At 37.0% G+C, this 72,089-nt stretch overlaps 1 protein-coding gene across 1 annotated transcript; it reads right to left on the bottom strand.

Moving 5' to 3' along the window:
* Positions 1 to 23,267: 23,267 nt before the first annotated feature.
* ALKAL1 (ALK and LTK ligand 1) lies at positions 23,268 to 55,654 on the bottom strand (the record flags this gene model as incomplete). Its single annotated transcript, XM_084282994.1, has 4 exons — positions 23,268 to 23,332; positions 25,203 to 25,283; positions 28,562 to 28,615; positions 55,357 to 55,654. 4 exons carry the CDS (start codon positions 55,652 to 55,654, stop codon positions 23,268 to 23,270), a joined length of 498 nt encoding a protein of 165 aa, XP_084139120.1.
* Positions 55,655 to 72,089: the final 16,435 nt, after the last annotated feature.

The following is a 72,089-nucleotide window of genomic DNA, read 5'->3' as shown; positions in this document are numbered from 1 at the left end:
TAAAAAATTTAGGAGGCAGCTGTGGTTTAAGTATATTGTTCTTAAATCCCTTCACTTTTTCCTGTAGCTCCAAGTCAGCTTCTGAAGAGAGAGGAAAAGCAAGAAAAATAAGGGGCTGAAGAGTGCCAAACAGAGAAGATGCTCTTGGCTTCTTTATACCTTCTTCTCAAAATTTCTAGGGCCAGATTTGGTACTTGGCTCTTCCTAGAAAGTTGGTCTCCGACATAGTAAAATTTCTTGTGCAGATACATATGCAGACACATTCATCTGCATAAGAAATGAGAAAGAAATGAGTAAAAGTCCTAAATTAGAAAAGTTATAGAACAAGAAGAGAAGCTGGAAAGCTAAAAAAAGACTGAAATAAAGGCCAGAAGATAGGTTGACCTTAGCTAAATCATCCAAATATTCACTCCCTATAGAAAAATATGCAACATCAAATCCTCCCTATTCACAGTGAAACAATTATGTTTCTTTCAGCATATGCTCTTGCTTATCATCTCTGTGTATGTGCAAAATAAAAGCTACATTAAAACAGAAAAGGAAGAATAAAGTGAGTGTATTTATCTCTACTTTTTCAGCAATACTCATTTCACCTAGTAAGGTTGTCATTTCCCAGTTCCTTTTGGTGGCCAACACAGCATATTCTGCAAAGACCACTACCAAAGCTGCTGGCATTATATTTTTCTACTGTTCATCATAGTATATAGAAATTGTTTTAGAAATTTCCATAATCAAAATCAGTTACATACAAAAGGCCTATTCAGAAGATCCTGTTTAGAGTTCTGTTTATTAACTGGTGACTCTATATTAAAGACAGCAAATGTAGAAAAACACTCATAGGTTTAGTCACCAATAAATATCCATAGAAGGGTTGGAAAATGAATGATAGACAAGTACCTTTGCTGCGTAACTGTTTATCCAGGTTCATTGTATTTGTTTTGAATTATATTTTATGCCTTTTAAATACCTTTAAAAAAGTAACCTGTTTTCCACAGAAGAAAATTAAAAAACATATTTTTATTATATTTTAAAATATTGCTGTCACCCTATTTTCATCTTATTAACATATTTTATAAGCAAATGTTTGTAGTATAATTAATCCTCTGAGAAGTAAGTAAAGCCACAGTATTAAACTACAGCATTTAGGCAGATTTATATCCTTGCCAAAGTAATTATAACTGTATTAATTCAAAGCCTGCTTTCCATGACTGAACTGGAAGAGAAAACAACCAGTGACTTGTGGTTCAAATCAGTCTTGAGATACACATAGACTGTATTTTGCATCAAAGTCTATATTGTTTTCCTCTGTAAAAACAAACAAATAAATATAATTGCGTCCTTACACATTTTTTTTTTTATATTTCAATTTCATTCTGAAATCTAAGGGACCAGATTCAAAACTGTTTATCCTCAAAATTAAAAAGAAAAGAAAACAAAATAGTACTTAAATGTCCTTTCAGTACTTACATGTAAACTTTAAATTGAGACACACACAAAAAAAAAAAAAAAAAGAAAAAAAAAGAAAAAAAAAGAAAAAAAAAAGATCCCTTTTAGTCTCCAAACTAAGAAATTTCACTCTATTTCACTCTGTTGCTCTCTAATAATGCAGTCAAGCAGCTCTTGTTTAGTAAGGAATTATTTGAACCACAGTTATCTACCTACTGACAAAGCACATTATCAATACTAGTGTTTGTGTACAATGACATGTAAGTCTGACCATTTCCTTCTTTTTTGAGATTTGTGCCAGGCCAAGCTGCCATACAGTTCCTTCAAGGAGAAGGCATGCTGCCAATTGAACTCTCCCTCTGTGTGCTTTCCTGCCTCCAAGAAATAGATAATTTGCCTGGAACTTTTCCCGAAGAGATAGCATCTCAAAATATGTGGTTACTCAATTTAAGGAGAAGGGAAAACAAAACAAAACAAAAAACACACCAGTCATATTTATTAATTCTCATTATTTATGAATCTCATTATTATGAGATTCAGAGATCTTCAGTATATCGTAACTGTTTTTTCACGGAGCTAAATGCTTTTTCAATAAGGCTTCTGTTCTCAATAGCTAATTAGGGCTTGGCTGATCTGGGCTTCCCGGACCTGGCAGGAACAAAGCTCAAATAAAGGTCAAATACCTGGAGTGGCAAACCAACTTTTTTTTTAGGTAGGAATTTTTAGTTCAGGCTAGAGATAGAAATTACACCCAAGGAAAAGAGATGACAAAAGTCAAAATTAAAATAGGTTTTCCTCATGAAACAAACAGTAGCATGTGGCTAAAACAGCCAGCTGAAGCAGAGAGATTTTGTCAAGGGCAATGTTTACCAAGAACAGCTACTTGCATGATGGCTTCCCTCTTTTTTCCCTCTCTTTCCTTACCATGTGATATGGTTCAGTTATATGAGAAGAACAATTACATGGCTCCATGACCACCCACACATACAGCAGCATCCAGTTCTGCTGAAAATAGGAGCTTCAAATAGGCTTCATATTGGGTGTTAGAGTTCAAGTGTTTCATACATGTACCTCTATTTGAGCAGAGTTCAGTCTCTGTTTCCTGTGAAGCATCATGCTTTGCCATCTTATTGACCCACTGAAATTCATCACAGAAAGTCATAAGTGCAAAATTTAAATAAATATGCTATTTTTATCCCTGAACTATGTAATATACATATTTTAAAAATCATTTTTAGAGTAGAAGTTTCGAAACTTTTTTAATATTATCTGGGTAAATATTCAGCTTCTATCAGTCATTGCTGTCTATAGCAAATTTCCTGATGCCTCTCAAGTCATTTAGATGCACAAGTGATTTACTTCACAAATTTAGGCAGATAATTTAATAAGCTAGTCTACTCACACGTCCTATACAGTAAATGGAGAGAATCTGTGTTCTAAAACAGCATTTGAACTACATGTTAAGAAGTAGGAAAACTCCCTATCAGCTTCCTACAAAACAGTGGTAAAGGTAAGGACTGCTGAACTGGATTTCATGAAACAAACAAATAAAAACAAACAAAAACAACAAGCAAACAAACAAAACAATACCCAACCATACACACACACACATACTTAACATAGCTGAGAAAGGAGACTTGGGCACCACGCTGAACCTGTGACTCAAAAACACAAGCCCTTTCCTGGAATCAGATTCTGCCACCAACTCATTCCTTCCCTTTACAAGAGACATGGCAGTAAGAAAAGGAAGTAATTTTAATAAACACTAGTAGTTGAAATGTTTTATTTTATACACGCACACCCCTTCAAATATCTATATAGAAGATTCACTTTTTCTTACTAGATTTGAATCTGTAATTATTGCTCACAGGGATCCTTCACTTTAGGGAAGTATTCTCTCTTTCTGAAGTTAATTCAGTACATAGTAAACTAAAATAGTTCCTTGGGATACAGAAAGGAAATTACAAGAATAACCAATAGTCAGAATCCTTCCATTAACAATAATTTCGTACACAAGCTATTGCAGAGCTTAGAGACAAAAATGTGTGTCTATGAAGATGGGAGGGGTAGACTCAGATCTGTTTCCACATCAGATCCACATTTGAGGTATGCAGAAGGGAGTAGTAGTATCATTACTTGCTACATTTATTATATTAGGATTTTGGCCTTTTCTAGGCTTAGATGACTCATTATAAATAAATAACTAAACCACATGGTTTATTTCATGGAACAGATAATATAGGTTCTTGTTGACTATGAAAATACTGTAAGGTGATATTTTATATACCTGAGAAAAATAGTTATTTCCAGGGTTGGCAGCAGCTAAAACATGGCTTTAAGTATCTAAGGATGAAGTATAGGTACCTAAGTCCTCATTATCTCTCCATGTCTTTTTTAGAAGTATAATACAATTGACATGTATTGGTTCTGTGATTCTGTGATTCCTACCTCCAAAATTTAATTGTGAGGATGAATAAATTAAAAACTGGCAAGCACTCAAAAGCTGTAGTAAAAGGATGTGTAAATGTGCTGCTAGTAGATTTAGTTGTGTCTTCTCCATTTAACTTGATTCATAAAATCAGGAATGAATGAGCACCTTGAGCAAGAATGTTTGTTCACACAAAGAACATTAACTGCATTTCTGTGTGAGCAGCATACAAAGGAGACAGTCCCAGTCCCTGGGAGATCTTGGTTGAGACTCTGCCTTCGGCCTCCAGCAGCCACAGCTCCTGATGTCCCAAAGCCAGGTCTGTAATTGACCATGGCAATCCTGATCTGGGACTCACACCGACCCAGGGGCCTACATCCTGGCTTGGCCTCATCCTGTCCCCAGGGAGGTGCCCAGTTCCTGGAGCTGGGCCCCGGCTACTGGGGCCTTGCCTGTTGCTACTGCCAGAAGATCACAAGCCTTTCCATTCCACGCTCCATAGGTTCAGCTGGCCCCTCACTACCTGTGAAACCCAGCCCTTCCTCATGGTACTGACAGCAGTTTCCTCATCTTGTCACCTTGCCTCTAATGGCCATTAGAGGTTTCCTTCACCCTGTTCAGCTGGCTTTACTTCTAGCCAGGGCCTAGGCAGAAACCTAGTCACTTTCCTGCAGCCTTAACAGCGTGTAATCAAACCCAGGGACCTGATTTAAATTTCTCTGCTGAAGGTGCAGATTAGAAAAGGTTATAGTGATGTAGTGATGATCTGCTGGTCTGCAGAGAACCCAGAAACTGTTATATAAACTGAGTACAGCAGATCACCGTGATTTAAGAAAGACCAAACTTGTCCAAGGTTTACTGCAGTGGCCTCATTTTAAAAAATGAAATGAAATGAAATGAAATGAAATGAAATGAAATGAAATAAAATAAAATAAAATAAAATAAAATAAAATAATAAAATAAAGTGCTTGCCTTTGGGAAATAGTAAAGTTGGTTGTTTAGTACAGAAAGAAAAAAAATAACTCATTTTATTTAAACAAACAAACACCACTACGTTAAAAAATGCATGAAGAAATAGATGGAGACTTATGAGTAGCATGACATAAATCAATACTAAATTTCAGACAGATATAAGAATGGCATTAATCTCTTCTGTTGCTAAAGTTTGGGGAAATATATATATATATATATATATATATATATTATTTTAAATCTACTCTATCTTTAAGGGAAGATTAATCTTCTGGCTTGGGCAGATTTACCCAGACTTAGAGATTCGGAACTAAACTGACTGAAAGATGTAGCACCACGTAGCCCCAGAAACACCACATAACATCCCTTGGATGCTGGATACATCAAATTCTGTGTGTTTCTCTTACCCGCTTAGCCAGAGCAGCCATACACTATCATTTATTTCTATTTTACCAACTGAACTAGTACACATTGATACTGTTAGTGCTAATTATAATGTAGATAAATGTTCACTTTTCAGTAAAAAGTTTTGCCTGAGAACAGATAGTGATTCCTTTTCTGAATTGTTCACCCAAAAATACACATCAAAAATGCCTCTGTACAATGGATTGCAAGACTATTTTCTGTCTTACAGGCTGGACTTGCAGGTGAGTTCAACAAAGTCCACGGGCATTGTCCTCTTTACTTGTGCATCATCTAGCCTCAGTTCTATCCCAAAGAGTTTCTCCTTGCCCCATCTCTGATCACACTACCAATGCAGTCTTTGAACACATCATTCCCTTCCTCATCTGTTGAAAACTGCTCTTCAATTCATTGGAAAAAATAAAATAAAATAAAATAAAATAAAATAAAATAAAATAAAATAAAATAAAATAAAATAAAATAAAATAAAATAAAATAAAATAAAATAAAATAAAATAAAATAAAATAAAATAAAATTGTCTGTGTCTTACAAATACATTCCCTGCATCACATGGAAATATTAACATAACACTCTCCTTACCAATGGAAGTATTTTGCTCCACTAATCCCTATTTTACAACATCTGATATTGTCCCCTACTCCCTTCACATGGGAGAAGCACTTTCCCAGCAGCCCACAAAATATCGTTCTTTCTCCTCTTTTCTTATCTTCCTCATGATACCAGCAATTTCTCATCTTTTTTAACCTACCACCAGCATTTATATTTCTAATTTCATCACTTTGGGAGAACAGTGCTTTCACTATAGACAATTTACCTATTAATGTAGAAAAGATTTTTCAGTTAGAGTTAGATTGTAGAGTTTAGTTTTATGCGGAGTCACTGAATGCCTCCATCTCTCCTTTTAATGTGTAGGGAAATCAGACAACTTTATTCTTAATTTAGATAGGATACATTCAGCATTAACCACATGACCAAATCTCAAGAGTAAACTCAACACTATCCAGAAATGCTTCTACTAGAGAATATTTATGAATATTGGTGTATAGAATTTGAAGAATTGCTTTGGCAGTAGATATATAAACATAAGAGGCACTGCCCAAATTATTTTTCCAGTCTTCCTAGCTGAATCTGAGCAAAGCAGCTGGTGACATAAGCACAAAAGCAGTCAGAATTTACAGCTTTCTCAAGATGGACAAGTGTCACTACTGTAATTTTAACCTAAACCACCTTGGGACATCAGAAACAGTAATTTTACTGTCTTAAAAATCACCATGAATTATTCAACAAGTAACGCTTACCAGAATAAGAGTAAGCAGTTAAATTGCATAAGCTTTCAATTTCTTAGACCTGAGTGTAGAAAAAAGTAATTTGTAACTGAAGTTGTGATTTCAAAGATTGTATAGAGAACTATCAAATATGTAAAATGAAGGATATAGAGTAACAGAAACAAGAAACAAAGGCTACCATTTGTTTTTCACTAGAATATATATATATATATATATATATATATATATATATATATATATATATTTTTTTTTTTTTTTTCAGAAAATCAGTTACAAAAGAATTGGCTTCCTTTTGAGGAACCGCTGTGTGGACTACATTGCCAATGATTTCTAGGTACACTGACAGATAAGATATTTGTACACTATTCTGGTATCTTTTTGGTACAGGACAGTAATTATCCTACAAAGATTTAGAACTCAGCTGTCCTACATATAGTTAAAGATATCTGGTGACAAAGTCTCTATGTTGATTTGTCTCCTGTACTAGTTTTATTTTTCCTTTCATTTTCCTATCATTTTTAAAATAGGCTCTAATCTTTCCATCTCTGCTAAGATACAACAGGAAAGTAGTTCAGATACTACTTTGATGGACAAGTGGTACCTGATGAGGGAATTTTATTTGGCAATAGCAGCTACAACATTTAATATTGCTCTTGTTACACCAGAATGAGAAAATCCTTCCTTTAAAAATATGTTGGAATAGCTAAGAAAACACAGGACTCCAATTTATGTACTATATATTCTTTCAGGCAGCTCACTAACATTTCATTTGTTTGTTCTGAGTAAACAATTTACAATGATATGAACTGTTGTTAGCAAAAGACAATGGTGATCCTTTCATAAAAGTATCACTGCATAGTGTGTTCAGATAGTTGACCAAACACAAAAAAGGCACAAGTGCAACAGAAAAGCACAAGTTCTGTATGAATTACTAAAAAAGGTGCACGTAATTGCTCTTATATTAAATACAGGATTGTTTAATGTTATGCTGAAATCCACACTACACTATTATGTTCAGACTACCTACCTTTTCTTGCAGTTTTATGAGATGTCAATAAGCTTCATAAAGCTTAGCAATCTACACTGATGACCCAGAACACCAAGGTTATCTGTGTAACTGAAGTAACTCATTTCCAAATCACATCTATGCTACAAAATGTGTTTTCCTAAATGATTATCTGTACAATTATTCTTAAGATCAAATGGTAAAGACAAATGTATTATTATTGCAGAATAGGTCTGTCACATCAAACATGGTGGACAAGTGTTGCTGAATGCCAGATGGAATAAATGTAATGCTAATGTGATCTTCTTCTGCATATAACCGTAACCTCACATTCTTTGAAGACACACACCACTGATGTGAATTAGTGCAAAACTGCCCCCTGCAGTCACAAGGCTCTTGTGAACATGGATGGCCTTTCTTTATGTCTTTCCTCATGTCTTATATCAGCTGATCCTTGTCATGACTCAGATATACAAAGGATATATGGAGCAGATATCTGGCATTCACAGACTGAGATCTGGCCAAATGGGAAACAGGCCATGCAGGACACAGAGAGAGGGTCACTTTCATCACAAGCCAAGACTGTGGGAACTGTTCTAGACATTAGCAGACCTTTATGTAGAAATTCAACATGGAAGAAGATGCATAGCCTATGCCATTACTGCCAAAGTAAACATTCCTAGCAGGACTTCCTTATTTCTCTATTTTTGTATGAGACATCAGAAACATTTGCCTGTGTGATGGTGAAATACTTCAGCGCATAAAATACCACATCACTATTCATTTGCAATATTTCAATGTCAGCAATCCTTTCTTGTAGTGACCGGTTAGGCCAAAGACTCTCATATGTTTCTTTTTTAGGTATGTAATATTAGGGGAAGGCAAGTAGAGAAAATAAAAATAATAACAATAATTAAAAAAAAAATAAAATCTAAAATACCAGAAGACCTTTACTATTTTGTATGAGCTGGCAATGTGCCCAGGTGGCCAAGAAGGCCAATGGCATCCTGGCTTGTATCAGGATGTAGTGTAGTGTATCAGTGTAGCCAGCAGGACCATGGAGATTGTCCCCCTCTACTCTGCTCTGGTGAGGCTGCACCTCAAGGACTGTGTTCAGTTTTGGACCCCTCAGTACAAGACAGACATCGAGGTCCTGGAACATGTTCAGAGAAGGGCTACAAAACTGGTGAAGGGCCTGGAACACAAGTCCTGTGAGAAGTGGCTGAGGGAACTGAGGTTATTCAGTCTGGAGAAGAGAAGGCTCAGGGGAGACCTTATTGCTCTCTACAGGTACCTGAAAGGAAGTGGTGGGGAGCTGGGGATCAGCATCTTCTCACAGGTAACTAGTGCTAGGACAAGAGGGAATGGCCTCAAGTTGCACCAGTGGAGGTTTACATTGGAAATCAGGAGACATTTCCTAGAAAGAGTAGTCAGGAATTGGAACAGGTTGCCCAGGGAAGTGGTGGAGTCACCATCCCTGGGGTGTTCAAGCAAAGGTTGGACGTGATGCTTAGGGACATGGTTTAGTGGGTGACATTGGTGATAGTGTAATGGTTGGACCAGATGATCCTGAACCTCTTTTCCAACTGTAACGATTCTAGGATTCTGTTCAGTTTACAGTTTTTAATCATAACCTGGTTTAGGATGGCCTCGTATAATGAAATGTCATAGTACAGCAAAAATTCCTGGATATCTGGTAGTTTGAATTACTCTGGAGAGACATTGTCTTTTCCATTTCTTTTTCCTTAGCAATTGTACAGGCGTCACATAGCTACTTATAGTCAGCCACAAAATGCACATCAAATATATCATTAAATAATGATGGGAAAGCATGGAAGTGTTTTAAATATTTTTAAACTAAATAAAAGTCACTGTGTTATTTCAACTTCAGGAAAACTTAAGTTACATACAACAGTTGTTTCCTCTATCTGATCTCCTATCACATAATCAACCACTAAGAGGGAAAATCAAAATTATATATTGTGTCATTACTTATTAACTCAGCCATATAACAGAGGTATTTGTTTTGTTCATGTCTGTCCTGTGCCTAGAACAAAGTTGTCAAGAAATATCATTAATTTTAAGGAAATGTAAAACTTAGGGAGTAGGAGAGGAAAAGTGTAAATCAAAATAATTTTTATTCTTTAACCTGGTATAATGCAGTTCCTTCAGATAGAAATGCCTTTGCACCTGAAATTTCACATACATCAAGGTTATTTGTATAGTACAAGTACAGTATATATATAACTGCATTTTCTTGCTGAAAAGAAAAATCAGTCTATCATGTTTTACAAAACTGTACCTAATTATAGAGTATAGCTGTTGCCAGTCTCCTGCTAAAGTCCTATTTAGTAAGAAATGGGCAGAAAAAAAAAGGCATAGTACTTAAGGACAGAAAGGATTGTTAGATTATTCAATTTTTTATATTTTGGAGGCCAACACATCTTTATCTGTGTAGCCTAATAATATAGGCTAATTATAGTATATTTTTCTAGAAAAACCTCCATCCTTAATTATTTCTTGATGTTTCTAGAGACTCCACCTGCACTTTTGATACAATTAACTTTATGAAGAGATTATTAGTGATTTAGAGCCATTCCAGATTTGAATCTGCATAAAACCAGCTTCCAGCTTTTGGTCTGCGTTTTACCTCTCCCTACAGATTTATGAAGTCCCTTTGTGTCTTTCTGTTGGGAAAGTAATTAAACATGGAAATCTATTCATTACTCTGTAGCCTTTAAAAATCAACTAGGCAGGCTGAGCCTTTTAATTGTCTCATTCTAGCATATATTTTCCAACTTCCAGACATTGGTATTCTTTCCCTGCACTTTCTTCACTTATGCAAAAAACATTCTTAACTTGGGGCTGTACAGATAAGGCATAGTTAAGATGCAGCTACAGAGCAGTGCAGAGAAGGCACAGTGCAATGCAACATGTTACAAAAGCAGCACCACTTTTGCCTGTAAAATGTTTTTAAGCACATCTAATAAGAACCTTGAACTCCTCAGAATTTCTGGGATACAATCCTTCATTCTGTATATATGGTCTCTATTCTATACTCCTAGATGTGTAGCCCTGCTTTTGCTAATATTAAAGCAGCATTAAAACACATCTGTGATATAAATCAGTCTGGTCATCTGATAATCCATATAATGACCAGATTTCAGTGATTACTTAACAAGACTTTTACCAGCAACAACTTCAAACTTCCAAATATAAAGCAAAATTATTTAATATGCTTTAAAAACATTAATTTCTGTGTAGACCCTTGTCAACAACACTCCTAATTAGTAACAAGGCATTGCTGACAATTCCTTTAGAATCAGCTTGTTAGCTGCTTGTAACTTGATTAAATGTGCCTTTGGAAGGTACACATAGAAAACATAGAATATATAGAACATGGAAGAAAAAAAAATAATAAAAGTGTGATCATTGCACTGATAAAGTTTGTTAAAATGAGAAAAGACCCCATACTGCCACCTTCAAGAACAGGTGATTGGATTCACCCAATCTATCAATCACATGTAACTTATGTAGATAACGTTTAGAATTGGGGAAAAATAGTGAAAATTCTTCATGCTGTGCCCCTAACATAGTCCTTGCCAGATAGGATCTTACAGACTGAGACAATGAAGTGGATAAACATGTTCTCCCACAACTTCTAATCTATTTGTACAGACTGGCAATTTATTACAGAATCTCAGAATGACTGAGTTTGGAAAGGACCCCTGGAGGCTATTTGGTTCAACCCCCTGCTCTAGCAGGACCACTCAGAGCAGATTGCCCAGGACTGTGTACAGGCAGTTCTTGAAGATCTCTGTCACCTGCACAGTATGGATCTTCCTGTGCCAATTGCCTTTTTGCCCATTGCCTTTTATCCTGTCACTGAGCACCACTGTAAAGATCCTGGCTCTGTTGCACCCTCCCTTCAGGTACAAAACATACTGAACTTCCCTCCTTGTTGAAATACTTGAGTTTGCACTGGTAGATGGTGAGATGGTTAAAGAGCATATGGTTTTTAGCAAAGGCTACAAACACAGAAACACAGTGCAGGGTAATACCAGAATATATTTTCCTGGATATTTGAAGAGATTGGAATACAATGGGTAAAAGCTATGATGTTTGTGATTTGGTTGTGCGTTTTCAAGTCTTATCACTTTTTCTCTCCATACTTCAGGTCCCTTCTTTCCTGTGAATAGATGCCAGAAGATAAAAATAAACTAAACTTGCTTTTATCAGTGAGAGAGCTAAACCATGGAGAGAGTGAGTTAAATCTCAACATTACATCCAACTCTTTTTGTTACTGTTGGATTTTCTGTAGTTAAGAAGATACAGGAATTCTATTTAGGAATGATAGATGAAGAGAATATGCAGCTTCTTCTACTGGAAGTTTTGACTATTTCTCATCCTTCTTGAGATATTTTGCAAATATCATGTTGCAAACAATTATTAGACCTTATGTTGTTTTAAAAATAGAAAATCCACATGACAAGAATATTATGGTACATGTGTCTTCCCTAGCTCAAAGTTATCAATCATCATGATGAAGTAGACATAAGTGATGAGATTTCCATGGAGGATAGAATACTGGACCAGTGAGAGAATGTTATAATCCAGCTGTAGCAATAATTCTAAGTAGCTTTCAGATGCTGAAGTCTTAATAAACTTAAATACTTGTGTAAGCCAGATTTATTGAAGCAGTTTCACATATTGTGAAAGTCTAGTGTTTTTTTTTTTTTTTTTTTTTTTTTTTTTTTTTTTTTTCCCTTGGAATATGTACTCCCTATTCCACCCAAGAGACTACCAAAAACATCACATACTTTTTCTTCTCTTCCTTCCCCATGCATCACATATATTATCAACATTAAAAAATAACATAGTTCACTATTTTATGGTCTACATATTAAAATTAAAGCAAACCAAGAAGACTGTTTTACTCACTAAAATAGGATACATGTTACCAAGCTTACACCTGAGACAGCAGTAACCTGACAGCTTACATGTGATCTTGCCTTGAATATCTGGAAAAACTTTTACAGTCTTGTTTATTTCCCTTTTTAAATAAGATAGAGGTTCATTTGCTCTAAATTTTGTATCTGCATACTTCACTGATACATTTTTGGCACTCTTTCATATTATTTTAGACCTGTTTTTGGCCTAATATAATTTGTCCTATATTTGTTGGTTCTCTCCCCAGTGCTCTAGGATTTCTTCCATTGAAATTTTATGTTTGAGTAATCTCCTGGAATTTCTGTTTTTTCCATGATCACTTGTTCTTTCAAGAATATATGTTTCTTTCCATATCCCTGACTTATTTGAAGTAGCTCTTCCATTGGCATTTGCATTTAATTTCTGTCTACAAATTTAAAGGCAAATAATATAATGTGGGGAGTAATAAGCATCATTCTCTCCTTTTAAGCACAAACCAGTCTGGAATTTCTCCCTCTTCTTTCTAATAGTATTTAACACATGACAACACAGCTTACTTCTCTTTCACAGAACGTTAGTCTTCACCATACTGTGAGGTCTCCGGGATATCTTGAGTCTAGAGACATTCTAGTTCAGTTCTAGTGTAATCAACTAGAAGACAGGCCTGAAATACATTGTTTTGCCTCATGCTAATAAGAATACAATTTAAATAAGCCCTGAAGGACCATAGAATTAAGGTATATGGAATCATTTCTTCCTTTTTTTTTTTTTTTTCAGTGCACATTTTAATATATTGATACTAAAATTTAATTCTTGTGTCAATAGAAGAAAAGGTGTTCAGATGATGAATAACTTCTGTATAGAAGAAAGAGAAACTTCTATATGGAACCCTAGCTAAGAAAGAAAAACAGAACTTTGGAGTGTTAAAACTATTTAAGATGGTGTTTACTGAAGAGCTTCCTCATTTTTATAGAACAGATTTAGCTGCTGTTCTGCATTTTTCTAAGGAAAAAAAAAATCAGTTCAACTCAATACAAAATTCTCAGTGTTACCAAATAACTATTATGAATGCAAGAAAAGAATAATTAGGAGAGCTGACCAAAGCACTCCAGAGAAGATACATCCATTTTAGTAGAAACGACTCCTTTTTCATCCCAGTTACATTGAATTGAAAGAATCATAGAATCATAGAACTTCTTGGGTTGGAAGGAACTATAAAGCTCACCTAGTTTTAAGCATCATGTTATGATGCTTAAAGGAAGGGATGACACCCACTAGACCGGATTACCAAGGGCCTTGTCCAGCCTGGCCTTGAACACCTCCAGGGTTGGGGCATCCACAATTTCTCTTGGCAACCTGTTCCAGTGTCTCACCACTCTCTGAGTGAAGAATTTCCTCCTAACTTCTAATCTAAATCTCCCCTCTTTTAGTTTAAAACCATCTCTCCTTGTTCTGTCATTGTATGCCCAAACAAAATGTTGCTCTCCATCTTTATTATAAATATAGGAAAGTTGAAATAAGGTTCTCCCTGCCTTTCACTGTGAGTTAATTTGTTTGGAAGTAGGACAAATCATCATTCCTATGCAAGGTGCTAAATATATCAAGTTCACAGAGGTTTAGAGATACAAAAACATTAAACAGCATTTTCATATAGCACATTGAATTGCGTCATCCAGGAACATGAGGAAAGACTAAAAATCTGCTTAAAGCACTTTGAGGACAGCACTATAACATAAGTTTATTGTGTCCAATGAAAGATAAGGAGATCATTAAAGACAAAGCAGTAATAGCTGATAGTTGAAAAATAGTATCTAATAAAACCTTAGAAGCAACTTACAAAGTAAGAGAAAATAATTATATCAGTATGTTGACTAAAAAGATAAAGGTAAAAGTTAGAGGACAATGTGCTATACTTAGTAGAACTTAATAGAACAACACTATCAGATTTAAGGTACACATATATAAGGTTAGTAAAAGTTTATATATGTAGCAGATGAAAAGAAGGATAAAGACACTTTGATTTAAAAATATTCTTAAGTATACACTACCCTCAAGACTGAGTCAGTTCACGTAACTTTATTTGCTCAGCATTTTACTTTGAAGAGAAGTAAAATTCTCTTTAAAAGTTCTTTTATTCACTTCTGAAAGTATTTCCTCTCGGTATTTGGAAACAAGGTATTCAGCAATCCAAACAGAGATATTTTGGGAAAAGCAAACAACAAACATTAAAATAAATAAATAAATAAATAAATAAAATGAAACAAGATGTCTTTTTTTTTTTCCTTCTCTCTTTTTTTTTTTTCCTTTCTTTCTCCTGATTACAGTGTTATAAAACAGATATTGCCAATTTTGCTACTAAAGGATAGTTTAGGTGGAAATGACAAAATATAGGAATGGGAACAGGTTTTGTTTTACTGTGATTGGAAATAGTCTTAACTGTGAAGTAATGCTGTTGTACCTAGACAGAGATAGCTTTATCTGTCACTGTATATCAGACATATAGAAGCTCTGAGAGAGGGTTAACTTCCAAGTGATTTTTGCAGCTTTAGGGTTGTAGTGACTGTGCACAACTGACAGATCTCCAAATGGCAGTCAGCACAGATTTATGAGGTGAAGTGAAAGTTTTACCCCCACATTTGTCTGCTTCAAGCTTTTTGCTTCTTTAATTTTTAAATCCTCCAGTTAAACAAATAAATAAATAGACATTCAAATCAAATTAAACTTTGCTGCTAGGAACTGTCACAGCAGAAATTTCCACTGGATATAGGTATCAGCATGTTTATGAGCCTTCAGGGACAGAGCTTTCATCTTCAAATATTTAAATTCATAGGAATACAGGATCTTAATTGTGAAAATATCAGTTGATAATTTAAATAAGGAAAGATGAGACAGGTGCAAAAAGAAAGCACCAGAGGTGCCCAGGAAATCATAATCAATAAATACACACTTCTGCTGAATGGATTAGTGTCTTCACAATACAGGATGCAATGAATTGACAGAAGAGGCTACTCTCATGTAAAGTGATATGAAAGGTGATATGAAAACAAAAAAACAAAAACAACCAAAAACAAACAAACAAACAAATAAAAAACAACAACAACAACAACAAAACAACAACAACAACAAACAAAAACAAACAAGCAAACAAACAACAAAAAAACACAAAAACACATCAGCTTGTTTGATGTAGTCAAAAGCATGCTTGGAAGAAATTAATATTTATGTTCATATCTCTTCATCTGAGCAATCTCTGAGGGAACTTTATGCCTATTCAAGATGCCATGAAGAAAATGCATGAGTTATATGGATCTTCATACCTTCCAGCAGGATCAGGAAAAATACCATAAGGCAGAGGCATATTTAATGAAAGAAGTAGGCTTCAAAAGGGAGAAGAAATAAAAGTCTGTGGTTTGCTCTCTCTGTTAGCCCTCTCTTAAGACCAAGTGCATAAAATGACCTTCTACAATGAAAGGATCAAAAAACTGAACAGTCTTAAATGTTTTTGATGCTGATTAAAAAGTCACTTGGTTTTAAAAAATGGAAGCGGGCCTGTAAAAGCTTATCAACAGACCTTACGATACTGAGTGACAGGGCACAACAAGAAAATTAAATTTGGTGTGCACAACCATAACGCAATGCACAAGAGAAAAGTCATATTGTTTATTTATGCACATACACAATGATAGGCTTTGAGCTGACACTTACTACCAAAGACTGAGATCTGTAATCTATGTATTTCAGTGAAAACATCAGGTCATTGCTCTGCAGTAGTCAAATAGCCAATGAGAATGTTAACTAGGAAAGGAATAATAATTACATAAATTATAATCTCTTAATATATATATATATAGCAGAGACCAGAAGACTATTGAAAAAATGTGCTTTGTAAGTAAAAGTGTATGGTCATCAGGGAACATTTCAAATATAAAATACCAATTTAGCTTTTAGCAACTGATACAGTAATCATTTCTTGAATTTGTTGCTTCATATAAAAAGTACAAAAGCCAACATATTCTGTGTAAAAGTGGAGAGTAGTTTCAATGAGTATTTTCAGCAAATGTCCTTAGCAGAAACATCTTTAATAAAAGGGCACTGCACAGAAATTTTCTGATACTGCAAGTAGGTCAATGGATCAAATACAATAGCAAAGGGCAGAATTGTAGCACTTCCATATAATTATGGGTATTATAAGGACAAACGAAAATCAAAGCTAAACTGATTGCACTCAGACATGGTAAAATCAGCCTACATGGATGGTAAATTGATACTGGTATGATGTGAACTGTTGAAAACAATATCCCTGGGTCAAAGAGTAAATGTCATGCTATCAAATGGCATAATCTGTCAAAATTTTAGTATCATTTTCTAACAGTGAAACTACATCAGAGCTTTGCAAATTTTTTTTATCCTGTTTTGCCACTGGATTCATCTCTTTTATGTCGTCATAAATATTGACATGGCAGCTTTTGAATAATGATAACTTACATTTGATTTTATGAACACCTGCCTGTGAGTAGGTGATAAGGCTTGTATATTCACAGAGGCAATGAGCGGGTAAGTGTCCAAGACTGGGGTTAAACACAGCTGTTAAGACAGTTAATGGAGGAGAGACGAAATGATACGTAGGCCAGTAACAAATTGTGTAGGGAGTTCAATCCCATACTCCAGTGCAGTAGTAGTTGTGCTAACTATCCTTATTCCTCTTATTTGTACCTCTCTTTTATTTATTTTCCCAACTCATCTCCAGTGCAGGTAGCACCTGGCCATAGGATGAAAAGGGTGGTTGGGCTGGATTCTTGCTTCCCCAGAATCACAGCCACTCATCTTAGCCTTCCACACCAATCAGATGTAATTCAGTCTCTCACTCTAAACCTCCCTGTGCTAGGTTGTTGTGACATATGTGGGAGAAATGTCTTCACTTTTGTTGACCAATGGAACGTTTGGACCCAAGTGAGTTAGGGATCCCACAGGTTATTAATAGGATCATGTGGGATCCAAAGGGTGCTGACTTCTTTGTCCAGATTGAAATAATTTAGGTCTCTACATCAGGGAGGTTTCCTGTGCCTGAAAATATCTATAGCCATTTATAAAATCTTTATGATATGAACTGAATGTGTATTCATGCTGGTTTGTTTTTTTTATATCCCAGTTACTCCACCATCACTTTTACAAGACTTCAAAAAGGGTACCTTCCAGTCTATGTCCAAAAAGTGAGTTAGCAAATTTTTGTTTTCTATATTTCTGCCTCTCTTCATTTTCCAGGCTTTCTGTGGTTATTTCTTCCTTAAAACTAATGTCTTGTTCTATGCTGAAAATTCTGTTTCTGATGCTTACAATTTTTTATACTGTCACATTGTCTACAAACCTTACTTTAAAGCATACCATCGCCTCTCAGCTTCTATGGCCTGCAGTTTTTTATTTTATTTATTTATTTATTTTCAAATAATCACCTTCCAGATTTGGTCCCTACAATCTAGGCCTATTGACAAGTTTTAAAACAAAAGAAGAACATCACATGTTTCAGGTTAAATAGTACAGTGACTATGTTACACTATTTTGTAATTTCTATACTACTAACTTTGGATCTAGGCGCTATGGTGATGAATGGTGACAGATGTAATAATAGAGGGAGGGTACAGAAAATCTGGTTTTAATTCCAGCCATTCAGAGCATATTGAGCATCTAAAAGCCTCTAGGGCCGAAAAGAAAGAAGGAATCCATGCCACAGCTGCCTCAAAGAATATCTTGCTAACAACAAAAAACAAAAAACAAACAAAAAAAACACTAAGCTTTATGACTTCTTCCAAATTAGAATGGCGGGTTTGTCTTCTCTAATTTATTTCACATATTATTTTTCCCCTTTGCCAACATTTTAACTCTGTGTTTTAATCTCTGCTTAGTGTCTTTATAACATCTGTTTATAACTTCCCAAAGGTAGGGAGCTGAGCACTCAATAGGAAGAAGATGTCTTTATTCTCACAAAGTAAGATGAAGCTCTTGATTTAGCATATTAGACTGGAGACCCAGAACTACATTAAACAAACCAGATGAGGTTTTCTCATTGGAATTCTTATTTCCCTTTTCAGAAATTCTCACTCCTTTTCAGAAAAGGGCATTTTTTTTCTGTTTCTCCTTTCATTATCTTCAGTCCCTTGAGGAGTGAAAGAAGTTATGAGAGACTTTTTTTTTTTTTTTTTTTTTTTTTTTTCTAACTTGAGAAACTGAGATGAAAACAAATCAGAATGGAAAATGCAAAATCAAGACTTAAAAATGAAGATTTTCTCAGAACCTCTAATCTCTACTCTGGGCTTCTCTCACCTCATCCTTTCTCTTCTAGCTGCAGTGTTTCTGAGCCACCCACAGACTTGTTTTGGCCAATGAAATATGGCCAAACTTCTATGAAATACGTAACTCACAGAGAAACATGGTTACCTATCTCACCATTCTGACACTGGATTACAGATACATTTCTCTATTTTCAGTATGAATACTGCCTTCAACATAGATTAGAATGTAGCTTGAAATCTTTGCTCTCATCAAAAAAATACAATGGCAAAAAGGTTTAGAAATAATCATATAAAGAATAAATACAAACAGCACAGGACTTCAACATTCTAGCCAGGACTACAGAGGGAGTAACAAAGTAAACAGCTGTGAGTAACGAGCTGTTTAGAAACAAATAGTTTAATATATTATTGCCCAGGCAGAATGTAACAGTACCTGGAGAAGGTATGAGCTGGTCTGACTGGTGCGTGATAGGACCCAGCCCAGCTTTGATGCTAAAAGACTGCAATTTAGAAAGAAGAAACTAAACCCCTTTGAATGTAAGAATAAGGCAGCTGTACACTATTTGACAAGGAATCTCAGAGCAACATTTCCCTGCTATTCTGTAGAGGGAGAAGTAATCACAGAATCACAGAATGGTTGAGGTTGGGAGTTACCTCCAGAGATCATCTAGCCCAAGCCCCCTGCTCACCTAAAGCACGTTACACAGGATCACATCCAGGTGGGTTTTGAATATCTCCAAAGAAGGAGACTCCACAACATCTCTGGGCAGCTTCTTCCAGCACTCTGTCACCTGAACCATAAAGTTCTTACATATACAGCAATGAAACTTCCTGTACTTCAATTTATACTCATTACCCCTTGTCCTGTCACTGGACACCACTGAGAAGAGTTTGGCCTCATCCTCTTTACGTTGTCCCCAAAGGTATTTATAAAGGTTGATAAGGTCCCCTCTCCATCTCTTCTTCTCTAGGCTAAACAGGCCCAGCTCACTTAGTCTTTCCTCATAAGTGGCCATAGAATTTATCAGGATCACCAAGCCTACACTGAGGGAAAGGATAGCATAACCAATCTGGGGCAGTGCTTTTCAATGGTCAATTAATCACAAGAATTGTGATCCGGGCACAGTGAACATGTGTTGTCAATTACTGTATGCCTGACCATAAAATTCTCGCTTCTTACTTCATACCAGATTCTTTGAAAATCAATCAAAAATGCTCGGAATAATAGAACTGAGACAAATGGGTAGCAACTGTTAACACCACAATTTAAGTTTAAATAAGAAAGTAATTGTGCTTTGGAATCTTCCCAAATGTTTGTTTGATGTGTTACCAGCCAAATACTTTCATTATGCCCTTCAGTTTATGATACTATTTTATGATACTATTTTCCCTCAGTATTTTCTCTTCTATAGGGCTATTATGCTCTTTTCACACTCACAGAAGGTTTCTGTTGTTCACAGTGGGTGCATGATGTGTTTTTGTTGGCACCCCATTTAGCTGAAGAATAAATGCCTGAATAAAATTTACTTAAAAAAAAAATGCAAAAAAGGTAAACCCACGAGTTTGTAGTTCTCAGCGGAAAATTATTTTGACTTCACCAAGTAAATTAAAGATGTGTATTAAATAAGTAACCCCTTAATAAATTTAAATACCCACCCTTGAAAATGGTTTCTTTTTATGTTCTTTATTCCACCAAAACTGCATTGCAGTTTTCCAGTCTTTATATTTACATTATTTGCAACTCTTTCCATAAGTGCCAGTACAAATGTAACTGATGATAATCCCAAATAGTCATACAAATGTTCCTGAAAGCAAGGTGCATTTCTGAGCATTTTTTTTTTCTGATGCGCAATAATATATATGTATATATTAACAAAGCTTCATAATATAAAATATCTTCCATGGCAAGTAAAACTTCCCCACAGCTTATTCAGATTTCAGTTACATAGACTTCAGCATTTCAAGTTAGTGCAAATAATGAAAGTAAGAGCCTGAGCAAAATGATGTAAATACAATGGAACAAGAGAAACACCATTTTTTTTACCAACTCCCTGCATGTGGTTATAACATTTAATCAGTATATTATTAGTATTCTTTATATACAATGTATTTAAATAATTGTCTTGTCTGAACTATAGGCAACAAATTTACAAATTAAAATAAAATGTTTCACACAAATATGGAATGTCCAACAAATATATGAAAATAAAATGCATCTAGTAACAAAATGTTGTAAATCAAAAAGGTAAAAGATGTCTTCTCTGTCTTGGAAGATTTCAAGGCACTTTCTTGGCAAATCAGAATTCTCTCCTTAGTAGAAAGTCTGCAAGAGAAAAGGACATGACATTTTATAACTAATTTCAAAACACAGAGGAAGGCTGCTTAATAATTCGGTATAATTCTGTTTGTAAATCATTTTCCTTTGGGTTGCACAAATCTTAACTCCAGAATGTCAGTGGGTCTTTCCCTCCTGTGAATACCAAGGAATTTTGCAGTGGCAAATCATCAGATCTGATGCTGAGATGTTTAACTCATAGCAGTCCACACTACACATCTCACCAGTTTCCCATACATGTAGTCATGTGCATTTCTAGATTTTGGATTCCATTAAATGTTTCACATCCATTTGAAATCATCTGAATGAAAAATAGTAGTAGTAATAATAATAATAATAATAGTAAAAAAAAAAAAAGCTGCAGCCCTTCTGTGGCCTTCTCCATGGTCCTGAAACGCAGCCTGCAGCAGCTCCCCTTCAGCTCCCACTGCCACGCACTACTCTATCTACCTGGTGGAAGAACAGAGCAAGGGAGCACAGGGGCAGCTGGGAAACACTCAGATCATAGCTCTAGTTTTTCTTATAATGTTCTCCCTATATTTAACATTGTAGGGAGTAAGTCAGCCTAGGAACAATTTTATGTGAACACAGTGCACATGGCTTATATTTCCTTCCTCACACATCACCTCTGAGTGTATTTTTGGCAGGCCACTTAGAACAGCTAGATTTGCAAATCAGGAGCAACTTCTGATCCTTTTATAAAGCTGGAAATAGGATATGATAGAGGCTTCTGTACTGAGGATATGGAAGTAGAAAAAAGAAAAAGAAAAAGAAAAAGAAAAAGAAAAAGAAAAAGAAAAAGAAAAAGAAAAAGAAAAAGAAAAAGAAAAAGAAAAAGAAAAAGAAAAAGAAAAAGAAAAAGAAAAAGAAAAAGAAAGAGAAAAAAAAGAAAAAGAAAAAAAAAAAGAAAAAAAAAGAAAAAGGAAAAAAAAAAAGAAAAAACAAAGGAAAAAAAAGAAAAGGCATTCAGGAAAGGATTCCTGCCTTCAGTTACAAAAAGAAGATCCTGGTAAAGTAACAACATCCCTTAGTCAGTCTCACGTTTAGTGTCCCTGATATATTCAAGACCATCTGCAAGACCCAGAAGGCAAGAGGCCAAACAGACTGAAAAGAAAAGAAATGAAGAGGCAAAAGGAATTATGTCATTTATTCTCAGCACTGAAATATTGCCATATTTTTCTAAGCATTTTCACACATCCACCAGAATGAAACCCACCTCCACTTGGGAATCAAATCAGCTAACACTGACTCATATCCTACTCTTCCTTTCTTATTCTTGATTAGTATGAATTGAAGTCTTGATGCAGGAAGAAGTGACATACACTACTCCCCCAAACTCCAGGCAGCACTTGTCAGAAGGAGGTGGCAAGAGGAAACCATCTTTGAAAAAATTTAAATAAATTATTTTTCACTGATTTTATATATTTTCTTGACCCATAATAACTAGTGTGTTTTTTCAAATTAGTGTGAGAACTGTAAACAATATTTGGTGATATTCAAGCTGCTAGGAAAAACAGCTCACTTGGAGATGTTCCTTTTGTCAGTGACACTGATGTTTAATTAGCATATTTAATATGCTAGTGAACTGGTACCTTCCACAGCTTGTTACTGAAAGACTTCAGCTTTGTCACATCTTTATATTCAGTTTACTCCTATTGCCATCTATGGTATTAACTTTAGGCAAATTTTCAGGAGACAATTTGGGAATGACAAGTGATCCTGAAGATGAATAAAGTGATAGCATGTCTGTTATGACTTCAGACCTGAGACCAAGGCTTTCTGTTTCTTCCATGCATTAACAGCAAAGCTCTCTCACTGAAAGCTTGTTACAAATGTAAGTCCTTACACACTTTTCATCTTCACCAGTTAGTCTTCTCAAAATTTTGGTAGCAAGATGTGATCCAGAGCACAATTTTGCTCTGTAGTGCCACCTATGACTGAGGCATGTATCAGAGACATCTGTGCTTCTGTGTATTACCATGAGGTAGTAGGCAGTTCTTAGAGCAATCCCAGAACTGCACGTTGATGCACTGTTAATACAACATTTCTATATACACACCTGATAACAAGGTACAAATGTGGAGTAAATCATTAGACCATTAAATAAATAAAAAACACAAGTGGGAAAAAAATGATACTTACATAACAAACATCCTAGGACTGTGTACACAAAGGGCTCATTGCTAATCTTGTTAGCAACCTTGCACACCTTTTATAATCTGTAAAACAAAATTACCAACAGCAATAATGAATCTCATCTGCCAGATACCCTCAAAAACTGTACCAAATTAAATGTAGAACTTGTACTAGAATTTCAGGCTGTCTACACAATGAAAACATTCCCTGATGGAAATTCATGAAATTATGAGCACAAAATGCAAAATTATACCTTATCCTAGCTGAGGCCCTAGAGGAAATGTGAGAGATGTAAGCAGTTCATTTTCTACTACATAATTCCCTCCTAAGAGGTAGAAGACCAAGTTCAATTCCCAACTTTACCTGAAGGAACTTAACTCATTACTTGGGATGTTACATGTATTCCTACACACAGACTATGAGGTACTGAGGTCAGGCCCTTTCAAACTTTTTTATTGTTCCACTTACTGTTAACATTAATAGGAATCCATATTTTCCATGTCTAAATAAATCTTAGCTATCAGATTACAGTTACTAGTGACCTACTTGCTCTTTCTCTAGTGTCCTCTGTTCAAATGGCTTTCTGATGGAAAGACCAAAGCATTTAGTAACAAGGAATACTAAGTACAATCTTCTTGTCTTGTTTGATAAGTTTCTTGGTGAAACTTAACAGAAATTGTGTCAAACAACAAGGGACTGAATGCTAACCTGGGATCAGTGCTTCAGGGAATGTTTATAAAGAACTTAACTGTGCCAGTAGGACAGGAAGTAACCCATCCTCAGAAGTCCTATGGTAGCTACGGTTTCCCTGAAACAAAACAGCAAACTCCTCTAAAGAGACTGGAAAAGATTCTGGCTGTGATCAGCCTTGATAACTATCTTGAATGCTGGATAAATTGCAGACAGGTGAGTGTTCAACTCTTTTAGATCTACAGAACGTTTAAGGTTGAATGAAAGTCATTGTCTGCTTTGGGTCTGATTGAAGAAAAGGATAAATAAAATCTGCTTTGTCTTTAATCACATTTTTAGTATCTATGCTGATAGTTAAACTTAAAAATTAGTTCCTCACAGTTCAAACTGCAATCTTGTTTAGAGAAAAGTTGTTTAATTAGAATAGAAATGTTATGACTGTGTCATTTTTTTATGTTAAGTCCTGAAAAATTTCCAAAGTGTGCCATTCCATAGTATGTGCTTACACATCACTGAGATCCACATTTGCTAATGAAATGACATAGTTTATTCTAGAATAGAGAATGTTAACTTAATTGTAATGGACTTTTTTGGTTTGTTTGTTTATTTGTTCAATTTTTCTTTGTTTTATTCATTTAATAACACAATAGAATAGTTTTCTTTTTCAGTAAATCTTTCTGACACATTTGCGTTTAGTCTGTGTTACAGCAAAACTTCTGTTGATCTCATAGTGGAATACTACTTGATAAGAAATTCATAGGTCAATAACAGAAATGATGAACAAATTGCTTTTTTGTTCTTTAACAGTGGGCATATTTGGATAATTGCCATCAGAAGCAGGTGTATAGTCAAAAACAACATATAAACATGCAATTGATGGTTAACAGAAGGTAGGGAGTTTTTCAGATTTCATCTTATTGCATGAGTAGAGCTAAGGAGAGTGGGAAAGAATGGCTTCATATCCCACGTCTGTATAGGCATACCTGTTTTTTTTTATTCTTTTATTTTTGTCCCAGAGTTTTCATTTCATTTATGTTAGTCTCACTTAGAAGGATCTCTGTTTTAAGCAGTTGACTGTAACTGCATTAATTAACAGAAATTAATGTGTGCATTAGAAGACCTTCAATGTATTCTGTAGAATATTGCTACAGTGAAGAGAAAACGATACAGAAGAATCAGCACACCAAACACTGAGCAGGAAAAGCAAGTTGCTTCTAAACAAGTATCACAGCTGGATTTTAACTGACTTTAGTTACAACTTACAAGCTGGCGTTGAGCAGTCCCTTGTGTTGTGATACAGCCGATGAAAGTGCTTGCTACACTCTGATGAAAATGTGACTGGCCCTGTTCGAGAGTAAGCAGGAGTTAACCACAACCTTTCAATGTCATGATTTCGCAGCTTCAATTAATCATGTCATCATATAGAATTAACATCAAGGTGTTTTGATAAAATTATGCTTAACTTTATGCTACACCTTAAACAACTATGATGCAACACAACTATAACAATACTACTAAAATAACAGAAAACAATCTTATTACTACACTATAATGCTTATGATCCAAGTAACAGAAAAATTGAAGTGATAGACTGCCTTACCCTTGAAATTCTATTAATTCCAAGTTAATGGTACAGTTTGTGGTGAAAAATAGAATGTTGCAACTACAACGTTAGTTCAGTAGTCAGTATTATAATGTAGGAATAATGTAGAAGGAATGCAGATATTATTTCTGAAGACAGATAAAAGCAATATTTTAAGGAAATATGAGTTTCTAAGCCCTGCAAAGATGAAGTAGTTTGATCTACTAATGCTTCTAATTTGCACATCATTTAGAAGCTCTGTATGAATATGATGTGGGAGTTGAGGAGAAAAATAGAGCCAAAAAGTATCTAACAACCTTATCTCTCGTTGAAGCAGTCCTAGCAAGAAAGGGTGCACACCTGCAGAGGGCAGCATGTGTTTTAAACGTTTGGATGAGGCAAATCCCTGTGTGCCCAAGGTGTTGTATGCTATGTGTCTGCTCTTCCAGTCTCCCTTTTTTCTGGAAATTCAGTGTCATCGACCCATAACAGTATTTCGTAAGAATATACAGCTACTGGTCCCCAAACCATGGCTGACATGCAACACTGCTTTGACTAACTTTCTAGTCAAAGAAAAATACTATATATTTCTGGGCAACAGTTATTTATCTCACCACTTGAAAGGTGGTTTAGCAGCCTCAAAAAATACAGGGAGACAATACTCCCTGGCTCCCTGATAGTGGAGGTCAACTACCACAGGCTTGCAAGAAGATTTCTCCCTATGACAGTGAACTGACTTGAACATTGGGTATATTTTACAGTAATACGTAGATTTCATGAGATTTTTCAGCCACAAGTAAGCTTTTGAATAAACTGACAAAGCAGCCTTTGCAACTTTGAACTGGAAGATTGCTGCTATTTTTTATCTGAGTATGTAATTAGGCTCTCAAGAAAGTATGCAATTTAAAATTATCCAAGATATATGGAGATAACATCAGCTTTGTCACTAAATAAATTTTATGTCCTTTCAGATAATATATGATTTTCGAACTTTCCTTCTTGCCATCAAAAATAGGCTGTTAATTTTATTTGTGCCTTATAAAGCAATCTGTGTCAGCTGGTTTTTCAAGCTGAATTGATAGACAGCTTTATGACTCAAGATATTATTTATGATTGTTTCTACAGTCAAGAATTGTTACATACAGATCTTATTTGGTTTTAAAAAGTCTACTAATCTTGGCAAAGTACAAGCGTAGAAAAAATCTCTTAATCCTGAAACTCTACAGATAATGGACTGTGAAGGTAGTGTTGATTTCCCTTCCCTCTCCTCTTTTCCTCAACTCCATTAACTCAGGATGTCCAAATTCTTGCACTAGCAAGGACTATATTGGAATAGTTTACTTAAATAAGGTTCATAGAAAAAGGATTATGATTTGAACAGAATCAAGAAAAATACATTTAGGTTGTATTTTAGGAAAAAGACTGTGTATTACAGGATCTAATAAAGCTCTGGAAAAGAAAAATCAGGCAGAAAACCCCATCACTGAAGATCTTAAGAGCATAATTAAAAAGGAAAAAAAAATGTAGGAAGTAATTCTGAGCCAATAAAGAAATAAACTTCCAAGAATTTTGGAATGAACCTGCTTTCCTTATTCATTCCAGCTATTCTTAAACAAGTAATTTCAGCAATTTTGATAGCAACTACCCATGCAGGAAAAAACTATTAATTTAATAAATGTCTCCAGAAACAAGTTTTTAAATACTTTTTGATCTTTTTCCTTTCTGTGATTTAGTATTCTCAAAATAACTTATGTAAAACTCATGGCTGTTTTTCACTACTGTTTCTGAGTAATGAAACTTGCTATGTATTCATCATCTATCCTACTCAGATTCTTATGTTGATCTTGTTATGATGGCTGAGAAGTTTCCAGATTTAAATATGAAAAGGAAACGGTTAAATTATTAATATAAGCAACTCTTTCTTGTCTGTCCTCCCCAGAAAGTTAATTTCTAGTATTCCTGTGGTACATGGAATAACACAGTTGTACCTTGCATTACTTTTTCACATGAATTGACATTAATAAGGTTCATAATTATTCTTGTTTACTGTGGGAGTGAAGAGGCAGCTGGGTGTAGCATTTCTCCTGTAGGTGTTGTTAGACTGGAGTTAGCTGTTGGCAGAAAGACCCTTACTGTCGTGCTTATTCTAAAGGTTTGAGGACTCCCCTGACATACAAAGGACACAACAAATCCTTTCCTTTCTTGCCAATGACTGTACAAAATTTCCAAAGAGGTAAGACATAATTATCTCAAATTCTATTTTGCTGCTATGTATTTCTCTAGGTTTTAGTTTCACTAATCCCAATAATACTTAAAATCACCAAGACATTTGCAGTGTCGTACTTTCAGACCTTAATTTTTCTGAATTTCAGAACATTTGGAATAAAAAAGTAAAGAATCAGCACAAGCACGTTGATATTTTTGCTGACAGCTCATTTTGCTTACAGTCAGTACAATAATTTTCCCAGTAGTTACAAAACAAAATGCAATAAACAAGTGTATGATATAACTACATCTGTTTTCAAGTACAAGTATTTGACTGCAATCATATTAAGTTTCCATATCTAAAATATCAAATGATTTTTCTGATTCATTTACACTGATTTAACACCCTTTCTTGGTTTAAATCCTTTCTTGCTTTGTTTGCTGTGTTAAAAAAAGCAAGCCCACATATATATCATGAGATAGAACAAAGTGTTTTGCTGATAGAGTGAAAATTTACAGTCACATGTATCTGATTCTGAAAGATATATGTAGTCTAATGAGTAGTTAAAATTGGCAGATTTAAAAATTGATATGAAAGGACTGACAAAGTTTATGGAGAAATACATATACATTTAAGATTAAAAATGTGATTAGAGTTCTTTAAAACATTCTAGCCCTAAATGATGGAAATATAACTTCAAAAATGTTAAACTTAGTGCATAACCTCAAAAAAGTTAACAGCATGACTTTTTTTTTTTTTTTTTTTTTTTTTTTTTTGGTGGCATCTTAGAATATACATCTGTGGGTAAAATAAAGTGCAAACAACTTGCCTTACCTGTAAAATGTTTTATGAACTTGTCTTTTAGACTGGAATCTCTTGGGAAAATTTCTAAAGAGAAAAAGAAAAAAAAAATGTATCTATGTAGTATAGGAATTACAAAAAAAAAATAAAAAATTAAAGCAAAATATGAGAAGTCTACTGTAATAACACAATAACTATTCAAATTATTCCAGGTATATTCACATACCTTTTCTTTTAGTCCAAGAAGAAATTGCCAAATTTCTTCTTGAAGAAATGTCAAATGGTCCTCATAAAAGCATATGCTATCATATTTTCTGTCGTTTGCACATCTTATAAGTTAATTGAGCTGTACTTTAAGAAAGACCGTAAATATTATAAATATGTTTTCATGTAATGACAACTGTTTGAGTACCTGAACAAATTATGTAAAATACTGAACCAAATACAGTATGTTGGGTATTGAAATTATGGGTACATGAAGAGAGAAGTAGATAGACCAAGAGTATTTCTATAGTCATTATTAGTCAAAAAATAGTATTCCTCTCCTGGGAAAATAGTTGTGAATTTTAAAACACACCATTTTCAAATATGGTGTTTTTTCCAAAAAGTACAAGAGAAAGTACCTGTCTCAGAACAGCCACAAGAAATAGGCAGAAGAGAAATCTGAGCTAACACAAAAACTCTACTCACTAGGATTTATTTATTTATTTATTTGCAATAGGATGTTGCCTCTGGCTTACAGCAAAAGCTTTTGATACAAGTAAAAATTCTTAAAACTAGTGCATCTCCCTCAAGACTTATTTTTTCCACTGAAACTGTACATAACAGCTATATGCTACGTTAAATTTAAAAGAAATGCCTTTCTTAGCAGTAATTCTTTGAGCATTGCAATGTCTCAGCATTAGGACCTGCAGCTAAACATATTTATTCACTAAAAATATCTCCTGACCACTTATGCCATTTTAAATATCTGTATTCTCCTACTTTTTTTTTTTTTTTTCCTAATTCACAGTCTGAATTAACATTTAGCTTAGAAGAGAGCAAGCTCCCTTACATACTATAGAAAGATGTTGTTCTTCTGCCAAAATAAATTCTTATCACTGGCCTTAAGCAGTTTCTCAGAGGTCACATGAGTGTATTTTTAGTCTGGGATTTTAAACTAAAACGTCCAAGTTTTTAGATTTTAAACTAAAATGCCACACTAAAACGCAACTTAGCAAGATCAGGGGACCTAATTTACTTGAAAATCTCAGTTTTAACTCACGTCTATTTCATTTGTTTCCTAATTTCAAATGAAATATCACCCCTTAAACTTAGAATTTTACTGAAGTACTGTATGCCAAGTACTGATTTACTGATACCAAATACTTTAAAATTATTCAGAATGAAGCATAAGAAAAGATAAAATAGTGAAACAATCTGGATGAGTTTTGAATGAGATGCCTCAAGTGGACCAGTAAAGAGAAATAACCGAAGCCTGGTGAAGGCTGGTCAAGGATGACAGAAAGCCAAAACCCCACCCTTAAATACACAGATGGCAAAACAGGATAAAAGATTTGATACTCAGGAAAGGAGCTCAGGATTTCAGGCATAAACTGCAGCTGTAGCTGAGAATGAATGCTGCAGGGTCTGCTTCCCACAAGCAACCTCCATTGGGCTCAGGGTTCACCCCAGCCTGTCTACGCCTGTCCCTACAGGAGTGGGTCAGCCCTGTGCAGGGCAGCAGCTGAATGACACCGACTGCATGCCCACTCCTCTTCTGACACAGCTGCCAGCCCTCCAGGCAGCAGTCTTCTTTTCAACACGTGCCTATGTTTCAGCTTTCTTGAAACATTCTTTTTCTTCCAGTACAGTACATTTTGTAATGCAGTCAGTGAGCCCCTAGCTCTCCACAAAGACAATGTCAGTTCATTTGTATAAATGGCACGGGGAGCACAGGTTACTGGAACACTTCTGTCCACTTGCTATAATGGCACAAGGAGCTCTATTAGCTCTATGAACTATTAATTGCCTGACACAAGCACAGTAATTTTTTTCTGCCTTTCAGCAGTGTAGCTGGATGCTGGCACTGCTAATGAGACCAGGCAAACTATATCTGCTATAGGTATTTTCTATTAATTTCCTCAACAACAGGTTTCCAGAACTGTCCATGTTGAATGTAGTGAAGCCCTCCTATCTGTGCACAACTATGAGGCTGAGGTCTCAAAGGATTTAGGATTTAAATCAAACTAAAGAACATCCTTTTAGAATGGAATGGTTATCACTGACTCCTGACCAGATCACACTGCAACCAGAATCAGGATCTCAAGTCCATACAGGATGCTTTTATATGGTGATGAAAGATCAAGACAGAACCACTATGCTAGGTTATTTTGGCTTCTAACCTGCTCTTAGTTGCTCAGATCATGCTGCATGTGGTACCCGACACCTATTAAGACAGATATCTTAATATCCATTCTTGCAGTGTATGCTCATATCTTCACAGAGCACGTTAAATTATTTTGATATATAAGTTTCATAAAGGAAAAGCAGAAACATGTAATAGCATACAATAACAAGATAGATTGGCAAAGTATTGCTAAAATCAAAACACTGTGAAGTAACACTGGGCAAAAATACAAAAGAAACAGGAAAATGAAAGAATGAAATGTAAGTATGAAACACACATGAACAGGAAGCATTGACTGGAGATGATTTATTCAATCCATTCTTGCCTCAAGACCATGCTACACAAACTAGTAAAGTACAGCCAGTATATATCCTATGGAAGAGAGTAACAGATTTTTTTATCAGCTGGGAGAACATTCAGACTGTGCCATTCTTGTGCACAATCTTACAAACCCTGCACAGCTCTCCAGAGATAATATATCTGAGTTAAAATGCGCTTGTGCTATTGACCCTGAGTTCATCTTTATAATCTCAGATTATAATCATAAATAAACTGAATTCAAGGTTTTCTTTTTTACCGACATGAGGACCTCTGTATGTGTTTGTAGCTTATTTCTAACCTGGTCCAAAATACTGCCCATCCTACACTGCTTCCACAGACAGCAGTGAATATGGACAGCTATTAATGGTGCTAATACAGATCTGCTACTAGATCTGCTGCTTAAAATACTCAGAATATAAAACTCTAAGGTGAAAATAGAGGGATGTGACAAATGTAGAGTGTTTTCCAGCTCCACAGACAGAATGGCTAAGTTTGTACTGCAGTTTCAATCATAAATGATCCTTACTGTTAATTTTCTTAATCTGAGTTGTGATGCCTTGTAGAAGGACTTGGGACTTCAGGTAAAATGCAAAAAGGATGTGACAGTTTTATACCATGATTAAATGATTGGAATGGTGGTTAGTTATTCACAAAGCCTGCATGAGAGTAAGCAAGCTCTGAGTTAAGAGGCAGTGAGCAACAGCTGCTCCGGATCTCTGCTGTAACCATGATTTTGTTGTAAACTTTCCAAAGTTGATTTAAACCACTGTTGTAAAGCTAATGATGTAGAAAATTATTCTGCACACTTTTCAGTTTCTATTCAGTGTTTGGTAGCTGAGATGAATGCTTAATTTTTCACAAATTTGGACTTGCTCATCGAGAGGTAGAAAAACAAATAAGCCACAGCCATTGGCTAGGGCGTGAGCTCAACCTGCAATAGAGACATAGCTGCATCACCTTGGATGTGGATTTCCACTTCTGTGTCTCTCAGTGTTTGTGAGTTCAAATTGCAAAGCTGTGACAGCAGGTGCTGATTTTTTACCCTGTGTTTCTACTGTCTCCAGCACTATGATGGTACCTGATGAATTCATGTCCTCCTGTAATATATATATAAAAAAAAAAAAAAAAGAGAGATGTGCTTGCAGCACTGAAATAGGCCAAATCCCCACAAGACAGCTTGTCAGCTTGGGGCATCAAAGCTCCACGTCTTGAGGTGATATCACCTTAGCAGAAAAAATCAAGATCTCAACTTGTTTGTGTCCCCAACAGGCAGCCTTTGCCTATGTTAGCTTACTCAGGGAAGCTCAGGCTCTGCTTCATTTTCCAAGTCCCTTAACCCTTCTACGTAAGAAAAAGAAATCTTCATCAAGAATCATCATCTTCACTTTTTGTAAGAATACCCATGCATCTAAAAATAATAAACAATAAAAGAATAAATGATAAAAGGCACATTTTTTTCAATTTCTTAAAAAAAGAAACGGGGGGTGGGAGGGGGGATAAACACTAAAGCATTCTTAAAAAATTTTGTGGCAGGTAAATTCTTCAGGAAAACATAAGTGTATCTAACAGAACACAAAAATAGAAATTACATTATTTGTTAGATTTAAAAACAGGTGCTAAAGTGCTCTTCAAATCATTCTTCAATTAAAGTATTCAAAGCCTGGCATTTTTAGCCAGCTTCAATAATTTTCCATTTTTCAGAATAACTATTGTTAACTCAGAATAGCCACTTTTATTTTCTACAGCATTCCTCAAAATTACATGTCAAATGATGGAACAACAGGCTTTTCTGGTTCTTATGTTCTGCACTTCAACGAGTTACCTAAGACAGTTAGCTAGACAGTTAAAAGACTATAAATGCACAAAAAACTTGGCAAATACACATAGTCCAACGTAAGGTCAATAGGAACAATAATGTATCTTAATATATCTTACAATGATTTATATTATTTATATTTTGTTTAAAGCAATTTTATAACCATAGAATTTATAATTAAAAAATGTTTTATTGTGTATATTCTTTTTTGTCTATAAAACAGCAGGAAAAAATATCAAAACAAACAAAAAAATAACTGCCAGCAGTGAGATGCATCTGACTTTTGTTATAAACTCAAGCTTCTGAAAATGTTGTTTTGACATGAAAATAGCATATAATTCTTTTTGTTCTTCATAATATAATTTCAGATCAATAAAATGGTTACAAAACAATATGTTTTAGCAAACCTTTAATTAAAAGTGACATTTTGAAGGACAAGACTCTCCAAAGCTTCAGCTTAACACAGGCTGTATTTGTTCACAGGAAATGTGCAGTGGCTGAAATATTATTGTCAGCAAAACTGTCTTTAGTTAAAATAGACAAGTCCCATTTAATTCAATGGAGCTTTTCTTCACTAGAGACTTCTGTTAGTGCCTAAAGATGGCAGGTCTTGTGTACTGTGACAGTACTACAAGGTGTAACAGTTTGCATACTTGCAGCAATGCCAATATGGATTTAATTCATGTTAAAAAAAAAAAAAAAAAAAAAAAAAAAAGAGAGAGAGAGAGAAGAAAGTGATAAAAAGTCTTAGTAAAATCTTTCAGATGTAAATTCATAAAATAACTAGTAAGGTGTCAGAAGAACTTAAATAATAGAGATGAAAATAGAAAAAAATAAGAAAATACCCAAGTAAAGAGATATACCTAAAAGATGAATGAATGGAAAAACATTGCAATGACAGGATGAACGTATCCTCGGCATGGTAGCATTTTCTCTTAAAAATAAATTAAATCTTTACAAAAAATCATTAAAAAAAAAGAAAAAAAACACATAAGATATTCAAAAACCTCAATGATCCAAATAATCTCTCCTCTGTATGCCTTAACTATGCAATGATTTCTACAAATGGTAAGAAGCAATGCACATCATCAGTGTAAAGTTAAAAAAAAAAAAAAAAAAAAAAAGTTTACATTCATTTTAATAAGATTATGTTGTGTTGTTGAGTAAACTATAGACATTTGACTACAGTCAGTGTCACACGTGGGAATCACATGGCAAAATGTCCTGTGAATAAATAGAGTGTGAAGCATGCACCTAGAGATCTGATCCAGGTACTTCTCCTAGATGAAGACAGTGATCCACGACAGTGGGCTGCTGTCACAGGTTGTCAGTCCCATTCCCTGGCTAAGGCATTTGCCACATGACAGCTTCATGGTGCTTGAAAGAATGGCTCCTAACTGCAGCAAATGTTAAGGAGAATTGAATTAATTAACATATACTGCTTTCTTCAGCTCCCTGACCAATTAAAAAGCATCAGTTTCCTACTTTCATTCTTACACTTTGGCAGTGAACTCACTGCTTAAATCTCTTACCCCAGGTTTCATGGCTGGACAAAGTTCAATCTGCAAAACTGAGATATTCAGTAGCTTTGGCTATGTTGTAAATGCTGGTTTTATATGCTGCTATTCCAATGCAAGCAGAATGGTATTACTTTTTGTTCTGCAAACAATAGCCATATTAATACAGATTTAAAAGTTTCTGTGGATATTCATGGTGTCTGACACATTAGAGGAACACAGCTCTTCATTGAAAATGGGTGACATTTGTAGTCCCTGCTCAGGGACTACTAATTGATTCTGGGGTCTCTCCAGGAGTGCTCCATATCCTTAGGACAAATTTGTGGTTACGTTACATCTCACTTCACAGACTGATATTTCTAATGCATTTTCTACTGCTCTTTCCCATTGGGAGGCAAGAAAAATATTGCTTTGTTCAACAGAGAGCAAATCTTTCCATCTTTTTTTTTTTTTTTTTTGTATTTGAAATAGCTGCTTTATGAGAAAATATCTACTTAAACAAAGCAATTTAATTCTTCTCAGTCTCCTCATTCACGGTTTCTATCAATCACATAAGCTCTATTTCTGCTTTTGTTTTGCTTTTTCCCCCCAATTTTTTCATAAATAAATCTTCGTAATAATTTCTAATTGTCTTAGTAATTTGTTTGTTTACACACACACATACACACACAGACTGCTTTCCCCCAACAGATTTGCAATTCATTCCTGTAGACAAGGGAAAATATCTATTTCTGTGTGCAGTTCCAAGACGTCACTGTGTTACTACTTCTGTTAAGTAACACACACAGTTCCCACTTACTGAATACTTTTATTTTGAGACTTTGATGTGTACACACTAAGTTCCACAGGGCATAGATGGAAAATGAGTCAATGCTCCAGACAGATGCATTCCTTTCCCTATGTAATACCATTGTTTGAAATTCAAAACTTACCAGATGCCTTACCAAGCGTTGTGTAATGAAGATTACAATAAATTAGAAAAGATTTTTAACATTTTCTATCCCTGTTTGCTCCACCAGGTAAAAAAAAAAAAAAAAAAAAAAAAAAAAAAAAAACTGGTATCTTAGTATTTTCTGAAAGAAAAAAAAAAAAAAAAAAAAAAAAAGGCCTCAAATAAACCCCCAAACAACGTTACTTGGTTTCGCAGAGATGACAGCATCTGTTCAAGAGAAAATCCTGAGTTAATCTACAACTGCATACCACTGCCATCTACTGAATGTAGAATATGCTGAATGTACTCATACATACCTTTCTGCTCTGAGTTTACTAGGCTTCCCACTTACTCTATGTAAAGGGAGCTCTTTCCGTTCTTGCAATACAAAGTTTACTCTAGAGCTTAAGGGTTGCAAATAGAGCACAATTAACAATTCATAATGAATGACTTGGTCAATTTATCTTTTACTTCTCCAAGGGTAGACATAAACAGCATTGTAATCTCTCTGGATTTATTTGCCGTCCACAAAACCTTTGTTCAGTACATTGACTTTATTTATAGCAAATATTTGGAATGCACACTGTGATATTTGACTGTACCTCATTAGTCAAGTCCTAAAATGCTAGTTCTGCTCCCATGTCAAATAAATGCTTCCACACTTACTTATTTTTCCAGGTTTGAACCTGTGCTTCTAAGGATACTTAAACCAGTGACTGGAGGTTCACTTTCCCTGATATTCATTCCAGTAATATTTTTCTGATGTGAGGATGGCAAAAACTACTCCATTTACATGCTGAGTAACTGGAGTATTGAAGTATATTTTCAAATTCTCCCCACTCTAGTTATGAATAAAATATCTGGTGGTACATATACTAAATAAAGTTTTTATTCTGTGACACTCATTGCACTTGAGTGATGAAGTGGGTTGAGGCATCAGTCAGTTTAGATGTACAATGGCATGACTGTAAAGTGAAAACTGAACAGGGCTTGCATTCACTGTGATTGATCCAGCTGCCATGTCAGTAGCCAGTGGCAAGAGCACTAGATTTAAAACAAAACAAAACAAAACAAAACAAAACAAAATAAGTGCAATTCTTAAATGTGCTAAAGGTAAAAAGAAGCACCAGCTTCTGAAGTCTCAGCCTGTCATTTAGTCATGATTTCTATATGTTTTTTTTTTTTTCCTTTCTTCCCTTTTTCAACCCACCAAATGCAGTGCCAGTCACCTGTTCTTATCCCAGAGAATCTACTTGTCTACATTATCTATTTCTTGCTCACACAGGTAAGTCTTGGTATAGCAGTCATTCCCTTAAATCCAGGGTGATTAATATTCATAGAGAATTTGCAAGGGTATATTGCAAATACTGAACATTTTCAAAAATACACAGAGTTACTGTACAAAGGGATTCCTAAAAACAGATGATAAAAACAGACAACAATTTCTACAAAGCACAGTAATGTGAGAAAAGGAAAACATATAAAGAGCAAATAAATAAATCTCTCCTAATTCAGCATGCATCTTTTTTGTTTGTTTCTGTAAAACTATATGTTTATATGTCCTCAGAACATTTGTTCGAGAGATTGACATCCATGCACAGTTTGGAATACCATTATAGTTTGGGTACTTCAGATTTGAAATAACCAATTTCTAGTTCATCTTTTCTTTGGAATGGAATAATTTATTTATTTTTTCTATTTTTTTTTCCCTAAAAGTAGTCTTGAAATAGTTTGAAGTACTGGCTTTTTATGTTGGCCAGGGTCAAATTCCACTCTAACTCACAGCTGCACAGTCCCCCTCATGCATCAATGCCCCATTAGTGTAATTGCAAGGGAACTATAGAAGAGGTTTTAGACTCAAATATTCTTAATATGTGTTATTATTGAGACATACAGGTGGATACCAAGAAAACAGATGACGAACTTTAGGCACTTGATTTCATAAAGTTGGATGTATACACTTTATTTGAATGATGGGGTAGTAAGCTCTGTTTTAAAGAGCATGGAAGATTCTTTACATTTTAAAAATATAAACAGTAGCACACACACACAAAACCAAAACAACAGTAACAACAAAACAACAGCAGCAACAAAACACAAGGCAAATGCAATTTGGAATTTTCTTCAGGAAGCAAAAGGATATTTATGTCTGCTAACTGATAAAACAGGCAAGAGAAGTCTTACATTAGCTAGGACATGTCCAGTTCTTTTAAAAGTTTATGAACAAAATTCTAGAACGTGTTGCCTGAAATAACAGAAGGCTGAATTTAATAAATCCAGTAGGTTCCAGCAATGATTCTAAGTGTGCAACACTATCTTGAAGTCAACAGGTAACTACCTCACATATGTTCTGTGTGCTATTATCCCCATTAGGTCACAGCCCACAGTGTCTAAGAGGAATTTCTCTTACCTCCCCTCTAGAATTCCATTTACGAAATGCTAAGTATTACATAGAAACTATGCAAGCTTGTAAATATATGATGATTAGCCACACAAACATGTCTTTTTTTACCTTGAAAATAATAATAAAAAAATGTTTCCTATTGTGTTTTATTGCTAACTCCCTCATTATTTGTTTATTTCCAAATCAGTAAACAGGGTTAATTTCTGAATTAATTCAGAATGTGGCTCTTTACCACACTTCTAGGACAGGGTAAATCTACAAAGAATGTCTGTTTTCCAGCTTCTTTTTCAATGTTTCAGATTGTAAAAAACTAACGGCTTCATGAAAAAAAAATAATAATAATAATTTTGGTGCACATAATTAAATAGATGGCTTTAAAAAAGTGTGTATTTTCAGGTTGCTCTTTCCAAAATACAAAAAGCATAATTCTACTGTATTCTGCAGTCTTAGAAGGCATGTGTGCTTATTTGTATGAGAAACCAAAACTCATTCTCCCTTCTACAAAGGAAAATCAAAATTTTATATTTTCTACACTGCTGCAGATTCTTCTCCATTCATCTGAGATAGAAAGAAAATGAAAGTAAAGATTGTCTCCTTTTTGAAGTGAGGCCTTTAGTCCCATAATCATTGTATACTCCTGCTGGATCTTAGAGGCCATAATGAAAGCAGTGTCCTGTCCACACTCCTGTGTTATTATAGCTATCATTATGGTCCTCTTGCCAATGTAGACCCTCCCAAACACAATTTGTGTGAGAGCTGCCTTCATTCATAAAGGTGAAAGGAGATGAAGGTGATACAAAGTCCTCAGAGACAAATGTGTGTGTCTTTTTTTTTTTTTATGCTTCAAGGGAAATCAGTCTTTCAACAGAAACTTTCACAAAATCAAAAGAGGAACAAACAAAGTAAATACACATAAATTTTACCCGAGTTTGCTCTTTTTATGGTAACATTACTTGGGAAAGATACAAATGTACTTTCTTTTATAATTCAATTTCCCGACTTAAATCTACAGGACAATCTTTCAGACACCACAACTGCTCTTGTTTTATCAGTTTCTCACTCCCTGTGACCAGCATTATCATAGCATATAAAAATGAAAGCACCTGTGACAGTAGAAGACAGCAGCAAGAACACGCATCCAAAAATAAGAGAACAAAAGTAGGAGAAATAGGAATAGAAATATTTGGTGTTCATCTTCTGTCACTATAGCACCTACACAGTATACAAGTCACAGGAGATGATCATCTGCTTAGGATTCCTGTCCTCACTCATATCTAAGTTACTTCTTCAGAAGTTGCAGTGGAAAACTATTTTTCAGTAAGTTCCTCCAGCAGTCTGAACATTGGAAAAACTTGCAGTCATGGGAAGATGATAAAGACCAGCTCACATTCACAGGAGAGATCCAACCAGCTGCTGTCTCCAGTCTTCTGTGTCCATGCCCTACTCTTGCCCAACTGTTGCACTTTGTCTTCTTCCCTCTCCACTCTCCCTTTGGCCTCCTTGCCTTGGCTGGTCTCCGCCAAGCTGTGAGTGGGAGCAGGGAGTGACAGGAATAGTTAGCAGCAATCGTTGCTATGAAGACAACTATCGGCACGAACAGTAATTCCGGCGAGGCCTTCCTATCTCAGCAGAGCGACTACTATTTACAGCCTAAAAGAGGTTGCCAGCCTCCAGTTCAACACCCTCTTAAGGGCAATGGATTATCCCTAGAGTTGGCTCCTGCAAGCCTGGGCACTGAGCTGTGGGAAGGACATAACCTGAGACTGGAGGAAGCTAACTCACTTGAGCTGCAGAAGCAGCATTTAATCACATCTGAAGGGCTAGGATAGGCAAACAGGGGATGGGCAGGATAGTTTTGCCTGTTGTGAACTGGGTTTTCAACGCTGGTAATACTATGTTCTTCCTCTCCCCCAACCCCCACTTTGATTTTTCTTTGCTTAACTCATTAGTGAAAGGAAAGTAGTTGCTAATTATGTGCTCAGAAAAAAATTCAGAAAAAGAAATCACACCCTGATGCTGGTTAAAAGACTGCTCTTTTATTGGTATTATCATCATGAACTTGTACATGCTTAATTGTGGCTGGCCAGGGGACAGAAGTTCTTGTCAGCCCCTCCCAACCACCACCCTCTGATGCCCTCTGTGGTGTGAATGCAGAAATCAGCACCTACAAAATGTTCTAAATCAGAATATTTCTGCCAGTATCTTATATGTATGTCCAAAAATATGATACTAAGTAATTTCTTTATACTTAATTTATAATGTCATCAGTTACATGCTGTAACAACACACTTTCATCATCCACATGGAATTTACAGAAATACATGTCAGTCTGCAAATTGCAGATCTTTTCAGACACTTTTCAGTCACCTGTCTACCAATATTTCCTTCTTTTGGTAGAACTACATGAAGGCTCTTAGCCAGGTAATCACTGCACACGTTGCCTTCTCCCAAAATCAGTTGCATGTGTGAAGCCTTCTCATAAAATATTTCAGTTCTTTCTGAATGATCTTTTCAAGTTTTCAGCTTCTACCATTTTTCTTCTGATCCTGCGAAGCCTTCATGATCAAACAAGGGTGGGTATTTTTGTTTGTTTAGTTTTATTTAATAGAAAATTTAAAAATGTCAAAGAAAGCATAAAAATACCGTAACTATGGAAGAAAAAAAGTCTTATTTCCTGTTATTCATAAAATGTAACAAACACATATGTTCATTAAGGAAGAAGAAAAATCCAAATTTTCACTATAAAGTTGTTGAGCTTTCAGATCAGTAGAGTTTCTCAATGGGACAACTGAAGATAGTATCTCTGAATTGGTACATAGGTCTAGTTTTGATATTGTCAGAGCTTTAATCTGAGAATGTATTAAAACGAGGAAAATACATATATGTCTCAATGTTTTTCTTTGAAACTGGCTACTGTCAAAAACCGACATCTGAATCTGGAGTTCCAGTTTCCACAGTTAGAGTCTTAGGAGCCATTGTCTGCATGTCAAATTTTGAAATAAAACCTAAAAGAACCTAAGGAAATACATTCTGTTTAAAGTCCTAGCCTACGATCATAATAATAAAACATAAATTGCGTACTAGCGGCTCTCTAGGATTTCTGACTGGTACAAAAATGGTTCTAGGAGCTGTCATACACTCCAGTAACAGTTTTGGTGTTTGAAAGATACTGGAAGAAAAGCGTGGCCTGATTCTGTTCTCCTCGATTTCAATAGAAGCAAAAACAGGTCCTCAATCTGTGTGTAATTCACATGATCTACTTAGCTAAACAATTAAGTCACAGCTCTGACATCTGATATTTATTTTAAGTTCTTTGAGCCAGATTCTCTTCACTGAGCTAACCCTTTTTTCTATTCTGGTGACACAAAGGCTGTAACAACCATGGATTTTCCCAGCTGGAGATTCTCCCAGCATGAATAAGTCTTTACCTGTCTGGCAAAACCAGCTTTCATGTTATTTCCTCCTCCTTTGCACCCTCTGAACCTTAGCCGTCTTATGTGAAAGAATAAGAGGCCTGGCTACAGTGTTGGTTACCATGCTTCAAATACTTTTAGCCTGCATACTCTTCAAATTAAAGCTATCTGCTTAATTTAAAATAATACATAGGCTATTGTATATAATGTGAAAACATAGTATAGTATGATGCTCCTTTTGCAGTATTTCAGAAGACATAAACTTGAAGATTTGTCTGAGGTGTGTTATCAACAAGACACCCAGAAAGCTCTGGACCTTTAAAATATAGGTTCCTCCTAACTGTGGAGGCATATTATATACGAGCATATTGTAAGGTGATCTTTAAAGAAAAGACCCTCAATCCAAGCAAGCCAAATGCTCAAACCCCTTCCCTACCCCAAGATGGCAGAGACTGTACTGAGAGGTAACCTGAAGAAATATTCAACTGAAAAAAACACACAGCTTCATCAAATTGAGTGACTGTCAACCACAGCCTGAGTGTGGAATCTTGTGGTTAAATGGGTGTTCCTTTTACGTTATTTTAGGAGACATACGCAATGGAAATATCTTCAAACAGGTATAGTTTTAAAGTAGATTTAAAAAATCAGGATGCAGTTTACTGCTGCTCTTTTTTGAATTTACCTGAAGTAACATCCCACTGTGTGACTGATCTGCTGGGGAATGTTAATCTTTACAGAGGGACTGCCCTGTATATGTGATGTGGAAAGCAGTGGAACAACACTGAGCCACTGTGAAGATGGAACCAAGTACTCAAACTTACATCTCCTTCACTATGCTTACAGTGTCTAGGAATTCATCAAGGCTCTGACTCCAGTCTCGAGATGCACTCACTGTCAACATTCCAATTCCTTTTGTCTGTGCTTGTGCTTTGTCACTTAAACTCTGGAGTTCTCTGGAAGATAAAGATCAAGTCGATGCTGATGCATAGCACAGGCCCAAGCTCTTACCCAGCAGTGTGCAGTGGTTGGAGTGTCACAAACAGATATTACAGTGCGCACTCTGCCTTGAACAGATGAAGAGTTATTTCATTCAGAAGTAACTGGAAGCAGGAAGCAAGTAGACCTCAAACCCCAACAGCAGACAGAGGAGTAAATATAGTGTGTCTAACCTAAGGAGACTCTAAGTTTCTGTTTGGGTACACAATTTCTTTTGTTGTATTCTCTTTAGCTGCATTGAAGCTGTGCCCCATTTCTGGTCAGAATCATATTCTAAAGTGTAAGCTTACACGAATATTTACAACGTACATTAAATCCACAAAATAAATAAATAAATAAATAAATAAATAAAATCTACATAAACCTATCACATCTGGCTTCTGGACTTGCACTGGCATATAATGGCCCAGTAGAGTAGGCACACAGCTTCATGTACTAAGATTTCTGGCCAAGGAAATGAGTCAACCTGGGAGGTAAACAACATCAAAGAGAGAAATATTCAGAATGCAGTGGTCCCTTCTGATCCAATGCTTTCTAATCAGCCACTTTCCAATAATTCATTAAGACTTGAACAATGAGGTTGAAATGTTGGGTTCTCCTAGGGCTTCAGCCAACCATAATGAAATTATAACAGGATATATTTACAAGGTTGAATATCTTGAACTCAGTTATAATGATGTTTATTAGTAATTCTTCAATAGCTGCTAAGAAAGCATATTTGTATTAGTTAATCCTTGCCCATGGAGACCTTTATATTTGTTTTGCAGAAGAACATTAAGAAGCAAGGATTTGCTTTTTCTCTTCTCTGTAAATCCCCATTTCTATCAGAAAATAATGTGGATCAAGAAATAAACCAAATCTGTATACTATTACTTTTCTTCTATTACAATTAGTGGTCACCCTAGAAAACAAAACTGGAATGTATAGAGATATAGACCTAGCCTAATATAATCTGGCAACTTTTACATCTGAAAAAAAATGTAAAAAAAATAGCAACCATTGTTTGTATTGCAAGCCCCTTGACTAGCAACACATATATACAGATAAGTACAAATAATTCAAAAGCCCCCCCCCCCCCAATTTTTTATCTCCTGTCAGATGTAGACATGTAAAACTCTGAAATAGATGTCTATTTTGAAAAGCAAAAGAATAGTCTCAAAATAATTACAGACATGATGTTTGAGTTTATGCAGGTGGGTTTTGTTTGTTTGTTTGTTTGTTTTTCCCTAAGATAGTCCAATAAAGAGATTAAGATATCCCTCAGGGAATTCAAATGTCAAACATGAATCCATGGCTATTTTGAATACTAAATTGTGAATATGTACTTCACCATCTCCAAGAGGAAAGATGTATTATAATAGTAATTGTTCATTAAAATATAAAAATGCAATAAAAAAAATAATAATAATGAGACATATAGGTAGGATTGGTCAAAGTATTCAAGGCATTAATTTACTGAAGCTGTATTTTTCCTATTCATATCTTTTCTATAACAAATTACAACTTCTATTCAATTACCAGCTACTTGGAATCACTTAACTATTAAGGCAGATATTTCAGCTGAATCCACAGACTCCAAATGATGTTTGGAAAGCTACTGGACTGAAGGCAGTACTACTCTTAGAATGAGATATAGAGACTAGATATTGATAAATATGAAGAGGAAGTTCACTTTTTGCAATTCTGCAACACTCTATGCAAGTATTCTGTTTTAGCTATTGTGGCTGCTAATAAATGTAGATTCTAGAATATTTACATGAATTAAATACATGAACAGCTGCAATACATCAAAAGAAATATATGAACTAGTTAAATCATCTGAATGAAAGCTGATGACATGTGCTCAACTGCATACAAGCCAAACTCAGCACTGACAAACATAGGCAAACTCTGTTGGAGTGAAAGGAAATGGAATTGAGTTTGCCAAAGATGAATTAGGCCCTGGTCTTTTTGAAAGATGAATAGGCCCCAGGTTGATTGCTGTGCAAATGGCAATGTTTAACTGTACTTTACAATTCCTATGCTAATTTTAGAAATGTTTCTATTTCTTTCTGAATTAAAACAGATTCAGAACTATCAAAGTAGATTAATAACCCATAGATTCTCACTTATTCCAAACTGCTATCTTAAAGGTGTTCCTTGTGAACATATGCTAGACTTATACCCAGGCTAAGGTCATCTTACTCTATCACATACAGGAGGAGATGTCTTATAAATGATAACTGAAATCAAAATATTTTGAGTATGAGATATAAATGCATCAAGCATGGTAAGCTACTTAGACACTGATATTCAAGGTCTCTTTAAGAAACAAAATCAGGAGTAATACGCATGTAAACCATACATTTCACTGGGCCAAAATCTTCTGGGCAGAAAGCTTTGGCCTTACTTGGAAAGGGAAAGGGAAAGGGAAAGGGAAAGGGAAAGGGAAAGGGAAAGGGAAAGGAAAAGGAAAAGGAAAAGGAAAAGGAAAAGGAAAAGGAAAAGGAAAAGGAAAAGGAAAAGGAAAAGGAGAAAGGGGAAAGGGAAAGGGAGAAAGAGAGGGAGAGGGAGAGGAGAGGGAGAGGGAGAGGGAGAGGGAGAGGGAGAGGGAGAGGGAGAGGGAGAGGGAGAGGGAGAGGGAGAGGGAGAGAACACTTTCCACATCCTGAAACTGAGATAGTTTTATGCTTCTCTGGTTCTTAATACTGCCTTCACTGTTATAAAATTCTGGTACTCAGAGACAGTGAGAGTAACTGCAAAGAAAAGGAACTGGGTCAGCACAAACATGTTACGCTCAACATTCAAGAAGTCTCCTATCTATTATAAGATTCCTTGCTCTACTCCTTACTCTAACAAGCAAAGAATTGCTGCTCTAGACAGAAGTAAAGAAGGAGAAGCAAGGCTTTTCTGAAGGGGCTGATCAGTTCTGGATAGGTAGACTTCAGGATAAATATGCAGTTTGGATCTGTTCTAAGGATTCTGAAAGCCCTGGCTGAAGCTTAGATAAGAGATCATCTCTAGTTCTGTGCAGCTGAATCACATATGTACACATGGAGTGATGCCACCACACAGGTAATGTTGAATTACCCAGTTCATGAGTAGTACATCTGGGTATTGAATTTGTTGCACCTGCACAGGTCATTTCCACACAAATGATTTATTTTGTAGTAATCCCTTTTCCAGATGATCATCAATTGCCCTAGCATTTGGAAAAATAGCTCATTACCAAATAAAGGGGGAAAACCTTTGTATATTAACTTCACAGGCAAACTTGGGATTTGGTCACATAATAAGGGGAAGCACAAATTGTAAGATATGTCTTGCTAAATAGGTACCGACTAATTGGTCCATCCAAACTTTAGGCCTGTGATATAAAATGACTGTTATTAGCCTGCTTCAGATTGTATTCCAAACCAGAATGTTTCAAAGGACAACAGAAGAAATTGATATGTTTTGGTAATGAGCTTTTGTCCATGAGGTAAAAGATGAGTTCTGAAAATATTTTTCCTAAATTTCCTTAGCCGAATATCCCAGTTTTCCTATGTCAGGACTAGGGAAGTGATTGTCCCCCTGTACCTGACTCTGGTGAGGCCACAGCTCAAGTACTGTGTTCAGTTTGTTTGAACAAGTCCAGAGAAGGGCAACAAAGCTGGTGAGGGGCCTGGAGAACAAGTCTTATGAGGAGCGGCTGAGGGAGCTGGGGTTGTTCAGCCTGGAGAACAGGAGGCTCAGGGGTGACCTTGCCACTCTCTATAGGTATCTTAAAGGAGGCTATAGTGAGGTGGGAATTGGTCTGTTCTCCCACGTGCCTGGTGACAGGATGAGGGGGAATGGGCTAAAGTTGCATGAGGGGAGGTTTAGGTTGGATATTAGGAAGAACTTATTTACTGAAAGGGTTGCTTGTATTCCAAGGGACTGGCTCCATCACACACGGACAAAGCTGTTGCTATTGATCCTTCACCAAGGTAGAAGTCAATAACTAGCTTTAATAGTGTTGGATGAAGACAAAATTAAAATATAATTCTTAAAGGTATGTTTCTGAGATCTTTTACAAGCATAGCATACAAGAATAAAGTTTATTTCCTTGTACAGTTATAACATTATGATGAAGTTCATGGAAATATATGTGTATGTAAGCATTACCGTTTATGATTTAAAAACAAACAAACAGAAATATTATCAGGTATTAAAATTTCAAAAACAAATGAGAAGCATCTCATGTTAGGCAAGCTATACCAATAAAAGACGAGGAAGAAGTAATTATCACAGTTAAAGTAGTAAAATCACAGCTATCTCCTCAGCTATTTTAATTCAATGGGATTCAAGAGTTTTATTAATCTAGGGCATATATCCAGTACTGCCCTATATACTGATAAGGATACATTTCCTAACACTTCATTTCAAATGTTTCTTCTACTGTAACACATATAGTTTGACATCATAAACAGTAAGGGTTAAGGAAAAAAGAGTTTAATGTTTTCTAGTAAGGTTTTGCTTTTATTTCTTTCCTTTATATTGCAGATTCAAGCCAAAAGGGCAACATAATTTAAACAAAGTCTTGATTAAATTTGTGCCATATTCCTCTTAAAGTTGCATAAGATCTGCAAGGAACATTACAATAATTGTTTTAACGATGCAAAACTAAAGGTTTATTTTCAACCCAAAGATACCTATAGTAAGAGAACATACTAAAATGTAATCTAACTAATTTATTTCAATTGACAAAGACCTAATAGACTTAAATATAAATAAATAAATATTTAGATATTCTTTGTTCCACTGGTGTTAAACAAACACATTTTTAGGCACCATTTCTGCAAAAACATTAGTGGCACATCAATAATTTTTTGCTCAGTAAACATAATAAAACATAGAATAATATAAGCATGGCCACTAACCAATAAAATGCTTAGATCCTTCATGTGTTAAATTCTGTTTATACCCTACAGATAAAAAATTGCACCCTCAGTATATAATCAATATTCAATCAATTCTCTCACTGGAGCAAATGTTTTCCATTTGACCGACATTAAATAATGCCCAAAACACAAACGACAATAGCCTGTAGGTCTTCCACTGAAGTAGTAACCTCTAAGTCACAAGTAACAAAATGAATCCTTAAATTGAATAGAAATGCCTAACCACGAATTGATGCTAGCAGAACAAAGACTCTTTCAAGCAAAATGTTTTCCATTATATATCTTCTTCTTATCATTTTCAAATTCCATTTTTGACATATTTTCCCCACTAGAGTTAAGTTTCACTTGTGATCTCATGGGACAAGTGTATGCAGCTGCTGAAGTTTCAACAATAAAAAAACAACTGCCCCAGAGAATACGTTTTTTTTTTTTCTGATTTAAAAATAAAATAAAATAAAATAAATCTTGTTCTATGTAACTGCTTATTTATGCATAATATACCACCAAAATTTTTGATTCTTGAGAAAACAGGTGTAGCACAATTAATATAGGGATATTCCCACTTTCCCCAAAACCTAATTTCTGGCCACTTGGAGAGAGCAATTAATGACTTCATGATCCCAAGGCTGGCAGTGGCACTATGCAGTGGAAATCAAGTCAGCCTCCCTTTTCTTTCTGCAGCGGTTTTCTTCCAGTGGTTATTGTCCTACACAGAAAGTGTATGTGTGAGGGTGTGTGCCTATACATTGGACATATATATATTTACACTGCTCATCTTCTTAAATCTTTCTCCATGTATACAAATATATTTTAAAAGCTTAAAATAATCTCTAGACATGAAGCAGTGTATTTTCAAGGCCCATACTTATTTGCTAAACAGTAAATATCCTACAAAGCCTTACATTTCCATACTACCACTCTTTCCCTATCAGATTAACACCTGAAATAACAAACTAGAAAACACTGAGACCTGATGTTATTTTATTTTATTTTATGATAATCAGAACTTCATGTCTACAAGAAAGAAAGAAAGAAAAAAAAAAAAAGAAAAAAAAAGAAAAAAGAAGAAAAAAAAAAGAAATATCTCAACTCTTCAGTTTGCTCACAGGCACAGTGCCAAGCTAGACTAATTCAAAATGCATGCCATAGTTACTGGATTGCAGACAGTTATGCACTTGGATCTACTTTGAAGTGAAATCTCTGTTTTATTTGTTGTTCACTTTGCTGCATATTGGAGGAGTCCTGGTGTACTTCAGGTATAAACCTGGCATAATTCAGTAAGAATTCTGATATTAGTTTTTCTGGGGCTAGAAAGGTACATATGATTAATTGTGTATATTGTCATGCTAAATACAAAATGGATTTTTTTAATACTAAAATGGACTAAAATGAAAACCAGAAAATCTCTCCATATTGAATAAAGAAGTCACTGTTTTTTTTGTTGTTGTTGTTGTTTTTTGTTATTGTTGTTTTTGCCAATGGCAGATCAACGAAAAGAGTTTTTCCATATGCAATCGTATTTTGCCCTTCATTACAGTGTACTATTATCTAAAATACTATCATCTGAAATACTTTCTGCTCAGTGTACTGCAATTCCACAAGGCTTCATCCTTCAGGTGACAGAGCAGCATGCAATGTGACATAGATTCTGAAGGTATTGAGCAGCCTTGGTTTGCACAGTGCATAATGGAAGTAAGAGCAGAGCCCCTTGGAAAGCCAGTAGAATCACTTCATTTGGAAAACTATTCTGATGGCCTTCATTGTATTTTAAATCCCAGTGTACATAGCAATTACAAATTGACAATAAGTAGTTTTGTTCTTGTTTACTCATTAGCTATCAGAATTCATTCATGGGCTCAAAACTCTCTACCATGATAAAGAAGATGCTGGAGGCTCATCCTAGATTTCAGATATCTTCTGTTCAGCAGCCTAGTTCTATTGCCTGGTAATCATGCTTGCCAAACACACAGAATCACTATTAGAAGTCATGTTGTACAATACACCTAACAACTTAAGTATTTGAGGCAAGAAATGCAGCAGGAGAGTTACAGGTTATAAAGTTGTCATATCCATGAAGGAGCCACCTCCTTCAAGATGGATACCAGTCCTTAAATGGAACTGAAGGTTGAGGTGGTCTGCAGGTGGTCTGCATATATAAGTATATATGCATATAAGCATATATAGGTGGTCTGCAGCATTTGGTGCTTAATTTAAACAAGAAACTAAGAAAGCTGGCATGCAAACTAGATGCACCAAAATCATTGACATCTTAAAGTTTGGAGAACTAATACAAATGTAATACTTACTGGAAGGAAACAATGGTGATAAGTAACAGCTAACCTGAGTGAAAGTCAGTAAAGTCAACGATCATTCCATTAAAAATAGCAAAAATGCTGGGAAAGGCATATATTACAAATACGCGCTTATCAAAATTGTAACTTGGGGGTGTGGAACTGTACATTTATTACACAAAACAATAAGTAATGAGTCAAAAAGTGGACAATATCAACTTGCTAGTAGAATTTATCATAGAAAATTTGAGTATGACTTTGAGATAAAAATACTATCAATGTAATTAATGAACAGTAATTCTCTCTTCTCATCCAAATAAAATATTATGTAACAAAAATCTACCCTGCCTACTTGCATTCTTTTGGGTAGGATTGACACCTAATCTTGGTAGCAACTGAGATGGTGGTTATTTCCACTGAGCTTATTGGGACCGTTATGATTTCTGCATCATGGTGTGAAGAGATACATCTCCTCTGACCTTGCCTCAGTAACAATTAGCCTGGGCAACATAGTGTATTATGGCATCTACACCACTTTCAATGCCCAAGTTAGTGGGTATATACAGGTGTTCTTCTGAGAGGAAGATGATGGATCCAGTGATTCATTCAGCTTGTTAATTCTGTGAGAACAACTTTTCTCCTAAGTACTGTATTTTATATATGCAGTTATAATTTACACACCTATCATGCCTATCCCAATAAAAATAAAGTAAGCACCATAAGCATTTGGAATATTGATTATATTAAACCTACCCATCAACTTCACAGTGAAAATAATTTGAAACTTCAAATGTAGAATCAGGAATAATTTCTATAACCAAACAAAAAATATTTTGATTTTTAATGTAATTATTAATCTTTTAATAAAATTTCACCTAGTATTCTGCTAATTTCTGAGGTAATGTCTGTTTTGGTAAACATGATTTTAGAGGATGGCATTTTTATTAACTCTCATTTTCTTTATCCCTTCTAAATGTCCAGAAATTCCTACCAACATATTGATAAAGTATATTGATACTTTAAAAAATCTAATAGGAATAATAGTTAGACAAGACATAGATATTGCAAAGAATTCTGTACCATACTGTACCATACATTTCAATTTTCTTGGGACGAGGTTTACATTCCTTAGTGGTATTCTTTTTTATTCCAGACCTGTAATTACATTCACTGAAGTACTTTAGTATTAGGCACAGCGGATCTTGTAGAATTAGGGATTTCCAGCTGGAACTATCACTGGACATTCACAAGATTTTTTTAAGTGAGTAAAAAGAACAAAAGTTTTCTTATGCCTTATGTACAGTTGCATGGTTTTGATTCAACAGTAAAAGAAAATAAGCCCAAACTTATCTTTCAAATCTAACTCATTTTGAATAACACTTAAATTAGCACCATGTCATGGGACAGTGTATAGTTTTTTCTGCTGATGTGTAAGATATTTGGCATAAAACTGAACTCCTAAGTTTAACCTTAGACTTTAAATAGTTTGGGGGCCAAATTCTCTTCTCTGATATGTTATTCTAAATCTGAAGTAGGTATGCTCAGGAGGCTAATTTGAACACACTGGTAAATCGAGAGCAATATTTATCTTCATTCCTTCATGCCTGAAATATAACTTATCAAAATGTTTTAAAATGTCTTGCTGGTCTCCCAGTACAAAGACAAATTTCAGCCCCACTACTTGTAAGCTTAGATAGCTCATTTCTCCACTGTCTTGGGGAATATGCATGGAAAGAACAGTTAATGCAAACTTTTTTATTTCACAAGACTTCTTTCAATCTAAGTGCATGGAAGCTATTTTGGTCCTGTGGAAAGTGTTTGGATAAAGGTAACAAAGAAAATCTCAGGAGAATGACGAACTATTCTAGTTCCCCCAACGTGATATTCAAAAATAACCTGATGTTGAATCTTGTCTTTGTGAAAATACATATTTGGGTTCTTCATGAAAAGACAACCATGGTTACACATCAGAAACTGTGGGAGAGTTATGAAAAAGACTGCCCGTGAGGAGCTTTCATAACTATACTTGAAAACTTCACAAGGCACTTAATTAAAAAAAATAAATAGTAATAATAATAATAAAACTTAAACACAGATTTCATAGAAATTAGGCAAAGTATATTATGACAGAAAATTTAATACCACTAGATATAATAAGTCAAAGAAAAAAATTGTATTTTCAGTGACATTCTACTAGAAATTCTAGCAGAAGATGAAGACTGCTTTTTGATTAGTTGGAATATAAATTTCTTCTGAATATGGTCTTCAGAGTAAGTGCTCACACTCACCAATCAAGTCACCAAGAAAAATAAATAAATAAATAAATAAATAATGGACAGATCTGTCTGAGAAGGCTTTTGAACATGGGTAGATAAAAGAGAGAAGTAAAGTCAGCTGAAGTGATGGGCAAATGAGTGTCTTTACAGCAGATGTGGGTGCCTTTCTTAATCCTGTAAGACACATGATACAACTCTTCATCTGGGTGAGAAATACACAACACATGTTATATCCCTGACACCTAAGGGGAAAAAGACCTAAAGAGTCATTTCCAGGCAGGAGCACAACAGCCCAGTGCAGGTTTGAGTGTCCATCCCATTTCAGTGGCTGCCCACGTGGTCATGTACCATTGCCCCCCAATGAACCCAGAAGACGTACAGCACAGCTGTTATTTCACAGAATCACAGAATTGAAAGAGTTGGAAGGGACCTCAAAAGATCATCAGGTCCAACCCCCCTGCCAAAGCAGGTTCCTTAGAGCAGGCTGCCCAGGTAGGCGTCCAGACAGGCCTTGAATATCTCCAGAGAAGGAGACTCCACAACCTCCCTGGGCAGCCTGTTCCAGTGCTCTGTCACCCTCACCATGAAGAAGTTCTTTCGCATGTTCGTGCGGAACTTCCTGTGCTCTATCTTGTGGCCATTACCCCTTGTCCTGTCCCCGCAAACCACTGAAAAGAGGTTGGCCAAATCCCTCTGTCTCCCACACCTCAGGTATTTCTCTGACATAGCTCAACACCAGGGCCTGTCCGTGAATTGGCTGCAAGCCACTTTCAGACTGGGCATCGCAGACCAACCAGTTTTGTCTTACACTCTCTTTTCTGTATCTACAAATGAGCAGCACCTCATTTAGTACACACAATGATGCTTTGACTTTCCATTATGGCCTGAGGAGTACATTCCCCACAGCGGTAAGGATGAAGACCCATCCCCTCTCAACTCCTCATCCCTCATCCTGTGCTCCAGCCACTTGCCTCCTAGAATTCACCTGCTGGCACACCAGGCTAGCTCTCCTCACTATGCAAAAATTTAACTAAGCCCCAAAACAAATACAAAACATGTGGGGAGATGCAGGGCTGTGACCTGAATTAGCTCATTGTGCTGAAAGATTAAAGCCGGAACCAGTTCTCAGAGACCAGGAGGGAAAGTGTATTTCAACCCTCCTGCTATTCAGCTCATTGATACTAAGGAGTTGTTGTTTGTTTGTTTGTTTTCCTTGGAAAAGAAAAAAAAAAGGAAAATGCACAAAAATGGGGTTTCCTTGGATTCTTTCTTCTATATAAGGTACTGCTCTGGATGCTTTGTGTTTCAAATGCAAGAAGCAATTGAGCAAAAGAAGCAATTCTCTTCTAAGTCAGACACTTGGGTTTGATTTTCTGCAATAAGAGCAGCCAATCCAAATATATAACTGATTCTAAATGCTTGACTCAGTATGTAGCTGAATGCAACACGTTTCCTGACTGACGGGAAGATTAGCTGTTCTTTTCAGCTGATGCTCAGGTACTACCAGCTGGAGTACAAAGCTGCTGTTAATGTGCTGGTGACGGGAGTTATAAGAAAAGAGTTGATGACTTGCATATAAAGCCTAACAGTTTTCTGGCCCCCAAACAAACATATCACAACAGATACTAGTTTGTATCCTTACTGTTTTTTATTCAAAAAAAAAAAAAAAAAAAAAAAAAGGAATTAATATCAAAACTTGACTATTTTTTAAGCTGTAGATCTGCCCTGTCTGGGCTGGAGAAAACTAACTTTGTGGCTGCCCACAGGACACTGCACCTGTGCCAATGACTACTGGAGAAATCCTCCCTTTAAGGACATTCAGAAATTTCACCTCTGTAGTGTACAATATATTTATCAAAACTAAAGTTTAACAGAAAATAAAGCCTTATTACATGTAATATTGATCAAGAAAATGCATCTTCAAAACTGCATAAATATTTGGGAGCTTGATGTAACTACTAAATTAGGAATAAACATCTCAAAAGAGAGATAACTCTTGTCCACAACAGGCTTTTTTCTCTAAGCCACATTATTCTAGCAATAATTGCTCTCAAGTTTGTACTTTTCTTTCTTTCGTTCTCTTGCAAAGAAGACCTGTATAAGGCATTTTTTATTCTGCCTTGAAAAGGCCATTTGGATTTTTTTTTCATTGAAAAGTGTACATTGAGGGTTTGCCCACAGAACATAAAGAATTAAGCAAAAGTAAGCAGTCACCCATGGCCAGTCACAATGAGAACCAGCAGCACCTTTTTCACTCAGGATACAACTCCGTGGCAATCTGGTTTGGGTTGGTTTGCCTGTAACCACCTGTTCTGAAAAGGCAAGAAAATCTAGAAGTTCACAGGAACACTACTACCCCTTTCCAATAACTTTCCAAGAACAACCAATAACTTGGGGTAGATCACACTCAGCAGAAGCTTCTAAGGCCAGAACTGAATTATTTTTTAATTAATTTGTCTCTTTTTCTTTTTTTGGTCCAGTTTCCTCAGACTGTACAATGATTACAGTGTGCAAGCGTCTGTGCCACTCAGTTACTCACCTACTAACTTCTGAACATGTCACCCCACCATTTAAAGACTTTCTGAAATTAGATGTTTAATTTTCTTCAAAATAAAGCACTGATCAGAGATGAGCAACCTACCAGTGTGACTTCTGGGTGCCTGCATCTCAACTTCACTTATTACTAGCTATTATAAACAGGGGCACTCTCCAGAGAGGCAAATCCCTAAGAAACCAAACTTTCCTAGTTTCCCTCCTCTTGGTTTCTCTCCACTAGGATCTCTGATCTCTGGCAGGCACCAAGTTAAAAAAAAAAAAAAAAAAAAGAAGTCAGTGGGCTACAGCCCAAGAGAAAGTCATTGTTTAATCTCCCTCTTGCTGAGCTGCACCACCCTAACGCCCGCGAATCCCTCAAGCAGTGCCACTCTAGCAGGAAATGTTTTGGATGGCTTTGCATGAAAACTAGTCGTGGCAGAAGTGACCTGCTGCCGGGCCTCCTGGCCAAGCAATCTGTGCCCACCACCACGTAGCTGTGCTTGGATCTGAACCATCCCCACTTGTCACGACCAGACCTGTCCGGGGCCGGTGGCAGGGACGGCTCCCGGCCCTGCAGGAGCATCCTCCGGGGAGGTGCAGCAAGCCCCGTGCCCAGCACACACCTCATCCTACGCGCCCATCCAAGCGAGCCTAGAAAACGGCATCACGCGATGAACCGGTCGAGTTGAAGAGGAAGTTTACAGGAGTATGTCGGGACATCTGCCTCAGTCAGACAAATCAGTCATTTTCCCCCTTTGTTCGCATCAGAGCAGCGGTGCTAAATCTGGAACGGGGCTGCCGCGGAGCCACGCTCAGAGGAGGCTGGAGGTCAGCTCTGGCTGCGACTGGCTCCCAGCTGAAGGCGGGGAAGCCCGAGCGACCCTCTCCTCCCTCGGGACCCCCAGCCTCAACCTCCCTTGTGGCACAGGGGCTCCCCCCACGGGCGCGGAGCCGGGCAGCCCTCTGCAGTGCTCGACCCCACCAAAGGCAGAAACCTCCTCGGGGGCCGGGGCTGGCAGCGCGGCGGCTCTTCCTTACCTCGTACCGCAGGGGGCTGCCGGGGGGCGGCGGCGGCGGCGGCGGTGATGGGTCGGGGGTCGGGCGGCGGGGCGCCGCCACTGTACCGCCGGGAGATGACCCGGTCCCGCCGTGGGGGCCGGGGGGGCAGCGGGCGGCCGTCGTCGCCCAGGGCTTGCAGGAGCAGGTCGAGGAGCGCCCCCCGCTCGGCTCCGGCGGCGGGCACGTCCCTGCCCTCGGCGCCCGGCGGCGGCGGGGCCGAGGCCAGCAGCAGGAGCACGATGGCGGGCAGCGCCTGGCGTTTCTTCGCCCCTCGCATCTCTGCGGCGCTGGGAGGAGGCAGAGAGCGAAGGCGGTCAGCTCCGGGCCCGGCCCGCAGCCCCCCCGCCCGCCCCCCATGCCGCGGCCGCCCAGATTCCCGCACGCCTGCCCCGCGGGATGGCGGCGGGATGCTGGGCCCCGACGGGACCCCCAGGGCCGGCCCCGGCAGCTCCCGAGCAGCCCCCGCCGCGCTCCGCCGGCTCCCCGGTGATGGAGGAGGATTAGGGGAAGGGCATTAGCCCTCCCGCACGGAGCGCGCTGCGGGGCTTTGCGATGGATTTGCTCGGCCGCCGTTGCCCCCCGGGGGTCCCGCGATGGGGGCTGCCTCCGTCCTCCGCCCTCGAAGCGGGGCGGCCCGGCCCGGCTCGGCTCCGCACGGCGGCTCCCGGGAGGGGACGGACGGAAGGACAGCCGCACGGAGCTGAGTTTGTGGCCAGTCGCATCGGAAACCGCCGCGAAGCAGGGCGCAAAGGGCAAACCCAGTTGCAAGAGGCTGAGGCTCCGTAATGCCCCTAAGTAAGCTAGCCTAATTATAGCCCACGGTTAGGATTAAGGGGGAGGCAGGAGAATTGGGTTCTCCACGAACTGCTTTATACTTGGCCTCGCTCGCAAATCCCCTTTGGGCGAAAGAGTTAATCGGAGCCGCTGGGAAGACGGCTCTCCCCGACGGCCAGGGGCCCTCTGTCCGTCCATCCATCCGTCCGTCCGCCGCCCGGCAGAGCCGCGCGAAGAGCCGGCGCTCGAGGGGCAGGGGCGCGGGGACCCCCGGCTCCAGAAGGGCCGGGACGCCCCCTCCGAAGAGGCGGCAGCTTACCTTCCTTCAAGCACGGGCAAACCCCGGCGAGCGGCCGCGGGCCGGGGACAGACGTCCTCTGCCGTTGCCCGAGAGCCCGTGTCCCCGCCGAGGCTCCGCCGGGCGCGGAGCGGGGCGGTCGGTGCTGAGCCCGGGGAGGGGGGATGCGCCCTCCAGGGCCATGCGCTTCTCTTATATAGTCCGCACCGGCGTACTCATTCGAGTACTATCGACTTTAGGTGGGTGGCAGTCGATGGAGACACCTCTGGTAATCACTCTTGGGCTCAGAGAAGGTCTTTTCTGACAAACTTCCTCCTCCCCGTTTGTCCCCCGGTGGATGGCAACTGAAAGCTGCGTTTGAAGAGGCTCTGATCTATTTGAGAAATTAGATTTCCCCGAAGACTGGGAAACGCTTACTAATAAAGCTGCCGGCTCAAAAGATTAAAATGTGCTTTAACTTAGGGGGATTCCCTTAGGAATACAGCAGGAGAACTATTTTTTTCCCCCTTCTTACTGAACAAAGAAGCCGTACAGATGAGCGCGTACAGATTTGTTTCTGTTTGGACAGTGAGGGAAGTGGTAGACTGTCTTTGGTGGGTGAATTCGTAAGAGACACCTTGTGAAAGTCTGTTTCTCTCCCATTATTTTTTCTTACTTTTTGACAACTAGACTTAATGAAAAGATAGCAAAAGAAGACACTGACCTGATGAATCTCACAGGATAAAACAACTTGGATTCAAGAGTGGATTTCAAAAAACTTGGATTTCAAAAAAAGTGAGCAAATAATTGAAGGAGATCTCTGCTTTCAGAGAGCAGTGCGTACAGGTGGTCTGGGGGTAGATTGAAAAGCAATATGCATTTTAAAATCATACCAGACAATATTTCACATTATGACAGAATTTTCAAGTGTAACTCTTCTTCAGAAAGTACCCCGAGATATTTAATTAATAAGAGTGGGAGAAAAATCAAAAACATTTGAAATATCCTTGAATACATGAAAAGGGAGATTTTAGATTTGGAACAAATTTGAACTCTTTATATTTGTCTGGCAGATGATATTTCTCTACAAACTTTGTCTCTTTCCCAAAAGTCCCAAAAGGTCCTTCCTGCGCTTCTCTGGTTATCTCACGCAGAGCACACACAGGGCTGCATCTCACAGGGGCTACATCTGCACTGCTGTTGGGAAGCCAGCTTCTCACCCACCTCCTCCTATTCTTGTGCCATCTTCACTCACCTTTCAGGGGCAAAATACCACAGAGATTGGGGATCAAACCACATTAAACTATTGAAGGGTTACAAAGGGTTATACCCTTTTTTATTATTGTTTTTTAAGAGGTCAGTGCATTGCACTAGGCAAATCGGTCTAACCTGTGGATTCCCAGGATAACAGAAGGGAAGTGGCAATCTGTCATGATTTACTGTTTCTCTCTTTATTGGGGGCATATAGGGAGTTTTTTTCTGGTCAAGGTGACAGGTCAAGTGAAAAGAAAAAAGGAGAGCTGTTACAAGCTGAGAAATGAAGAAGTGTGCTTATTTAACAACTCCAAAACAAATCCCAAACCTTCTCTTCACTTGTTTGTTTGTTTTATTTTGTTCTCAGAGATGTATATTGCCACCACAGAATGGGACTGAATTGTCCTGTAGAAATGATCAAAGCATTCCCTTGACTTAGGCTCCTTTGCCCAAATCAAAGCTCCTTCATAACTGGTCATAGATTAGGTCTTAGCACTGGAAACAGGACCCATGGAAGTCTACATGGCACTATTAAGAAAGATATTTTTTTATCACTTGAGAAAAAAAAAAAAAAGTTGTTATTGGATATCTTTTCAAGGCAGGTAGCAGAATACTCACAGGAACTAAAAACAATATTGCAAAATACAAGCAAATAACACCTCTTCCCCATGCCCACAAAAGATCTCCAAGCTGCCATAGCTGGCTATGCAATCATGATGGACAACATCCTGGAGCTCTCATTTGGGAAAGTTCGTGAGTTCCTGAGCAAACACTGTCAAATATGTCACCTACATTCCACGTGTTTCTAAGAATCAATCCTGTTAGTGTAAGGATGTTTTTTGTTTGTTTTTAAAAAAGGATTTTAAAACTCTATACCAGAACATAGCTAGGCCTATTACTATGGTGAACTACCCAGCTTTAGCTTTCTCCTCTTTTTCCACTGTCACTTGCTTTCTGAAGAAGGGATCTTTTGGAAAAGCTATCTTTCTTTCCTTGGATTGACATTGTACTCATCTAGAAGACAATAAGCTGTTTCTTAACTAATATTTTAAATTAAAACAAATTGACAGGGTGGGCACTTCCTTTATTACCAGTATTTAACCTTTTTTTTTTTAATGTTATCCTTTGTGTGTTTTCAAAAGGAATAAACAAGAGGTCAAGTAAAAGAAGAGAGTAGCTGTCCCTGCAGAGTAGTCTGAGAGGCAGATCTGTCAGGCCCTAAAGTTGCTGCAATGATTCCCATTCACTGATGTGGGAGTTGGTTCTTTTCACTTTAAAGCTTGATCCAATTAGAGCCACAGCACATCTAAATCGCAAGCTTTAAGTAGCTTTTTCAGATTATTTTATTGTTTAAAGAGCCTTAAAGACTTATTAAAAACAACAACATATTTGTTTCCTACTGTTGTGTAAAGCCTTTTTAAAATTGTCTCAATATTTGAATTCTTCAGAGAGTATTTGAAGGAATGTCAGCCAGAAAGCAACCAAAGGAAGACGACTGCTTTACTAATCCCAGGCAATTCTGAAAACCCATTCTCAGGTCACAGTCACATTGGCCCCTTTTTGTTCATAGCCCTACTATGCCTTCTCCTCATTACATGGAGAAAAAACCCTCAGCATGAGGTTTACATCAAAGAGAGCATCTTAAAACTGCATTCAATGTCTTGTTTAGGAACTGAAAACACGTTCGTAGTAAACCCAATATAAGTCCTGTTATTTGCTTCTTTTAGCCAGTGGATTTAAACAAGTGAATCACATTTATTTCCTGTGGCATGTTCTTTTCATTTTCTGATGTGTCTTAGCCATGAGTCCATCGCTGATTGAAGTTAAAAGCAAACTGGTTAAATCAAAGAATCACAGGGCTGACAGGAACTTGGAGAGATGATCTAGTGCTTTCCATTGCCCAAGGCAGAACCAACTATACCTATGTCAACAGGGCTCAGTAGGAAACTAGCCTTTATTTTTTCCCATCAAGCTCAATGCTTCAACCCAAATCCATTAAATGAACAATTGGTAAATGTTGGTTTAGTAGTTATTTTTTTTTAATCTCAGGATTTATAGTGAAATATAAACATTATCTAAATGTATTCCCAAAGCACACGCTCAAATAAAAGACAAGCTAAAACAAAGATTTAAAATTTAGGTGTCTCATTGGTTCTAAATAAATCTGTCAGCCAAAGATTTCCGTGGCCACTCAGCTAAAGCACAATGAAAAACAGAGAGAAATCCTGGTTCTGTTGAAGTCTATGGGAATTTTCCTGTTGACTTTGTTGAGCTGGGATTTAAAGCAAAAGTTGTTACTAGAGGAGAGATGAGAAAGTGAAATATGACCACAAAAATATGAATGTATTAGCCAAGGCACTAATTTATAGATACCTGCTGTAATTTCTGATAAGTAACAGAGGATTCAGGCTTGGTTTTAGATCACACAATTTTCTTAAAATCAGAGTATTTAAACAGCCAAATATGTGCCTATTGAAGCTGATATAAAAATACTCTTTGTGTAGAGGACTTGATCAGATGATTGCTTGCATAACTTTGCCATTCTTTATATCTATGGATCTACAGATTTATTTTTTTCCAATATTTCTGCCAGCAATTTTTAAGTCACAAGACTTGCTAATGAATTAACTGACTGTGGAAGGTCATACAGTATAAGTAAAATAATACTGCTAAAAGAGATGTAAGAATCTGTGTGCCATATATATGATAACAGGAAACTTAATCTCTTAAATTCATGCAGAAAATGTTATAGAAATAGAGAATTGTGGTATATTCTTACTGAGTTTTAGTTAGCATGTCAGCTTTCTTGTAGTGGAAATTAAACTAGAGCTTTAAAAATGTATTCCACAAATCAATATCAGTCTTTCCACTTGAAATATAGCAGATTAGTTTTATATATAAACATATGTAACTATTTTTGACTAAAGTGTTAAAATTATCTTTACCAACTTTTCCTTTAAGAAATTCTGTGCTGAGGTCATCCCTATCTGGGTTTTGGAGGAGTTTTGTCCAGGCAACTAAGACATATAGTCATTTCTGGAGGACCTTTGGCTCCCCCGTACTCTTGAAGGCTCAGCTGGAAACATGAAACAGCTTCTTAAAACTAAAACCTGCAAATTGTTCAACAGAAAACAAAGAAGGGAGTAGGGAGAAAGAGTTTCAGTAGTGAAGGTTTTGATTGTGCCCCATCTGATTAGCTGCCTGCAGCTGGGACTGTTCAGTAGAACATGGCCTGTAGGAGAAGCTAACTACTTCAAAAGTATTGTTTAGATGTTATTTCACAAAAATCTACTTCTAATTTTTTCTTCCACAGGACAACTGGTATTGGGAAGTTAAGAGGAAAAAAAAAAGAGCATTTCTTGCCTTTAAAACTGTTCAGAAAAGATCTTCTGCAAACCTTCCAAAGAAAAGTGGGAAGACTTTAAAACCCTGACAGATTTTTCAGGACCTCAGAGTTGGCCCTTGAGCTCCATTCTCAGTAGACAAGCAATACACAGTCCAGGCAAAGGAACCTTTTGAACTGCTTGCGGTCTTTTATACATCATAGAAATGATGTATAATTTGAAAGCAATTATCTGCATTACTGTGACTCTGAAGACTGACAGTTTATCTTAGAAAATGTCCAATAGTTGTTTTGCTTATTGTCAGCTTCTGATTTGGCCAGAATTAAGAAGGAAACAGTAGTCCCCACAAGAGTCCTGTGGCAGGCTCTTATGGCACCCCATCTTGAAATCAAAAATAGGTACCAAATATTCCCACTGGTTGGAGTCCCTCTCTTTTGAACCCAGTCCTGGATTCTCAGCTGTGTTGGGTGTACCCAGAAGATAAAATCCTGTTTCTAAGAACATGACAGCTTTTTACACCTGTCCTTATAGCTTTTAGAATTAATCCACAGATGCAGTGAGTCAAGAATAAATTTCTTGCCTGACACTGAAGACACCTTCATCATGTGCCATTCGTGACAGCAGACAGGAACTTGCTGACAGCACCAAAATAACTTTGCATGTGACATGGCTTCCTAGAAGAGCTCTGTCTGACCAATATGAGGACCATCATCTAACCAAACAGATCTATTTCCTTTCAACAAAGCAAAAACAAAACTGTGTTTTCAGAGTTTGGCAGCTAGGGCAATATCAAGCACAAGATGTTACATTCAAGTCCTGGAGTGTCTGATATAGAAGAAAAATATCAGATTTCCTCTCTTAATGAGAGCCTTCAATCAGGGGAACCTGAACCTAGGGATTTGGGGACGCAAAGATGCAATGGCAGCCTTCACCACAGATTGTGAGTCAGTACGGGTGTGCTGCACCAGAGTGGCATAAGAGTCTAGAGCTCACTGCCCCTCTCTGCTGAGGTAATCATCTTTAAAAGAAAGAACATTTTGATAGGAATGTCCTGCCAGGAATCCACAGTGGTGAACAGGGAGGCTTGAAGAGTTTTTGAAAAAATGATCTGTATGGACCACCCCGAATGAGAAAGTTAAGTCCATGCGACCTCCACACAGAGCAGAAGTTGAGACATGAGGTGTCATTCCCTACAGCAAAGACATTTCCTGATGATATATTACATTAAGGATAGACTTCCACAGTGGCCCCTTGTGGATGATGTCTGATTCCTCATCTGATTCCCCAGGAATAAATGCAGGCCAGCATTTATAACACTGGAAGAGGCGAAAATAGTGGAATCACCCTAATCAGATGACAGCAGAAGCAAGCCTCAAAAGTTTCTTAACAAAAGCCCTAAATTGAGCAGGATGTGGCACAGCCTGTGCACACCCATACATGTGCAGAGATGGTGTGCAGGACTCAGAACTCCCTGCATATGTGGTGCAAAGTTGCTGGACCTGCCACACAATGTTGGTTATGATGCTTCAGAGAGGAGAAAAAAAAACAAATGAGGTGCATGCTATTCAACTAAATGAGGTTACCTCATTGTTGATTCAAGAAGAGATTTTCAGCAGGAATCAATTTGTAGAATGGCAGATAACAAGGGAAACTGGTCACCATTGCTAGCGCAGGCCAATTTGGGTACTGGAACAAGAAAAGCACCATTAGTTTTGATGCAGACAGATGCAGAGAGTGAAGCTGAGTGTGGACTCCAACCTGCAAAAAAACAGTTCTCAAATAAAAGTTGTAATTGACCAAAGCAGTTCTGCTTATATCCAGAAAGAGGAATCTCAACTGAAGTGATTTCTCCCTGGTGAAACTGCTACTGAAGTCTTGTACTTCAGTCAAGAATTCACATCTTGGGAAGAATGATGAGATCTGGAGACAAATCAGGAACATTCTTTTAAGTTGGGGAAAAAAAACGTTAAAAGATTATCAGAGAAAACCTTAAGCTTACCGTATAAGTATCTACTCGGAAAACAAAACAAAAGATATTAGAGAACTCATTAATTTAGGAACATGAATTTGGAAAAGACCATGATGGTCATTCAGTCTGTAAAACCTAAAATTACCATCAAGAATGCAATAGACACCTACTTCAAACAGAGTATAAAACATGCATTCCCCATACCCCTACACACTTGGGATGAAACAGTTTTTAAAATAGACTAAAACAAGCTTAAAATGCCTGTAAGAGACCAAAAGACAAGTTATAGTGTCTGAAGGAAAATCAAGGGGAAAAAATCAAGAACAAGGCAATGCCTTAAGGTCCTAGAGTAGAGATTTTTTTAATAAACTGACCCAAGGAACCAGGTCATCTACTTGCTTATGAATATCAGAATGCTTCTGCCTACCTGGCTTGGAGGAAAAAAATCATGATGACTCCAGCCCTGGTGACTGATTTATATCTGAGCCTGTGATTATGATATACTAGCTGAGCAGCTGAGAATGTAATGACTTACTAATTGATCTTTTTGACGTCCTGTCTCCAGCTGTGAAAGTCTCTGGTGACTTAAAGGAAGGGAAAAAGGAAAAAAAAAAAAAAAAAGAAAAAGGAAATCTCTTCCTCCTCTCCCTTTCCTGAGGCAAACAAGGCATCTAAGGGATGTTTAGGAATGGTCCCTACTTTCATCAGGTGACTAGAAAAAATAAGGTTTAAGCATCTGAAATGGAATAGGTGAGCAGCGATCCTGTGACTTTCAAATTCCCTTGGATATATCTACTGGTCATTTCTAACAGATTCTAACAGATAATAGTTCTAGGTGCATCACAGTTTGTTAACTGAGGCCTGAATTTCACAGGTAAATCACAAGTAAATTACACACTATGCAAAATGTATTTCACTTTACTTTTCCTTCTCTTGTGTTGCAAGATGGAATTTTTGAGGAACCCAGCTCCAATATTGTAGCACAAAAAAGAAGTAGATATTCATAAGTCTTTGTAGTCATACCTCTGACTGTCCTCTTTTTCTTCTCTCTCTGCCATGGTAGTCCTAAATTTAAAATATTCATTTTACTTCAGCTGCCTCAGTTTCTCTTTGGTATACATTGGTTGGCTCTGCCTTCTTCTTTTCTGCCATCCTTCCCCCACATTGTTCTTTTTACTTTTCATTTAAAATGGCATATGACACTACAGCTGAAATATCAAACATATCAGTCATGCAGTTTTTTAGACATCCTTTGTGTCTTTAACAAACAGAAAGACACATTTAAGTTTTTTTGTTATCTAGGAAAGGAAGAAACCATACTAAACACACACAAAATTTCTGTTGAACATTAATGTCTTGGTATCCAAATTATGACAATTTAATAAAAAAGTTAAGTAATAGTTTTTACAATTTTTATGTTTTAATCTTGTTAATTTGTTTTATTGTTAGTAGTGTGTTTTTTTATTTTTCTTTTATTCTGTGTGTGTGTTTTTTTTTTTTCAAATTAACTTGGACACTTTTAAGGAATAAGGATTGACTGGCAGAAAATCAAGCTGTGTTAATTACATGATGTATTGTTGTTGGAGATTTATTTTCAGTTCATTTGAAACCAATGTTAAAAATGGAAATTGTGCTGAAGTTGTACATTCCTGATTCTGAATTATTACGTCCTTCACCAGTAATCCTTGCAGTAGGACTCTATGGGTGCTAAGTGATGCCTATCTCATAACTTCCACTGCATCCATTTTTGGGCACCACTGAAGAGGCTCTTCAGATCATGTAACCCATTTTACATCAGCATCATCCCTCTGTTAAAACTGGGGATCCTGTAATGAAAACGGAACTCTGCTGGAACAGAAAAATAAATAAATAAATAAAACGTTACAAAAAAAATAATAAAAAATATATACATATATAAACATATATATATATATATATCAACCACTGCCAGCCAGTGGCAGGATTAACATGAGGCACACCATGAGGCTGCATTAGAGGCTGTAAAGACAGACCTAAAGGTGCTTGCTTAGCTCACTGCTTGGAAGCAGCCTTGTCTGCAGCACACAGCCCCTTCCAGACCCAGGGAAGTGGCTGACCTTTGCTGTCTGCTCTGACAGCAAAATGCTGGTGCTGGCAAGCAGCCAGGGGATCTGATTCCCAGATGATGAATCAAAGGCACAGAGAAGGGGGGGCTTGCCCTTTCCAAAGGGGACACTGGTGAACAGGTGTTTATTGGTTTTGTTTGATGACTGCTTTTTGGCTGATAAATGCCACAGAGAGCCTATTTGGAGAGGCTTTATACCAAAATGGCCATGGCAGTTTTGTGCCTGAACAGAAGGACAGAACAGGCAGCATACAAAGTCCACTTGCTCAGTTTTGCCTTTTAACATTACTCTGCTTTTCATAACTGAAAAGTAAAATGAACATTAATTATACTTAGTTAAAATCTTTCTTTGACTTTTTTTTCCTGGGGCAATGAATTTTCACCCAATTACATTGTTTGTCTGCAGCTTCATGTACAATTTAAACCAACATAATTTGGCATTGCTGCCAAAAAGATCAACACCACACTCTGCATGCCTCTGGCCACCAAATATCTGCCCCTAAGCTGGGACCTCTGTTATGCTGGCACAAGAGTTCAGGTATTTGCTTGCTGAATAGGGTCAGGATACTGATTCAAGCTAAAGTTACTTCCCAATGGCTTGTTTCCCCATGCACCCTACTATATACCACATAGCTTGTCTTGTAGACGTGGAGAAGCAGGTAGTGTGGAGATGTCACTAAGGAGCTGGCATCAAACTGTGTCTTCCACAAGCAATGCTGACTTACAGTGTTCCCAGCAGCATTTGAGTCCACTGGCCATCTGCATAAGATTACTCTTTTACACCAGATATAGCAATCTTGGCTGCCCTTGCTTTTGCTTTGATTTTCAAATTTCTTACCCAAGTAAAGATGCTGAAAGGAACTAAAAACCTTTACAAGGGATACCCTGCTCTTCTGACTTCCATCTGAGGAGGCAAAGAGAGAATTGACTCAGCAGGAAGTGGACCCAGAACTGCCTTCATTACTGCTCCATCTCTCCTGCCTCATCTCCTGTTTTCCTTCCTCCACAATTCCCTTTTCATTATCATTGCAGGAATTTGAACATGTTGCTGAGCAAACTGCACAAGCCTTCCGCAGCAGCTGTGAATCTCACCTGCTAGGCAGCACCAAGAAAAGCTAGACAAAGGCTATATTTCCTAAACCTCCTCTTCCCTTCTCTCCTAAATAAAAGAATATAAAAAATATTTCAGCTGCCAGGCATGATGCTGTAGAGGGTCTATAAAATGCTGTGAAAAATCTGTTACTAAAGATAGCGGATCTAAGATAAGCAGATCTTGGCCCAGACGAAGACCCTTAGCTGTTTGAGGAGGAAGACTAAGAGTAAGGATAACCTCTCACACTGCTTGCCTGCAACATATGGACCTTTACTAAATCTGATTTGAGCAGGTTTAACTTATTTGGATGTAAGCCCCACTAAATATTTGGAGAGTAATTCAGATTTAAAAAATCTACAACCCATAGCCCCCTTTTTGTTCTGTGTGATGCAGTGTCAGCTCTGTATGGCAGAAGCATAAATACTGCAGACAATGCTGGAAAAGAAAGAATACAGATGTCTTTGACAAATGACTCCAGTAACATAGTTGAAGCACTCCCACTCAGTTGTCCTAAGCAGCTACCTATCTAAAATGTACTTTGCAGCTACTTTAATCCCTAGCTCAATTTTCCCTAGTAGGAGATTACTTAAATAACAAAATGGTGGGAAACTACACAAGGACTTCATTGTCCCATTAGGTGCCGTTGCCTTTTTCAGTCTTATTCACCTTACCTTTGTCTCTATAATGTCTTTTTATATTGACTAGTTTATTGGCAGAGGCCTTGTCTTTTGCTCCCTGTGAAAAGCTTCTTTTCTACTATTCTTAACAATAATAACACTAAATGAGTCAAGGAGAAAATTTAAGTAGGAAAGATAACAAGCTGCATGGAGGAGGTAGAAAAATTGTTGATTGAGTACAGAAGCAGTAATGAAGTGAGGAGGAAAGATGCAAGACAAGGAAGGGTTAAGAGAGGAGGAGAAGAAAGTCTGAGTCAATGCAGAGTAGGAGGAGGTGATTAAGAAGGAATCAAAAATTTGAATTTTAAAAGGAAGGTTTTTGTTACAGTAAAATTGGAAGGGAAGGAAAAAAGATTTGAAAGACAGACAAAATGTTGAATAAGTAGAAGGAAGGCAATTGTACTCCACACCTTTTCTACAATGTGAAGAAACTCAAGAAAATGCAGAATAAAGGAAAGCATTAGAACAGGCTAGGTAGAGAAGAAGAAAAGGATAGTGAGCTGAGGTAGAAAGGAAGTTAGAACAAGTACAAACGTTTGATATGTAGAGGGATATGCTGAGGGATATATGTATTGGTCTAAATATTATATTCAGCTTATTTTCTTGGAAAATGAATGAGTATTTCCACAGGAAGAGACACACTGGAGTTGAGCACAGGAAAGGGAAGGAAGAGAAAACAAAATTTGATAAATTTGAAGCATTTACAAGAGAAATACTGCTTTTAAAAAAGTGGTAATTTATGGACAAAGCCATAATAGTCATAAGAAATCTATAAGTCAAGATGTCACTAAGTGTATACCTGCAACACATACAGAATGTCAGATACATTTCATACACTTTTCTCACACATTTATTGTCTTAAATAGATCTTGTTTGGTATGTTAGTTTGATTTCTTGCTATTTACTAGCTGAAAACATTCCAGAGTAAAACATTTTCTCTGGCATAGGGCATTAGATTGGCATTCAGCATACTACTGAGGTAAATAAAAGACCGTGAACTTGACTTTGCTGTTGCATAACCACAGATGATGTTCTTTAGCTATTATCTACTTATGAAACAATCCTTGAGCTTTTATAAAGTGATTCTGAGCATTTCTAAAGCATGAGACATTCATCGCTTTCTAATGTCTAAAAGCTAAAGACATTGTCTCTTCAGGAAGAATTTCCTCCCAGATTGTCCACATTCCTCTCAGGTCATTCCTATCCTTCTGAAATGCCTTACTTCCTCTGTTTTTTGATGTTTTGTTTTGTTTTGTTTTGTTTTGTTTGTCTTATAATACCTATGTGCCTTTCACTGTCATCAGCTTCCCGCACCTCCATGGTTCTCTCCTTTTTTCTTGAGCTGTGCTTGAATACTGTTCTGATACAGCTCTACATCTTGAAAGTGAGTAAGTATTAGTGTGGTGCTAGCTAAACAACATATTTGGGAACAGCTCTTCATTCTTCTACACAACACAGAAACATTGAAGCTCATTAGTCGTTGTGTCTGAAGGAAAACTGTTCCATCAGAGAACACTGATTAAACAGGACATATGGATCCTACAGGAGTCCATCAAAAAATTCAGCAGAAATATGTTTCCAGGTTTCCAGGCAGTCTGCCTTGACAAAGCACTAGCCAGTTGGCTGGCAACAGGGTGGGCAGGTTGCCGGCTCTCTGGGACCCTCAACTTCCCTGTCAGAGCAGGAAGTTAGTAAGCCAGCTCAGCAGCTGGGACAAAGAGCGTCCAAAAAAATGATCAGAGAGGTGGGAGGCAAAGGAGTTTGGCAACTGGGAAAGCAAGAAAGACATTTGAGAAATCTCATTCCCATGGAAAGAGTCAAATTTCTGGCTTTTCATCCTGATCCAGGAGGAAATATATACACATATTTATAATATACATAAAAAAAAAATGTATACGCACCTGTATGTGTTTATATATATGTATACCTATTTAAAATATTATTTCTTGTGAGAAAGGAAATCCTTCTTCTAGCTGGCTGTAATGAATTGTTGATGTCCTATGCCATGAAAATTAAAAGTAGGCAAATATAGACCAAAATTAGGAAAGCTAGCTGATTAAAGGAAATGCCATGACATTGTCAATGCATATTATTACAATTAAATATGAGATAACATGCGATAGGGTTGAACTGAGAGACTGTAGTTTTTTTAGCCCTGTGACAAACAATCATCACTAAATAATTTTAAGGCTTTATTAAGCATGGTTAAAAAGGAAGGTGAGAAAAATAAGAACAACTAATATAATTTTACTTATAAATATTTATATTTATAAATATAAGGTAAATATTTACATATTTACATACTTACAGCTGCTGCTTCTGTGTCAGAAATAATTTTTCTTATCTTTCTTCTGCCTCATTCTTTATAACAAAATATTTCCTCAGTTTGGCAATCTACAGGGGAAAAAAAATAAAATAAAATAAAATAAAACCTGAGCTGAGAGGAGAGGATCTCAAGCACTTTTTGAGAACCTTCTAATCCTGGTTCTTGAAGCCAAAGACCAAATTAGGGGAAAGATTAAAGAAAAAATAGCAAAGTAAAAAAATATAACAAAAAAATAACTGTGTTATGTCATTAGAATGGACTCCTCTGGCATCCTTGCTTCAGAGGGGAGAGTGGCAGCTCCTCAGGGAGGTGGCCGGATGAATCTGCTGAGGACAATGCTTTCAGCTGGTCAAAAGCTGAAAGAGCATTTCAAGGGTTGCAATCTTGGCAACAGGACCAACCTTCCCAGTTTTGTCTGGCCAATATATGGAGTAGGGAAGAGAGAAACAACTGAGGCAGAGACACTTGAAAGCACAGATGACTGACCAGAAGGACAAAAAATACAAAGCCACAGTTAACAATCTTTAAATCTTCTTTTTTTTTCCCCTTGTATATATCACAAGGGGAAATTAAGAAAGAAGTGAAATATGAAAGAAGCAGGAAATCTCATGGCTTGGATGTGGAAACCACTCCTTCCTATAAGTCCTCCTCCTAATTTCTCTCACTAGCACTTTTCACTACAGCATATGCACAAGGTACAGCTCTGCTGCTGACTGCTCTTATGCAGGTCCCAGATGAGTTTTCACTCCTCTAAAAGAAGTTTCCTACAAAAGATGCTAGAGATCATCTCCAAGCTAGTGCTGGCTATCAACCTTGTCTCTCCTTTTCTTCCTGAGAAGTGATGATTCCTCCTTCTCTGGGTCACCAGAAGTGAATCACCTGGCTATCCTGCTGTTTCTGATTGCATCACTATCACTACACTCCAAAGGACTTCAGAGCCAGTTCCCTCTGCCTAAGTCCACACAACAACTCACCTGTGTACCCATGGAAAGTGCTAATTACACCTGTCTGCTTTTATGCTATGAGAATATACACTTGTCAAATGTCTGATGCAAGGCATGAAAATGTACTTTCATGCCCGTGAATGTACAGTTCATTAGATTGTTTTTATTGATGAAAGTAAAAAATGAATGTGAAAAACCCATTGTTATAGTAGTATCTAATATAAACAAATAGAGGAAAATATAACATTTTGTTTTCTTGCAAAGGAATAATTTTCTGAGTCTTATTTATTATATAATACCAGATGAAAGATACATTCCCACACACCTCCCCACCCCCAAGAAGAAAAGAAGTCTAAACTAAAATTAACAATATAGTATTTCTTCTTGTTTTGATAGTGAAATGTTTCTTCTCTTCTAAAGTACCTGAATAATTTAATTCAGTAAACATGCAACATAAATACATCTTTCAATGCCTGCATGCTTTGATCTTCTTAATACTGGCAGGTCTTTGTTGCCTCATACTCTTGATTTTGTTAACAGTAGTTTAAGCAACAATCCTTTTGAGAAAAAAGGATTACAACTTTATTAAAATATTCTCTTACAAAACTCAAACATTCATAAAGCTTGTCAGATAGCTTTGCTTGTCTTGTACTTCCAGAGTGCAGAATGAAATCCTCGGTTTACTCCAAGCAGTGTGGCAGTCCCTGGGGACATTAAAGGCCTTTTGCAAGGCAATGCCAACATTTCTTGCTCTAAGAAACTGAGAACATGAAATCACCTCTCATGCATGTTTTGCACAAATGCACTGCAGAAACTGCAACTGTGGGCACACAAACCCTGCTCAGCCCATAGTTTCAAGGACCCAGGAGCCATGCTGCCTTTGTGGGGACAGTCCCTTCCCTGAGCTGCCATGGTCCCTTGTGCCAAGGTAAGAGCCTAGTGCACTTCCACCTGGCCAGATTTCTCCTCTTGTCTTTTTGGTGATGGTAGGAGCAAGCAGCTCATTTCATTGTACCAAACATCTTGGTACTGCATCATCTCTCTTTCCATAGCCAGAGAGCATCATTGGCTACTAAATATTAAATAACCTGTGTTTAAAAAGAGGCAAAGATGCCCTGACCACATTGAAATAGCCATTTATTTTTAAAATAGAGATTTTTTTTTATTAGAGATTTTTCTCTATAAAAAATAATAAAAAATATTCCCTAAGAGTTTTTCATATAGTATTATGACAGGTATTTTCTCAACCACCAGAAACAGAGTCTGTTTTGCTCATGACAATAATTGTTGAGTGATCTCTCTGTCCTTACCTCAACCCTTGAGACTCTTCCATCATATTGACTTCCCATTTCTTCCTTTGAGAAAGGCGAGTGAGAGAGTGGTTGTGGTATTGTTTAGCTGCCTATCGGTATGAAACCATCACAGCATCCAAAATATATAACTGAAGTATAAATCAATAGAAATTAAGAAACTTTACTTTTGTGTTAGTTATAACACAGTTGCAGTTATAGCCTTACTCAAGGTACATATATGCCTTATCACATTTGTAGCATAAACAGATACAACTTCTAATAAAGTTAGTGACATTGATCCATTGAAGGCTTGCTTAAAATTAGTTTTGACTGATTTTTTTTATGCATATGCAGATTTTCTGAACAGTCAAAATAATGATGTTAAAGAAAACTACTTAGCTCGTTATTGCATTTGTTAGTTCTATGCGTTGTTAGTACCCTCATTAAAGCTTATTGAGATATGGAATTTTTTTTTAATTTTTTTTTTTTTTTAGATAAGAGGTTAGTCGCTTATTTTACTTCACCTTTGATTAATTTCATAGGTGCTAGCAGGCACAATTCTGCTTACACATTTAAAAGTGTAGAACACTCATGCAACATGTGTTTCCCCGTTTGTTTGTTTCTATCAAGAGCAACATGATAATGATAATGATAAATC

Source organism: Netta rufina (genome assembly GCF_964035555.1).
Source record: "Netta rufina genome assembly, chromosome: 2".
Classification (NCBI taxonomy): domain Eukaryota; kingdom Metazoa; phylum Chordata; class Aves; order Anseriformes; family Anatidae; genus Netta; species Netta rufina.
The sequence above is the reverse complement of the archived record's forward strand: the minus strand, read 5'-3'. Positions and strand labels throughout refer to the sequence as shown.